The sequence below is a fragment of the Mya arenaria genome, chromosome 4 (genome assembly GCF_026914265.1).
Source record: "Mya arenaria isolate MELC-2E11 chromosome 4, ASM2691426v1".
Classification (NCBI taxonomy): Eukaryota; Metazoa; Mollusca; class Bivalvia; order Myida; family Myidae; genus Mya; species Mya arenaria.
This window is the reverse complement of record NC_069125.1, coordinates 2,888,069-2,949,016: the sequence shown is the minus strand read 5'-3', so window position 1 is coordinate 2,949,016 and position 60,948 is coordinate 2,888,069. Positions and strand designations below refer to the sequence as shown.

Genomic DNA, 60,948 nt, shown 5'->3' with positions numbered 1-60,948 from the left:
AACAGATACAGAACATAAAATTTATTCATAATCGAACAGGTCATCATGGATTCTTAAAGATATGCGCGACCTATTTTTGGAACCATCTCCAATGGTCCCTTTATCACTAAATCTATATATACATTCCACATTCGTCGTTTTACATACAGGGTATGTTAAGTAACCATTTGAGGATTACATAATAGGATACATTTACATGTTTACATGGCTGATCCACTATATATATATAGTGTGCATGTAAGCTTATTAACACTCTCACTCGGGCCTTTCCCACCCGGCGAGTGCTCCGATAAGATAAATAGTCATTTTAGGTTTTCAGAGCATAGTGTACAGACAGAATGTAACTCTTGTTAGAGCTACCCTGGTTCTTTAACGTGCACTGTCACACGGGACCCCCATTTAATGTCCCTTCCGGAAGACGATTAGTATTTCTAGTGGTGCGGTGGGGATTTAAACCTGCGACCCCTGGATTGACAGTCAAGTTTGTATCCACCGAACCAAAGATCCGTCACATCCACTACAGTATAATATCTAAGATAGCGGATTTATACCGGCTAACCAAACCTTTTACTCTGTGTATTTTACTAGTGGTCTATAACCTACATAAGAAAAACGGTACGGCGGCGAACGGGTCTTATCTTCGACAGTAATTATCGGAGTGTAATTATCGTTCTTGACAATTGTTTTCATAGGTGGCGTTCGCAGGTAGAGGATATTTGTCAAAACTTTGAATATCGTGCAGTTATTTGGACACAGGTACTATCTTTTGAAATACTATCTGTGGAAATGTCATTTGGTCTTAACTGTATGAAATCGTTTGTAACAAGCTTTTTTTTTATTTATTTGAATCACACAGTCATAAGGTCATCATCCCGACCACTGTGTACTTAATGCACCACACGCCACCAGTCAGGTGCGGGGGTATACCGGGGATAGCCGGGGAAATGGGGCGTGTTTTTACCTTCCAGGTGGCCCCGCGGTGCCGGTGAATGCGGTGGTTTTGTGTTAGCAAAAATATAGCGGTAAATGGGCCTTACCTAGGGTCCCTAGGGTGCGGGGGCATTTGGCGGATATTTTGCCGTCTGTTCGTTCCCACAGGGCGGGGATTTTACCCGGGGTTGGCTGGACCAAAAGTCAAAGTCTCCGCTATTCCCCGGATCTGGGGGGGGCGTGGTTACAATTGACTAGTGCATTACTGTAATGCTCGGTGTCAGGAAACTGGAAAGTGATAACATTTAGGAAATACATATTAATATTATAATTTTCAATAACCTAATACTATGTTAAGTTTAAATTACATGTGTGTTTTACACATTATTCTGGCAGGATCTTGGGTCAGTTGGTAAGATATTTGACTGCCAACACAAATGTCACATATATTAGACCCCCACAGATTTTGATTCATCTCCTAAGTCTTACAGTATAGCAAAAAATACTGCAAGTCCTGTTTGACAGTGCCTTTTTAGTATGGCTAGCACACATGAAACAATTTTAAGCAGTATTAAAGTATTTAATAACCAGGCTCCGATTTCTCGAAACTTCTTAAGCTTAACAGGCTTAAGTCGCTTATTTCAAGTAGCCATAATACAAACTGAAAATGGATTTTGATAAACGAAAATTGGTTTATTCTGATAATCATACAGATTATTCCTACATAATTTCCTGAAATTCTTGAAGAAGTAAATATAACACATTTTATAGAACAACACAAATAGTGAGATTAGATTAGTGTTATATGGGACTTAAGAAGTTTCGAGAAATTGGGGCCAGTTTTATAACATACAATATAATTATTCTATACCTTATTTATAAGGAAATATGTGAAAAGGTTCCATTTTATGACAATCAGGATAGACATACACTCTTTACTTATATTGACATAAAACTCAGTAATAGCCATAATCAATTGTCATATATGTGCGAGTTTTAAGGATGACACCATAACCCTTTTTGTGGGGAAAAAAGGGTCTTATCATTAGTTGTTGGGAAAATTCTCAGAGTACTTTTTCAAACATTTTGGGAATATTTTAATAAAGTAAGTAATATATCAATAAAAATATATTGGTTGAGAAGCAGTTTCCAACGGAAAACAGTTTCCGACAAATCGCTTTTTCGCGTACTTTCTTTAGATCTTCATAAAGAAGGTACTGCAATTCAACTACATGTATATGGTAACTCTAGGCAATCAAAAGTTGAAATTTTTACCGAGACACGTAAGTAACTTTTATTATTTAATGTTTATTTTTCATTTTGTACACAAACTTGCATGTGGGGGATTTGCACGCGCAGCGTATTGCACATGCGTGTGAACCTAATTTGCATATCTATGAATAGCTACAAGGTTTTCCTAAATTGACTTATACAAACGATGATCATTGTGTACATATTTGTGAACACGGTTGTCATGCTAGTTTCATACCAACATTCACTTAAATGTATACAAACACAAGTTTCCATCAGAAATGAATCAAAATATCATTGATATTCAGTGTCTGCCTGATTTCAAGTATGAATTGACTGTCGTAAATCTTAAGGTTTAAATTTTTCGTAAATGCTGAAAAATTAATTAATATTTCTCTTATAACAGTCTTATATTTAGTTTATTAAATAAACGGATAATAAAAACACACAGTAGGCACCTTAAAGTATCTTAAGGTTTAAATTTTGCCCCGCATTCGATTTGTCAGAAACTGCTTCTCATCACAAGCTTATCAGTACAATGTAAGTACCCTCTTTGCGTCCCTATTAGATACACTATATGTGACGTCACACATGTGAAAATATATCGACAATAGCAGCTTGAGCTGTAGTTATCTAAATTGTGAACAATTTTAGTAGGTATTTAAACACGTATAAATAATTCAATAAAAATGTATAAAAACTGTCCGAAACTGCTTCTCTACCAGTATTACTCAGAAACATCATTTAATTAATTGTGAGATTCTCAATATGTAAACATTATGATGATTTTATTGATAGGGATTTGTCTAATGCAGAAAAACATATTCCTGGATGCAATTATATGCCTCAGGACCCCATTGCCAACCAACTGTAAATCACTGGGACCCATAATATTACTGAGATATTTGGGCTAGATTCAGTAACTCATTGGCCCACAATTTCTATCAATTGAGGGTCTCCCTCTTTCGAAAACTAGCAGGTCACTTCTCACCAGTCGATTCCCTGCCTGGGCGCATGTGAGTTTGGTTTGTGGTCTCCATCCAAGCCGGACAATTTGGTTTCCTCTGGGTACTCCGGTTTCCCCACAACACAAGAACACACTCTCGCGTAAAATCGTGCCAACAAGAGTGATTAATATTTGTTATAATTTTGTAATAACTTGCTCCACAATTGTTGTAAAATAAATAAGTTAAAACTAAACTTTGGAAAACTGTTTTTAATTTCAACTACTTTTAAGCTCGACTATTCGAAGAATAAGGAGAGCTATACTACTCACCCAAGCGTCAGCATCGGCAATGGTACTCAACCATCCAACCTACTTAATTAAGTTAGATAACTCTAGTTTGCATTTAATGCAAATAATAGGCCTTGATTATTTGACTTAGAAATTCTGGTAAAGGTTTTGTGTGCAATCACACATAGGTTAATATCTCAGCAACTGCTTGAGGTATTGCATTGAGACTTGATACAATGGTACTCAACCATCCAACCTACTTAATTTACCAAGTAAGATAACTCTAGTATGCATTTAATGCAAATAATTGCCCTTTATTATTCGACTCAGAAATTCTGGTTAAGGTTTTGCATGTAAGCACACATAGGTTAATATCTTAACAACTACTGGATGAATTGCATTGAGACTTTATAAAGTGGTACTCAACCATCCAATCTACTTAAATAACCAAGTAAGATAACTCTAGTTTGCATTAACTTCAAATAATGGCCCCTTTTTTATTCAACATAGAAATTCTGGTTAAGGTTTTGCATGTAACCACTTTTAAGTCAATGCTTCAGCAAATACATCATGTATTGCATTGAAACTCTACACACAGGCTCCCAACCATTTAACCTTCTTATTTAATTAAGTAAGATAACTCTATCTTTCATATTCTATAGTTTTTGCCCTTTTGTTATGCGACTTAGAAATTCTGGTTAAGGTCTTGCATGTTAGCACACATAGGATAATATCTCAGCAACTACTTGATGTATTGCATTGAGACTTTATACAATGGTATTCAACCACCAAACCTAATTGAATAATTAAGTTAGATAAGTTAGATAACTGTGTTTTGCAAAAATAATGGTCCTTTATTATTACACTTTAAAATTCTGGTTAAAATTTTGCATGAAACCACATTTATGTTAATATCTCCGCACATCATGTATTGCATTGAAATCTAATCTAACAGTGATCCATGCATGTTTCGCCAAAACTTTTCAATCCTTACACTGAAAAGCGGCGGAATAGTCGAGCGCGCTGTCTCTGTGACAAGCACTTGAAAGTTCAAAGAAACCAACCAAGAAATACTGAAATGTGCAATCTTACTTCTTTTGTCCTGGGTCGGAGCATTAATCATTTGACTCCTGAATCAAGAATCAAGTGCCACAGGTGCCCTGGAATTCTGTGATGTCTGTATTTGGTGACTCAGATGTCTATATGTTGCCCAGATTTAAAAGTCCATTAGACTTGTTATTGGCAAGCTGCAAGCATGGCTGTTATGATGAGTGTATCAGCCTTCGACAGACATGTTTGGGAAAACAACAAAATAAAAGATCAGCAGATGAAAAAACAATGAGTTAAGGACTGGGAGTATGAAGAAAAATTAACTGCTGAATGAATGGTACATGAATTTAGGATCGAAGTCCTATGATATTTTACTTAAGACATGTTTAACATTTAACATAAACACATATTTTGTCTTTGAATTCTCCTCGACTGAAATGTTAGTATAAGCGAATCCTATAGGTGCATTGTTTTTCGCATTTCTTTTTACCATTTCTTTTTTCGCACAAAATCAGCTAATTTCCCAACTTTGTTATGTTTATTGCAAGCCGTTACATGACACTTTTCACCATTGCGTGTGCCGTATATAGAGCTTTTATGTCACCTGAAGCTGTTCATTATTGGAAATTGCAGGAAAAGATGGCCTGTTTCATTTAGCACTCGGCAAGCTTAAGGGAACTTGTCAATATTCTCTGCTTAGCCAACAAACAGTATGAGCTGGGCGATCAAATCAATACAGCAAACATCTGATAACCTGTAATCTTAAGTTTCATCTGAGATACAGAGTTACGTTTTCTTTTGAGTTACATTGTTGCAAATTTATCTTAACTCTGTGACAAACTGTGATTGCAGACACTGTTGGATATAAGTTGATAACAACAGCCACTTCTATGTTTTTGTTGTGAATGTGCTGAGCTGGTATTGTATTTGTACAGGTATGTTGAGTTTTATGCTGGTATTTTCATTTATTTGCCACCAGATTATAACATATACATGTGGTTATGAATGTAACATCTGGTTTTATTTCTTTGAAGTATATGTTATGGCTTATTTTTGTAAAGTAATGTTCTGGAATTTCTGAAACTACTTTGCATTCAATTCTGTAAACCTGCTCCATGTAGGTTATAATGCTATTGTCTATTAGGCTTATTTATATTAAATGTACTAGTTTATACTGAAGATATTACTTCGTACCAGCCTCTGATGGAAATTATATCTCATGCCATGCAGTCTCTAGCGGAATATATATATCTCATGCCATGCAGTCTCTGACAAAATATATATCTCATGCCATGCAGTCTCTGACAAAATATATATCTCATGCCATGCAGTCTCTGACAAAATATATATCTCATGCCATGCAGTCTCTGACAAAATATATATCTCATGCCATCCAATCTCTGACAAAATATATATCTCATGCCATGCAGTCTCTGACGGAATATATATCTGACAGCAAAATTATACAATTCATACCATGCAGTCTCTGACAGAATATATATTTATTCATACCTTGCAGTCTCTGACAGAATATTTATATCATTCCATGCAGTCTCTGACAGAATATATTTCTTTATATCATGCAGTCTCTGACTGAAAATGTATATCATGCCATGCAGTGTCTGACAGAATATATACTTCAAAATGTGCAGTCTCTGACAGAATATTTCTATTATGCTATGCAGTCTCTGATAGAATATAGGTATATACTTCATGCCATGCAGTCCCTGACACAATATATACTTCATACCATTCAGTCCCTGACAGAATATATATCTCATGCCATACAGTCTCTGACAGAATATATATACTTCATACCCTCATGCCATGCAGTCTCTGACGGAATATATCTGAAAGCAAAGTTATACAATTCATACCATGCAGTCTCTGACATAATATATACTTCATACCATGCAGTCTCTGACAGAACATATTTCTTCATACCATGCAGTCTCTGACAGAACATATTTCTTCATACCATGCAGTCTCTGACAAAATATCTATATCATGCCATGCAGTCTCGGTTAGAATATATTTCTTCATACCATGCAGTCTCGTACTGAATATTTATGTTATGCCATGCAGACTCTGACACTATATATAAGGTACTTCAAAATGTGCAGTCTCTGACCGAATATTTATATCATGACATGCAGTCTCTGATATAATATATATACTTCATACCGTGCAGTCCCTGGCACAATATATACCTCATGCCGTGCAGTCTCTGACAGAATATATATACTTCATACCGTGCAATCCCTGACAGAATATATATCTCATGCCATGCAGTCTCTGACAGAATATATATACTTCATACCGTGCAGTCCCTGGCGGAATATATTATCTCATGCCATGCAGTCTCTGACAGAGTTACGATATATCTGACAGCAAAATTATAATTCATACTGTGCAGTCTCTGTCATAATATATACTTCCTGCCATGCAGTCTTTGACGAATATATATTTCATACTATGCTGTCTCTCAGTCTGACAATATATGTCATGCCAAGCAGTCACTGCCATGCAGTCTCTTTCACTTACAGAATATTTACTTCATCATTCCATGCAGTCTCTGACAAAATATGGACTGTTGATACATGTATATTTCTGACAGAATTGAGCCATGTTAGCAAAGAAATGAGATGTAGGCAATTTATATTATGCAAAACCATAACGAGGGATTTGCACAGAATTACAAGGGTTTTATTGTCGCGGCAGCTAATTTTCTTTTTTGACATTTATTAGATGTTCCTTAATCAATGTGATATATTTATCCTGGAGATTAGCAGTAAACCAAGAGTTCATAATGCTGATTTCAGTGACTTAATTAGCTGAGGAAGGGAAATATACTCTAGTCAAATAATGGTTTCTATCTAATTCAATTCTGGATATCTGGGAGAACCTCTGACTGAATCTATCACGAATTTGGGGGAATAATGCCAACATTGTCAACCTCATGGGACAAAGAATCAATGAATATGTGGTCTTGATTATATTATCATTGGGTATCAATGTATTATACTGAATTTGTGTTTTAGACTTTATGATGCATCCTCATTCAATTTTAAGGTATTTCAAAAAGCCTTTATGGCAGTTATGTTGGTGTCATGTAATAAGGTTATCATTTGAAAGAGCAGGGCTTGCTTAGTACTAACTATGTACTCGATCACGCGCTATCTGAGTGCCTTCAAATCAGTCACTTAAGATTACTCACAATTAGAACAGAGATATCAATGGTTTGGAAAACCTCAGAAAAAAACTCATTTTCCTTAAAGCATTTAAAAGAATAAGTGAACCCTTTTAGTGATAAAATATTAATTTTCGATTGTTATAAATTTGAAAAGCTGCGTTCTGATCTTTTTGTAAGCAGTCTTCTATCACTGGTTTCCAGACATTTACGGAAAAATTGGCTAATTCCAAGACAAATAATAAAAAGCTGTCTAAACGGGAGTGCAGCTTTAAGGTAAAGTTTTGTCTTGATGTTTGTTTTATTTTATGACAGCTGAAAATGGACATGTTGCAATCTAAAGATTCTTCATAACATTTCTTCCATATAAGTTTAATATTTACATAATATTATTTCTCTAAATGTCAAACCCTTTAAAATAATAGCCAAATAAACACATAAAAGTACATCATGGGAAACCAATACAATATTTATGACTGTGTGTGTGTTATTGTCAATATTCCTCCAGAATTATAATTAGGTTAGCTTTTAGATAATTATATTTGTTCATCAAAATAATGGGTGTTTTACTAGTGAAGTCCTACGTAATGACATGACATTTAGACTTTCATTATGACATTCACAGGCCCTCAAGGTCATCAAAAATCTAGGAATAAAATTATAGAATATGGAGATAAAATAGCATCATCAACTTCGTAAAGCTCTTGAAATACTTTTTGATGGGAAATGCATTAATTAGGAAGCTAGCTCAGATATTATCATACAAAGTATACAGGCCAAGATCAAGGTAAGTAGTGCATGATGGGATGAAATAGAGACTCCATAGTTTCAGCCACAGTTGTGTTAATTGTATGTATTCCTGTTCTCATTCTGAGATGATTTATATCGGTTATATAAACATCCATAGTTCTGGGAAATACCCATAATTTAAAGTACCTGAGTCACACAGGTTTGATAATCATGTCTTAATCTAAGCTAAAGGTAACATATTTCATACAAAAGTTTATATACAAGATGAGAGGTTTAGATGTATTATTAGGACTGTTTAGCTTTAATATTTTATTATTAATACTTTATCATTGCATTTCATATCTCTATCATTAAGACTGTTGCTTTTTGTTATTCAAACAATGTATGTGTGAATAAAAAGGTCAGATCATTTTGATAAAGAAAAAAAAATATCCCAATTATTGTGGACTGTCCCTTTTAATTCTAGAAAGAGAATATTTCTTTAGTCAGTTTTGCCCCTTGCATGATTTAAGGCCTAAAAAATACATTTGATGTGGGTCACCCAACCCTACCTATGAAATAGGCTCAATTGCAGACACTGTTTTTATTGTTAGTTGATGCTCAGACCCTACAGTTTTTATTGTCAATTGATGCTCAGATCGACCCTACAGTTTTTATTGTCAATTGATGCTTAGATCGACCCTACCGTTTTTATTGTCAATTGATGCTCAGACCCTACCATTGTCAGTTGATGCTTAGATCGACCCTACCGTTTTTATAGTCAGTTGGTAAAAAAAGTAAAGATTTGTTTAATTTTTTTTATTGTTATGTTTTTAATATATATGTAGTTTAAAACCTTGAACATTTATACACAAGATTACTTATAAACACCATAAAAATCTCCATTGATTCTAATATAAAGAATAATAATAAAGAAAAATGCCTACTCTACCTGTTTTAAAAAGGATGTCATGGTAACCAAATCTTTTTTTTTGTATTTACAATGATTGCACAGAAATTTGATAGGGAATTTCAGATATTTCCTGGGGGTCCATGGCTAAGAAATATGCAAGTCCAAGGGACACACATTCAAACATATTTAAAATGAATCACTGGTATGTTTCAATAAAATCCATGTATCTGTTGCATAAAAACACCCCTTTTATACTTGCAGGTGAACTGAGCTGATACCAAGATGGGTTTTTGTGGAGGCTGTTTCAAGGCTCTGTTGATATTCTTTAACATCATTTTCTGGGTAAGAGACAGTGGGATGTTGTCAACTTATGTATTAGAGTTAACTGTTTCTTGCTGATGGTCATGTGCCATTTCAGAGTCATTTCTAATACATTGTATAAATGCTAAAGACTGCAGAAAACAAGTATGAAGTCTAACCTGCTCAGCTCTTAAAGGTCTGGTCCATATATTTATGTCTTTTATGTCTTATGGCCCCTTTTTAGCGTATAATTTGCCTTGATTTGGACTATTACTTAGGCAAAAAAAAAAATTGTTTGTTAAGGGTAACCTTCCCAAAATTTCTAAGTAGGGTTAGGTAGGGATTTTTTTGATTTAAAAAAAAAAAAATTCAAAATCTGTCGTAAGTTCAGAGTGTTTTCTTGCATATGGCAGTCTTTCCTACATTACTGTCATTGCCTGACTTTGTTTTATCATATAAACAATAATTTTGATTGAAATCTGCATTTATCCGCCCTTCGTAACTCTAAATTTGCTAACGAATATTTTTTTTGCTCAGAAACGGAAAAAAATAGTTAGGGTCGGCGCATTTTTGTAGGTAGGGTCGGGTTACCCGAAACGGACATATTTTTTTTTTAGGCCTTATGACAGGTGCAGTTGGTTCACATAATTTTTGGCTCACATGTTTTAAACTTTCAAATTAATCCAGGTCAATTTTGAAAAGGTTACAATCCATCAATGTTTTCAGAGTTATGGCCCTGTTTCTGTGTCCAGGCGGTGTAATGATTTTTTGATAACTTTTGTGACAACTTGTATGAAATAAAATGAGATATGATAAGAATATTCATGCATATTAGATTCTGCACTGTCAGTATAATAATCTGCATAGTTTGCTAATGAGGCATTCGCATGCCCAGTTTGTAGGCATTTTCCTTGTTTTAGATTACTGATTATTTTCCAAAGAACATAAACTAAACGATTCTGGCACTGACTTCTGATTTTCAGTTCTTTGCCGTACTTTCATACAGATCTTCATACATAAACATTATAGGTTTGTGTTATGTCAATAAAATAATGACTGGTTCTGCTTCCAATATGCTTGAATGTATGCTTAAGATTGAGCTGAGAGTATTAAGTGGGGGGCTATTACAAGTGAACAAAATCCTGAATTCCACCATTAGCTCATTGAACTATCATTGTTTACATTACATTCTTCTGGTCTCGAAATAATTTCTACTGTAATATGTACTTAATATTTTCCATGTACTGGTTAGTCATTTTCTTGTTTGTCATATATCAATAATGTCAAGTACATGTTTTGTATTTAATATATCACATAGTTCTGTCATCATGACCATGATTTGAACAGTCAGTTATGGTCAGTTTTATAACTAAATCAAACAGAAATATGTAGTATGTGGGTGTAGGTAAGAGACCACTAAGCAAATTTCCAATATTTATGTATAATCAATTGACAAATTTGCATGTGAAATAACGCTGATTTCTAGTGCCTCATGACCCAACATCATATATATGGGGATTAAAGCAACAATCAATAAGGAAAAAAGTATGCGTTTATAAGAAAACTAAAATTGGTTGAATGTAACAATTGTGTATTCAATAAAGTGACCACATCCTGTGTAGGAGTACAAACAATGCGGTGAAATTGTACTAAAAAAGTAGAGGAAGGAGATCCAGCATGTTCAGCCTGTTTTGAAACCACAAACCATTCAGCTCAAAAACTTGCTTTGATTTACCATCATGGGTTCATAAAAGAAAAAGGCTATGTAACAGTGAGGTAAAGTCTCTTCCAAATTGGTGTAATCAGCTGCCCTGTATCAAACAATATTAGTGTGGAGAAACCATCACCAGCAGCAGCAATAGCACTAGCAAAGGCATTCATTATCATCATCAGCATCATGAACAGCATCAGTGTCATTATCATCACTATCATCATCATCATCATCATCATCATCATCATCATCATCATCATCATCACCATCATCATCACCACCATCATCACCGCCATCATCATCATCACCACCATCAGCAGCACAGCAGCATCATCATTATCATCATCATCATTATCATCATCATCATTATCATCATCATCATCATCATCATCATCAACATCATCATCATCATGATGATGATGATCATCATCATCATTAAAAAAATATAACTTCTAAAAAGCTGTAAAAAATGTTTATACTTATTTAAAAATAAGCCTTTTGCTCTCTTAAATATCGGGGGAAAAGAATTCCCCTAAATTGCTTTGGTATATAGAAAATCTCTATATTCAATATCTTCCATTCAGCTTAGTTCATGAAAAGCAAAGATCAGAAAGACTTGTTTCCCTTTAACCTCTGTCAAAAAAGACTTGTAGAACATGTAAATGACACAGTGGGGTATGTCCATTCATTCAGTGGGTTATGTCCATCTGTCTAAATGCAGCCTTGTATGTTGTCCAGCTAATGAGCTCCTTGTCACATGCTTGTATTATTTTCTTTTGTTGCTGTTTTTAAAATGTACATTGGTCATTTAATGGTCTATTTGATTCTTAAATAATGCAGGGTTTATGTTTGGTTGTTTGACATGTTTATGCTTTTTTAAGTAAATGTTTGGGTTTTAATAGGGTTTTATCTAGTCTAAAATTATAAACGTGTTATATGGGATTCTTCCAATCCCTAACGTGAAGGATTTGCCATATCAAAAAAAATCAAACTGCAAATTGTGTTGCCTATTAACCCACCCCTGGAGGAAGGATTTTTAGCAAAATTTCTGGGGTAGTACCTGGTGTCTGTTGAAAAAAAAATCCAGTTAGTCTATTTCCCATGCGGAGGTGTCAAAATCCTGTCTGTAAGCATTATAACCCACTTTCAAAGTTCTCTATACATTCCCCATTTCTTTATAAATCTGTATGTTTGATTTGGGACTATTCATTGACAGTAATGATATGAGCAAAATTGTCAACGCCCTTTGCATGATCTAAATCAGGAAGTTTCAACTTGTTTATTTTATTACAATCATGGTATCATATGTATCAGATTCAAGGCTGTCATAATGATAAGTGCTTAGTCATAAATAAATGACTTCAAAAAAAGCACTTTAAAAAAAATGTCAGTGTGTTTCAAGACATTTGCTGATTATTATATACTGTAATCTTCCTGGTTATATCTGATTCGATTTCAACACAGAGCTGTCAAGGAACTCCTGTCACAGTTGTTTCAATAAAATACCACAGTAGATAAGTCATGACTACCTTATTCAGGCTTGTCTGGGTTTTTTTCATAGACGGTGTTGGCGATGACATCTATGTGAAAAACTCCAGTCATGGTCATTATTAATAACTGAAATTAAATTAAAATTGTGAAATTATGCCCCTTGTTAGACTGGAGAAGTAAAAACAGATGAGCTTGGGTGTATGCTCTGTGGCACTCTTGTTTTATATCTATTTGATAACTTGTACTGTCATACTTGTTTTAACCTTGGTTTAAAGCTGCACTAGCTCTCACAGATTGAACGTTTTTACAACTTTTTAATATTTTGTCTTGGAACGAGCTATTTTTTGCAAAATCCATGAAAGCCAATTAAATAAGACTGCTGATAAAAACTCAGATCGTAGAATTTTATATTTAAGTTCAAAATTTGGTGTTTTATGCATTTTTCTTAAACCGTTAGTAACGGTATAAGCCATAAAACATTCATTTTCGAATGGAAATATGAAAATCTACAATCTGATTTTTTGTCAGCAGTCTTTTATCACTGGTTTGCAGAAATTTTCACAAAAATTTCCTCATTCCAAGACAAAAAATAAAAAAGTTGTTAAAACGGTAAATCAGTGAGAGTGCAGCTTTAAGACCCATCATATGCCATCACTCATGAACACCTATGGTGGTTTTGACTTGAACAGAAAAACTAGCTTATACAGTCAACCCTGATGGCTTGAACTTCCAGGGACTGGCAAAAATACCTAAAGCCTCAAAATATTCGAGCCAATCACTCAGGTTTGTTTACCTTCAGTATAAATAAATCAGTCCTTTACATCTAGTTTGAGTCAACAAGGAATTCGAGCAAAGCGAGTGAAAGCCAACAGGGTTTGACTGTAATTAAATTATCTGCATAATTAAACTAAAATAATTAGTAAATACTAAACTATGTATACCCTAACCCTATGTTATTGAATTTATATGAAAATATGTGCACGAGTTCAGAAACACAGTAAAATTGCTCTACATATGGAGCAAAATATTTATAGGTGACAGATAATCAGTGCAGGTCATTTCATTTGAATACATAAGCCTATTCGTTACATATGCTTAAAACAGTGTTATTTTAAATCAATGATTGTTTCATTTATCACATCTTTTGAGGAAAAGCATGACAAATAAAAAAAGAGGAAATTTTGAATATTATATTTACCATGTTTTTGATATGTGATCTGGTACTGTGAGCCAGTTTGATCTGGTACTGTGAGCCAGTTTGATCTGGTACTGTGAGCCAGTTTGATCTGGTACTGTGAGCCAGTTTGATCTGGTACTGTGAGCCGGTTTGATCTGGTACTGTGAGCCGGTTTGATCTGGTACTGTGAGCCGGTTTGATCTGGTACTGTGAGCCAGTTTGATCTGGTACTGTGAGCCAGTTTGATCTGGTACTGTGAGCCAGTTTGATCTGGTACTGTGAGCCAGTTTGATCTGGTACTGTGAGCCAGTTTGATCTGGTACTGTGAGCCGGTTTGATCTGGTACTGTGAGCCGGTTTGATCTGGTACTGTGAGCCGGTTTGATCTGGTACTGTGAGCCGGTTTGATCTGGTACTGTGAGCCGGTTTGAATTTGAAATTCAAGTAAATTTAAACCTTTTGTTATGCAGCTGTCAGGTGCGGCCATCCTCGGTGTTGGGGTATGGATGATCGTGGACAAGAACATCAACAGCTACTTCGACGTTCTCAATGTGGACACACACGACCAGTACTTTAAGTAAGTCAAGGTTTTCCCTGGGGATTTTCAACAGGGTTTCATTTGAAAAATTAAGGGTGTGTCATTTTGATAGGATACCAATACATAGGTTTCTTTTCAAATGCTGCTTTTGTTTATTTCGGGTCTTCAAGGCTACACATGTTGTATATTTGTATAAATTAAGGCTCTATGTTCACTGAGTGGCAAAAAGTAATTTTAGTCATGGACCCAGGAAATCTGATCAGGTTGATCACAGCGGTATTCCCGTTAGTTCAAATATTTTTTATTTTATTAAGAAGTCTGAAAAGTTAACGGCAATTTGTGGTTGTCAGTCATTTAAATTATTCTTTTGGATGAACAAGTCTGAATTCATATACAACTACTGCTTGGCATTACATTATTGAACAAGCCTTGCTGTATTAAACCCAGAATTTGAGCAAGCCCAGAAAGCCTTTCACAAGTGCAGGGCTTGCGGGCATCTGCTTATTTTGACCACTGGGTTGTTTGATAAAAAAATAGCCAACTTTCGGTTTTCCATTAACTGCGCATAACTGGATGTACTAAGGTTTGATTCTTTGGGCTTTATGTAAATAAGTTTGTCCATGCATTGATCACAGAGTATCAAATTTCCCTGGCAACAAACACTTTCTTTCACACTTACATTCTTATATCTATATTTATTGTATATTTGACTGAAACATGTTGCCATGGAAATGAAGAAATTGATTTCTAGGCAGAAAGCTTGATAATATACCAAAAGTCATAACTTCCTCATCAGCCAGGCTTCAATTCAAGTCTGCATAAAGGAAGTTTTATATCTTTTTTTTTAAAACATCTTTCAAAACATTCAATCTAATTATAAACACTTTGATTTATGACAATGTTAAACAAAACATTCAAGTAGTAACTATTCAAACTTCCTCTATCCTTGTTTCAGATATGCTGCGTACATGCTGATTGCGTTTGGTGTGTTTGTTTTCCTCGTTGGTTTCTTCGGATGCTGTGGGGCCATCAGGGGAAGCAAATGCTTGCTGGGACTGGTAGGAGTTACCTCCCTTGTTCACATTAATTTTATTTTTTAAATATTTTATTGTATGAAGATATACTGACCCAATGTATTTTGAAGAAACAACAGAGAAATAGAAACATTTCCAATACAATAATGTTATCATTTAATTAAAAGAGGACTTACAAAGGGATTTGACTGAGATTGAGGGATCGTCACATGATAAACAAAATTTAATTGTTGTCACTTAACTTATGGAAATAATGTGCCATTTTAAGTTTTTTGACGTTAACAATTAAAGGTCTATAAAGTAAGAATGATATTGAACAGTTTGAATTTAAAAATTTAAGGAGATTTTAGCTCATAGATTTCAATTATTTTCATACTGATAAACACAATATTAGTAATTGGTGACTTAAGTAATTAATTAAGTTTTTTATGGCAGTGAAGTCAATACCAGTTTATCAAACCAGTTCTATCATTATAAGTGTTGGAAAGATTCGCGATAAAAATCTTTACTAGTTTACTTAGAACAATTACAATCACTGATCAGAAAAAGAAAGAAAATTACTCTAGAAAAAAGAAAATTACTCTAGAAATCTGCACAAGTTTTGTTTAATTTAAACCAATGAAGAAAAACCATTCATTATGATTATCTGTTAAAAACCAGATCTCAGAAATTGTGGTTTGAGATTGTCTCCAAGGATTCTACTTTAAGAAAATCAGCACATTTTGTCAAGTGAAGAAATATCTCCCTGAAATATTGATATTCCCCCACCAGCGTTTGTGCCAATCAGGGTGGGTACGATTCATTTACAGAACAAAATTAATGAAAATGGATTTTATTTTTGTTTAAAGAGTTGAGTAAACTTCCCCCGCAGCATACATAAGTTCAAGTGGCTTAATTGGGTTGGGAGTGTTGAACTCAAAAATCAATGTGAACAATTCTAATCAACACAGTTGTTTATAGCAGAAAGCCAACATTTTATGATATAAGGATTTTATTTGCTGTTACTAGCTTTTATGAGTAATGTGCTGATTGTTTAGAACATTGTTAAAAGTTAAAAAAGTGCTCATAGATTTGCATAAAACCAGAACAGCTGAGACAGTTTTCTCAATACTATGCAAAAAGCTACAGAAACAAGCTCAGTAGCAAAACGTTTAAACATAAACCCGGTTTAATGGCACTGGGTAAATGCCAAAGACATATAACATAAAATCACAAACAAGAAACATGGAAGAAGAGCACAAAACTCCACAAGCAGCACAGTGCATACATACTGTATATAAAAAACTAGGTATGTTTATCAAGGATTGTTAGGTACCGCCTTGGAACGGTCAGTAAAATGTATATTTACGGGGGGTTTAAACCAGTTTACGGTGCACACACCTCAATCTTATCCCAACAATCCTAAATAAAGATAAAACGCAAAAGTCTTTCAATTCTATTCAAGTCTTGTGTGTATAATGCAAATCACAAGTGCATCCATTAATTTACTAGTGCAGTAACGATTTTAAAGTAAACAACAATTACGATAACAACATTGTAAATATTAACAAAACTCCGAACAATCTGCCCGTTGTTTGTTATATGATCTTGTTGTTGCTGTTATACTGTTAAAACATAGTCTCAGAACAAAGTCTCCGAGATGTTCTCATATTATTATTCAAGTGAACACTAATTTGTCTAGACATAAGTTCAATAGATTACCATCTTTGTGTAGTTGCATAATATACTGTATATATACTAAATTTGACAGTAGATAATTCTCAGATATTGTCTCCACAATATGTAGATTGCCTGTTTATGAAACATGAAACTGAAAACGAAAATGTCACAAATGATAATTACATATAATGTGGTTATTTATTGCAGTACATCTTCTGTCTGGTGCTGGTGTTTGCGGGCGAGATCGCTGCAGGAGTCATTTCTATTATCTACAAGTCAGAGGTATGTGTTCCCATGGTCAGGGTATAGTTAGAGAAAAAATGATTTATTTCAAGGTCAGGATAAAGTCATGGAATTTTTAAATTGACATTGGGAAATTTGGAACATGAAAGCTAGGGCCGTCAAAAAATTTGTTATATAGCAGAAAGAAGGAATAAAAAAAATATGAATTAAAAAAAGCTTATACAGAATATAAAAAGAGGCTGTAAGCTATGGCTGATGCGGGAGGGTGGAGATATTACTTTCATTTTCTATGATTTGTGGCGACTCTGATGAGTATGGTCTTTTTGTGAGTATTTTGTCTGATTCAGGGACACTGAATAACATACCCATAAGCTTGTGAAAATGCAGCTTATTTTACCGTATACTGTGAAATCATTAATGTTCGTGGGCATGAAATTTCGTGGTTTGCCGAAAAAAAAACAATTTCGTGGGTACTTAAATTCGTGGATTTTCATTTTTGAAAAAAAAAAAATCGAAGATGCAATCGTCCTAGATCGTCTGCATAATATCCACGCGCTGGCCCGTGATTTCCGTCTTCTACGTCACTCGGTTTATGACACTCGCTAATGTGGTACGACATGCCAATTAGTGCATATACCCATGTCACTTATCGATTTATTTGGGAATAAAGGTAATAAAAGAAGATGTACCCTGATCATAAATACAGATAGGGGAAGCCATTTAATGCCAATTAAGAATTTTGCAAACTGTGAAAACACCGAAAAGGTGCGTATATTGTCACGTTCGGTGCTTAGTAACCTTCACTGTACTAGTAATCGATTAATTATTTCATTAAATAAAAAAAATCGAGTACAGACACTCATCACGCACATCTTGTAAACTTGGAGATTTTCATTAACAGCACACGTTTAAACACGTGCTTATAACTGTCATTTGCTGCATAAAACACATTTAATTGATTTGGTTCATTATTTGTTAAAGGCAGTTATAATATATTAACAGAATAATGATCGTAAGTTATACAGTGAGACAGGTTTTAACACTGCATACTGCGACCTCTGTAAATAATATACTAGAGTATGTACGTAACATGGCAATTGAAAAAGTGAATAAAGGGTTTATATTTCGTGGGATCTTGAATTCGTGGATCACCTAACCCACGAAAACCACAAACATTAATGCCCCACGAACATTAAGGATTTCACAGTACATAAATTCCACTGCCATTTTGTTTTCAAGCACTTTTGCTGATATTTTATTCCTTATTGTTCTAAGGTAATGTTACTCTCAACATCCACTGCCATTTTGTTTCCTGCACTTCTGTTTTCATTTTATTCCCTATTGTTCATTGGTAAATGAGTTATGAATAATATATACAATCAAACTTGGGTTCAAAATTAGCTTACAGTAGGTTAAATTTGACATGCACACAAGGCATCAATTACGAAAAATACCTCTTTCAATCCATGAGGAATAAGATAAAAACAGCAGTGCTAATAATATTTGAATTCGATTTTACAATGTATATCATAGAACTTGAACATAACAACACTATACTAGTCAACAGTGTATGAAACTAACTTTAAAGGCCATAGCAAATAGGGATACCATCTTTTAATGGACCAGTTTTTATAAAACTTATTCCAAAAGATTTTGATAACCTGAGTCTGGCTGTGGCATTCATTTCTTCAAGCCCCATGCTATTTTGTTGCAAACCGTGGCTGAAGGGGTACCTTTAATATCCCACGCTGCAGTTAATGGTTGGATTCAGTTATTGTTAATTTATGCTGGAAATCAGTAATTTTGTTGATTTAGATTTCAACCTAATGGCTCAACATGGGTAGTAATAAACCAGGGGGCAAATGTCTTATTATGCATTACAGTCTAAAAGACATTATTTGCAAGTTTTAGGCAAAAGTGGTGCTTTGATTTTGAGTCCTAAAGAAATGGGGGTAAAATACTTGAATATATAATAGTCCTTGAAAAGGACTTGAATTTTTTCTTGGTAGTTCTGTATAAATCATATAAAATATATTATCTTAATCTCTTACCATACAGGGGTACAGGTTCAATGCTTATGAATGATTAAGCTGTTACCTGATTATTGATCAAGAAAATGCAAAAAGCTGATGCTACAACTTACATGATTGCCTTCAGGTGGAAAAAAAAGTTGATGACACCCTAAAAAATTCCATCAAGGAGAAGTATAGCGTCTCGACGACCATCACTGAAGCCTGGGATGTGGTCCAGATACAGGTATGTTAACATTGAAGCTTATCCATCAATTAGAACTGCAGACTCTGAACAGTCATAAGGGGTTTAGCTAGGGGGTATGGGAGGGTGCTGCACCCTGTACCTTGTTTCGGAAGCACCATTCTGGCCTCGTAGAGACAAGAATGTGCACCCTCCTGCTTACATAGAACTAAATGCTGAAAGTATTAACATATTTCTTTATGAATAAAGTAAATCACACAAACACAAAGTTTATTATCTTAAACGCTTCAGCGTAACGCCTTCATCAGTAGATATAAAGAAACAATATAAACAGGAAGTTACCTCAACGTCATATACCTGCGGCACGTCGTTTGGCGGCAAAATAATTGACGTTGCTAAATAAATATATATATATATATATATATATATATATATATATATATATATATATATATATATATATATGATAAAGAAACATACAAATAAACATAATATTATTATGGATCATTATGATACAATAGCCTATTAGATTTAGTGTAGTTAAATTACGTTTTTTAAATTACGTTTTTAACCTTTTCTGTGAAATTCATTATGCTGCAATTATTCACTGCCATATACAATGAGCTCTTTTGTCCCATGGTACCCTGTCTTATTACTGTAGCACCGTGTCCTTTTTAAAACCTTATAAAAAGTCATATAAAGATTTCTGTTGACAGTTGTTTTTTTTCCACCAAATTTCATGTCACAAATATTACTACTAGTAAATGTCTGATTTTTTAAAAATAAGTTGGTACATTAAATAGAATGAATTAATTCATATCACAAGTTATACAAAAAATAAAGAGAATGATTTAAAAAAATGTTGTACAATGAAATGCTACATTTGCTTGCAGCTTGACTGCTGTGGAGGTTTGAGCCCAGAGGATTATACGGGCAGCAAGTTTGCAGAGAGAAACACGACCCAGGTATGGTAGCAATAACAGTTTGTAATAATGTCAGCTCTCTTGTCAACATGAAGAGGGTTAAGACTGGGGCATATCAATATTTTTAATTATTAAATAACTATTAATTATAAGCCCTTAACACAGCATTTGCCTCGTCCAATAATACAAAGGTCTCCATTTTAACAGTGCCAATATCTTGATCAGTTAGGGGCCCCTGGCCGAAAAGTGATATAGATATAAAGCCCGCATTTTAAAGAATTTGATTGGCTAATTAAACAGGGCCAAAAAATGATATAGATTCGCAGCTGGAAATTCAGAAACAGCAGCCATTTTATTTTAAAGTCAGAATTGAAACGTTAATATTTTTTTAATAAATTAGTGTTTAAACTTTGAATCCTTAAAGTGCATGAAGTTATTTAATAAAATTGTCAATAAATAAGTGATTTGACATTTGCCCTGTTATTTGTCCTTGGGACAGTTTCCATAAATGACTGGGTATAAGATGATAGGGGGTATTAGATGCAAGGAAAAAAAATCTGTGAAAAGTCCAAGATTTTTTTTTTTAATCAATGTTTTTGGTTAAAAGACGCATAGAAAAGATGTCAAATCGTCTGGCATTTTCGGCCACCATGTTTGTTGACAGTGACAAAAAATATTTTTTTCGTGAAAATGGCGAAGGTTATCTTTAAAACCATACAATGATAAACTGCCGAGAATGAAAAGTTAAGTTATGCAAAAACCTTATATTGTACGGGTTTGTTCTCAAAATGTCAACACCTACAGAAAAGAATAAAGAATGTGACAAAAGTGCGAAAAAACAAGACTATTATCGCAACAGTTTGTAGTATTGGTATGTTAAACAGGTTAAAGGCAGTCGAGTTATGCACACCTTCTCGTACAACTGACATAAAATATTTTGACAGTGCCCAACTTTGCTTTTTTATATGCAAGTTTAATTATTGTTCAATTCAATTTATTATTCAAAATAATATTGAATATCTTTAATCGAAAAATATTTTTGTTTAAATTATAAACGTCTCATGATATACTGTATCCCGATCTTCAGCTGCCGTTTTAACTCGTATATACTCGATCAATATGACGTGAGTAACATCCCTTTCTACATAAATCTAAACAAACTCTCGGCTTGAAAAAAGTTAAAAAAATTGTTACTGGGTATTATACGCAGGCATTTTTTTGCATCGAAATCTGAGGGAAAAAAGGGCGTCTGATACCATTCATTTACGGTATATTGGTATATTGGCACGAGGGCCAATATCAAATCACTTATTTATTAATATATAATATAAATTTTTGAATTTGATTCAGAACAAATACCGTATTTTCTCGACTATAAGACGGGAAAATTGGGTCCCGATTTTTACCCCCAAAGTAGGGGACCTGTCTTATAAGCGAGTCGATAAAATATTAAAAAAAGATTCAAGTCAAAATCAGTAAAATTTTACATAGGGTATTCGTCTATCCAGTATATCGTCTGCTGATACAAGTATGGGTAATTAAGTAAACAACAACACGAAATCTCTTCACCGCGCGTGCTCTGACGTCACACAGTGTTCCGTTATATTTGCATTTTTTCTCATGGCGCGTGTCAGTATAATTAGTTTGACAGATATATCAAATCAATAAATTGGAATCTTAATATGATGTAGGTACCTTACTGTCAATTTGATTAAGCAAACAAATGACAATGCGAATATGAATCCTTTATGTTCGTCGCCAATCAACGGACAATATTGCCTAAAGCATTATTGCTAAACAAACACCTATTCATGCCTCGGCTTTTCGCAGTTATGTTATTGAAGCCATTTATTTTGCCGAAGAACTTCATTGGTGTCTTCAATAAAAAAAAACTAAAACAAACATATGTTGTTATTGATTAATTATTACAATTCCGATAAGTAACGACCTGTCCTGCAAACTTATGTACTCATTTTTAACCTACCTCCAAATAGAGAGCTCACAGTTGACCGCCATTTTCTTTGAGTAAAACAAAAACAGTTACCGCGAAAGTTGATAATTGTCTGTTGAGCTTGAACATTTTCACACATTAGGAAGAATTTTAGCATTTTAGATTTGCTTAAAAATTGACCCCGTCTTATAAGCGAGTCGAAACAAAAAGCACCAGATTTCATGGGCAAAGTTAGGGGGCCGTCTTATAAGCGAATCGCCTTATAGTCGAGAAAATACGGTACATGTGTTGACTGGATCTGAATATTTTTTAGAATTTCATGCAGTGTGAAAGCTCGTGCGCCTAATCTTGCAAAAATGCATATGTGTATTAAAAGTCTACAAACTCTGACAGTCAAATATTCTTGATAATTTAGAAAGCAGACAAGCATTACTAAAATAGCAACCGGCCAACCGCTGCCCATGCTGTATTTGTTTCGCCTCTTGATATGCTCAATATCTGTAAAGGTTTTCATAATTTTTAAGCAGGATGGATCAATAATAAATTTGACCAGAGTCACCATATATATAGAGAAGATATATATGCAACAACTGGTGTTATAATCCAGAACTGAAGCTAACATCATAGAGGTACATCCTTCCAAGAATCCATCAAAACAACATGCTGAACAACTTCAAGAACTCTCTTCAAAAGACCACACTTTCCTGAAATAAATAAAAGATGCCAATATTAAAATAAATCAGTTACATGTATTGTTAAATATTTTAATACTAGCTGTAAATGCTACTGTCTTTGATATTTGCTTCCTACATGTATATCATAATGAAATATTGACAAGATAATAGCTAATGTTTTGTGGTTGTTGTTTTTCTCTGGACAAATAGTCCATTACTTTTGTACAGCAAAGTAAAACTAAATGTTATAAAAAGCTTTCAAATAGGTCCTACCGATTATTTGTAAAACTTGTCATCACTGGTTTTCTCTTGCAGTTGACATTGCCTGGACTGGCAAATATCATGTGTGTGTGTGAGGGGGGGGGCGGTTTCCGGTCTTATGCTAGGTCCCCTGTTGCGGTAGGCTTGTTGAAGACAATAATAAGGGGACTTCCTTATCTCCATCAATCAAAATACTTTAATGGTGTCAACGGTAAATAGCAGGAGACCCTCCACCAGCCTTAACCGGTAAATGGGGGGAGGGTAGTGTGTGTGGGTTAGAACCAGCTGCCCGGTCAGCTTAGTTGGTTAGAGCGCCGGGCTAGTGTTCTGGTGGTTGTGAGTTCGAGCCCCACACCGGGGGCAATTTTCCTCCCAGGTCTACTTTTACAGCCAGAGTGTGTGAACATGTTCCACAATTTCTGTAAGAACAAAAACCAAAGCATGTGAATGTTTGAGCAATGCAATAGTTACAGATTGGTATCACCCACGATTGTCACTTGTCAACTATTAGTATTACATTATTATTCATAAGGGGGAGTGTTCAATCGCTTAGAACTGAAACTTTTTATGCATAACCCCAATAAACCATTTCTGCTCATACTGTAGAGTACAAGGTTATACTGTATAGCTGGCATGTAACTGTTATTTAATGTCACTTCCGGGTTCCCCATTCAGGCCATTTATGATTTACTCATATTGTGCGATGATTTAATCTTTGTTTCAACAATACTGTAAGAAGGACCGGTGTTATTAAAAGTTAAACTTACCCTTGTTTGCATTTACAGTATGCGTCACACACACGCTTTTCCTTTGTATCAATGTCAATGTTGACAACATGGCGGCTATCCGATTTTCTCTGACTTGGATAGATTTCACCCCGTAAATGTTAGATATCGTCATTTTCTAAAGATATATTGAGCCTCCCGATGTAGCAGCCAGTTACAAATTCCTTTGACTTCTATTTTTTTCGCATTGTTATGTGACATTTATGATAATTTGTCAGGAATATCGGAAAGCGAAACGACGCGAGACGCCATTACTTCCTCGTTTGTTTGACGGACACAGACAGAGTTCGCTCCCTTGATATCAGGGTGCGTGGCTTAGAAGCCGCTGTCGTAAGGTCAATTGTTTGTTTCAGTGAAAGATTGTTATATAGTTCACGAGTGAGCACCAAAAGATAAATTCATGGGTGGCCAAGCCACTAGTAAAATAGTCGCTTATGGTGTTAATATAATGCTATCTTAAAATGAAACAAACAGTTTTCTTTTTATTATGTGCCTAAAATTGGAGTGAAAAGTCATTTAATTTAGAAAATGTGCCAATTTGTTTGCGCACGTAACTTCATTTCGGAAATGATGTCGTTGAAAGTGTGTCCCAGCCCTGAGTGCACGCTGACATTTAATTAAAAGCTATCTTTGCAAACCAAAATTGACTGAGGACTGCTCTCTCCCTTGCTTACTAGACAACCATCAAATTGTCCAGCAGAATGTCCTGAAATTTAAGAGGCTTCAGTTCCCTTAATAGAAAGTAATCAAAACTTAAGTATCAACTTAAGATTTTTGGAAGATAAAACACAATAGGGCGTAATAAGTGTAGTTTTAATTAACTTTTTGAAGAATTGTCTTTAATTATTTCATGAAAAAGTTTAAAGTTGTCAAATTACATAAAGTTAAATAGGATGCAAACGAATGGAAAAATTGATATTCGAATATTCAGTAAATCTTTCGATCCAATATTTGAATATTCGAATATTTGATTACCAAAAGGAACATTAAAGAAGTGTAGTAAACTACTATTATTATACCCTATAGTAATAGCTGGGCCATTTTAACCCTTCTACATCATAGCCGGTACACACGAAGGACCCTAATTTACCTAAAAATCTAATAAAAGCTATAGCCTTTAAACAAACAAAAATGCTAAACTTTTCAATTCCACTGAACAAGGCGAAGATCGTAAATTCTTGGTTGAATGTCGTGATGCACCAACGGGTTGTTCTGTTTGATGAGCAGCCTCATTTTGGGATTGACATCTACTAGATATAACTATGGAAAAAACCAAATACTCGGGAATAAGTTAAATAATATAACAAAAACCCCTGAATTTTGCATCGCTAATAGTTATCATAATGTATTGCTTATTGTCAAATATAACTTATGGTTATTTAGTATCATCTTGTGTGCATTTGAATAAGATTTCTGGTTTTCCATGATCCAAATTATATTATTCAAGCGTCTGACGGCATGTTGGAATTTATACATAGTGTTTACGTCACTTTCTATGTATTGTTATTACATAAAGCTTTTCAAGATACAATGTAAGCAATAAACTTTACTGTTCCATTATGATATAATTTCTTCACGAACTTATTATTGCAGTTGATTCCGCCATCCTGTTGCGTCCTGACCAACAAAAACGAGGCCGAAGAAAAACCGAGGTCTGCCATAGCAAAGAATGCCACAGCTTGTATGGAAAAGGAGGCTGATTACTATCATGAAAAGGTATGTTTGGAAACAGGGCCATTCCATAAAAAAATAAAAAACATATTACTACCTGCATTAATTCTGCACTGTTGAAAACGGCTCTGATGATTCTGTTTAAAAAATGCCCCCCTGTGGTTTAATTTTGCTACGCCCCTGAGAGTTCTCATGGGTGCTAATATTCTAAAATGGTCTAATGGACTTGTGGTTTGTAAGGGTGCTGCGCTTCTAAATTGGTCTAGCTATGCCACATAGGTTCATAAAGGCTCTTTTAATATAGTATAGCGATGACCATGAGGGTAATAATGGGTTTCTATCTTCTAAAATGGTCTAGCTACACACCTGAGAGGCATAATACTTTCTGATCTTCTAAAATGGTCTAGCTACACCGCTGAGAGGCGTAATACTTTCTGATCTTCTAAAGTGGTCTAGCTACACCGCTGAGAGGCGTAATACTTTCTGATCTTCTAAAATGGTCTAGCTACACCCCTGAGAGGCATAACACATTCTCATCTTCTTAAATGGTATATAGCTATGACCATGAGGGTAATCATGGGTTTCTATCTTCGAAATTGGTCTAGCTACACCCCTGAGAGGCATATTATGTTCTTATCTTCTTAAATGGTATATAGCTATGACCATGAGGGTAATCATGGGTTTCTATCTTCTAAATTGGTCTAGCTACACCCCTGAGAGGCATATTATGTTTTTATCTTCTTAAATGGTATATAGCTATGGCCATGAGGGTCATTATGGGGGTTTGTTCCCACTTTGCCAACCGTTAATTGCCTCCAATTAAAGTAACTACCAATTTTGTCCTCGCACCACCAACTTACCTGTATTTTCACCATTAGACTGGCACCCAAATTTAGTTGTTGTTGAAATTAACTTCTAATCCTTCCTTATCAGATATAAAATGTTTTAGTATTAAAATTTAAAAGTTAGTTTCAACAAAAACAATGATTTTGACTTGTTCATTGTAACAGTAATATCATACAATTAACCAAATGATCTTTATCATTAATCAATCAAAATTAATCAACAACTTTAATTGTAATGTAAAGTTCATTGAGAATAGTAGAGGAGGTCGAACACTGGTTTTGAATGGTTTCATGTACAGCCTGAAAACCAGGAAAAATGAGAGTAGCTATTGGCGCTGTGTAGACCGAGTCTGTTACGCTAAGATAAACACTAGGAATGATATTCCTACCAAAGTATCTGGAGAACACAATCATCCCAGAGATGACAGTGCTGTTGTTTTATTATGTTGTGATGTTTTTCAGAGTGTTTAAAATAGAATAAAAATTAAAATGTTTAATGAATGAACTATTCAATATGTGCTATGTGCTTATATATTGATACCAATAAAATAATATACTAATGTAAAATGTCCATTGTATTGTTGTATTGATTGTATTGAGTATGTTTATTTAAAAATAAAGAATGAACACTCGTTGTGACATTGTGATTTAAACTCATTTATTATGCATTCTGATACTGTATATGGTAGCAAAAATGCTATTACGGCTAAACTGTTTTAAAACTTTTTAAATAAAAAATGGGGCCAGTCTAGCATTTTCACCAATTAGCACTTATCAACTCTATTGTTACCACAAACAATACATCCCCCAACCCCACCTACAATTTCTATAGGAAAAATTATCGGTTGGCAAAGTGGGTACACACCATTATGGGTTTCTATCTTCTAAAATTGTCTAGCTATGGCCCTGAGGGTTGTAATGGGTGCTTGTCTTTATAAAATGGTATAGCTATTCCTTTAAGTGTCTAAATGGATGCTTATCTTTATGGAATTTTGTCTTGCTACTCCCCTGAGGGTCATAATGGGTGCTTATCTTCTGATATGTTTATCTTTGTAAAATGGTCTATCTATGTCCGGTAGGTCGAAATGGGTGCCTACATTTAAAAATGGTCTAGTTACACCAGTGATTAAACGGGTTTGTTGTTTGTATGTTTTCAGGGCTGTAAGGAAGGATTGATTGACTGGGCCAAGATGCACACGGCCATTCTCATTGGGGTAGCCATGGGTATAGGCGCCATTCAGGTAGGAACCCTTTTTTCATCAAAGAATCATAAACTCAAAGATTTATGATTAAACTGTTTAATAGTTTTCACAATTTTAAATTGAAGTTACTCTTGCAGATTAACAGAAAAAAAATCTCAAGTGATAATTATATTTCCATGGCGTATCTTTTTCTTTAAATAAAAAAAGCCTTTATTGTACAAACATTTTTAAACAGATTCCAGGGACCATCTTATAAACAAGCGCACCTTTTGATCATGATGTGTATTCATAATTCTCAACTGAATACTTAGCGAGTATCAGAAGTAAAATTAGAGATTTAACTTTCTGATTTACTCATGTTTTATTGCTTATATAAACAAGTTTACATAAAACACAAGTTTTTACAAATGTAAGAACTGTCGTTAGAAAAAGGCCCTCCCCATTTTCTCATACTTATATCATCAAAAGAAATTACATAATAATTGCTAATTTATAACTTTGATATAAATTGCTCCGTTTAGAAAATTCTGGAGTAAACTAGTAAATTTTTAACATACTTATTACTAGCAGTTCATATGATACAGATAGTGATACGTAGTTTATAAATTCTTATGCCATTTCTTTTTTATGATATAATTTAACTTGCCCATCTAAATAACCATGGAGTAATATTTACAGCCAGACTTTTGGTTTCAGAATATATTTTGAAGCAAACTCATAATTATTTTATTTGAAAAATTGATTATATGATAAGATCATTTATAAAATGGCCTCTATACCCTTGTTCAATACATTTTGAATGGCTAAGCCAAATGTTATAAAGGAAAATGAAACGTAAATGATTCAGTTATTCATTTTTTTCTCTCTTTTTTCGATGAATAAATAATGGGTTGTTTTTTCTGAAATTCATAAGGTTATAGATTTTATTTCAATAAGCATTGAATATTCAAGTGAAGAGATTGGTTTTAAAGCTGCACTCTCACAGATTGACCTTTTTGACAACTTTTTTTTATTTTTGTCCTGGAATGAGCAAAAATGTTTTTGAGTAAATGTCTGAAAACCATGATATAAAACTGCTGATAAAATATCAGATCACAGTTTTTACACTTCAGAATTGAAGCTTTATAGCTATAAGCCTTACTATATTACGCTTTAAAGCTGCACTCTCACAGTTATACCGTTTTTACAACTTTTTCATTCTGTCTTGGAAAGAGCAAATTTTTGGGTAAATATCTGCAAACCAATAATAATAAATTGCCGACAAAATATCTGATTGCAGATATTTATATTTCCGTTTGAAAATTAATGTTTAATGGCTTAAACTTTTACCAATAATTGAGATCTGTTCCATTGCATTGTATCGTATATGACTGATTTGAAAACACTGCTCCGAAAGGAGCTTATTCTGAGACAAAAAATGAAATAAAAATTCAAATCAGTCAAGCTGTGAGAGAGTAACTTTAACATTTATAAGAACTAAAATATATGCAAGTCATTGGGCTAAAATGTCATGTGTCATATATTTTTCGTCTAAATCTTGTTTTATTTTCAGATATTTGGGCTAGTCATAGCCATCTGCCTCTGCCGACAAGTGGACAGAGAGGAAAAATACTAGGGACACCAAAACACCCTAAATGGCTCAACTTACTGAATGGCAATAAATGTGTACAACAAAATTGATTATTATACAATAACCCCACTCAATATGCTGAAGGCAATATCCACATAATAAAACATAATATTCTTGAGTCATTATAGTCATCAAATCAATTTTAAGTCTTTGATAAGGCAGGCTTGTTTAGGCATTTACAAATGTGTCAACTTTGAATTTTATCCTCGACCATATTGCAGGAGTGATGATTTGGAAAAGTTCCTGAAAACTTACAGAAGTGCAAAAATTGATATTTTTTGAAATTGTCAGTAATAGATCTTCATGTATGTATTGTGTTTCTTGGATTTGAAATCATTTTTTATCAGCTAATATAACCCTTTGACACGTTGTTTTTATATATTTTTCAATATTATCATAACATAAATAGTTAATAAGAAAAAAAATCCTGAACTATTTAAAGGTTTCCTTAAGGTTTTTCTCGGGTTCTGCCTGATTTATATTACTTTCTTTATTTTAACAGCTGAACAAAAGAATCTCTCTTTATGGCCAAATTATTAACTGTTAAAACAAATTATTGAAGAGAACAATGTGTCATTTCTACAGAAAATTAACCTTATGTAATCGTTGTTTGTGTCTTGTAATCAGAAATATATTGCAGTGAATATTCTGCCGCAATTTAATAGGATAATTTTATATCCATGATTTTATAGTTAGTCTGAAAGAGGTATACATGACCACTATAGTTTGTTTTCTATACATTTTCTTTTCAAATGATGTGTTCTTTTTTCATTCAGTGTTCTGTGAACTCAAGTATCATTTTCTCATAAATCACAATAGTTAACAATGTAAATTATTGCTTAATTCCAATTTATGGATTAATGGCTTAACTTACATGATCGATAGGAAAGGTAAATATGTAAAGTTTATGACATCTACAGAAGGTTACATTGAAACTTGAAAACGTTCTTATCAGCTTGAATAAAGCCAATTTAAGGCATGTTTACAATTTGATTGGTTTACATTTTTCTGCTCAAGAGTAGGCAACTGTTAAGGCTGTTATGCATGTACATGTTTCAGTCAGTGTTCAGAATAATGTAGAGTTATATCCAGGGTTTCTGAAAACTGACAATTTGCCGATCTGGACTGATTTTGACCACACCAGACCGATTTCAGGAACAAAAAATGGTTAGAAAATCGGTCTGAAATTTGTTTCTTATTTTTTGGTCCAAAACAGCTAAGTCAGTAGAAAATGTAATACACAAACCAGTTTTGTCATTGAAAAAAACACCTGACACCCCAATTAAATAGAATAAAATTGCTATCACTTATATTCAATCCTTCTCTGTTCATAGCAATCCCATGACTCGGTCAATTTCAGTATTATTGTCTAGTCATTGTTTTGTCTCCTTGTGCTGAAGTAGGGTTTGATAAATCTTAGATTGAATGGATTAATACTGTAATAAAACTTACAATTGCTTTTTAAGAGGCAGTTTCATTTTGGTATAAGAATTTTTTTTATGACTGTGCCAAGCTTAGTTTGGTCATGTAGATCTAATGATTATCAAATATCAAATAAATATGTTTGGGGTTTATTAAGCAAAAAAGAAATGTAAATTGCCACAAAAGTAGCCATGGAATTATGTCATAATTTCATCGCATTGTTTGCTTTTATCATATTTATTTTGAGACCCATTTATGTTTGTGGCTGTTCAAGTTTATCATTGTTAAGTAATAGTTATGGTAAGGTAGTTCATTCTTTTTCAACCCTAAATATACTTGTAAAGGTCTTGGTTGAAACATAAATGTGCTTATAAAAACGAAATGTAAAATTCAATTGTATATATATATATATCATAGTTTATGTTATGTTTCTATATTACAAAGCCATTATTACATGCGATACTTTGTACATAATCTTATTCTGTTTTCATTTGCAGCTATATGTTAAAGTTTTTCAATTTGTTGTGTATATCATATGATATGTAATGAAAATTAGACATAATGTCATGAAAATCTAACAGATAATGCAATGAAAATAATACAGAATATCATGAACATCAAAGTTTACTTAAAAATATTTAAAAAATCAGACGTTTTGTTCTGAAAATCAGACGGATTGTAATGAAAATCAGACAGATTGTAATGAAAATCAGACGATTGTTCTGAAAATCAGACGGATTGTAATGAAAATCAGACAGATTGAAATGAAAATCAGACGTTTTGTTCTGAAAATCAGATGGATTGTAATGAAAGTCAGACGTTTTCTTCTGAAAATCAGATGGATTGTAATGAAAATCAGACGGTACGTTATGAAAATAAGACGGTATGTTATGAAATTCAGACGGTATAATGTGATGAAAATCAGACAGTATGTTATGAAAATCAGACGGTATAATGTAATGAAAATCAGACGGTACCAGTATAATGTAATGAAAATCAGTCTGTGTTAAAAATGGATGTCAGACATAATGTAATGAAAATGAGACATTACTTTGAGGGATTAATTAAGATTTTGCTAAACAAAAGGCACATGAATCTCATTTTAGTGTTTATTTTTTCAATGATAAACTAGGAATGCATTTTTTGCAGAACATTAAGGTTACAATCTATGATTGGAAAACAAAATAAACTGCAAAATAAGCCAAAGTCTTGAGTCAAAGTCTACTGGCCAGAATTGTTCAATCTATGATGGCTCAGGAAACCTAATTGTGCCATACATCTTATGCTTTTGAAATTGTTTTATTTGGTAAAAAATGTTACTCCCACTAACCGTGTCAGGAGATGACTTAAGATAAAAGCATCTATTTTGTTCTCAAGATAAAACCATTTATTTTGATCTTGAGACAAAAGCATCTATTTTTTCTTGAGATAAAAGTATCTATTTTGATCTTGAGATAAAAGTATCTATTTTGATCTTAAGATAAAAGCATCTATTTTGTTCTCGAAGCTAAAGCATGTAGTTGGTTAACATAACCATAAATTGATTATGGTTACGTAATAGATTGTTTTAATATGAGGCTGACTTAAGAAGAGTTATCATAGATCCGTTGTATTTTAAGTGCAAGCTTGATGTTGAGTTAAGAGATTTATTCAAAGCCAGTTTCCGTGCAATCTTTAATCGTTAAGTGTACGATAATCATAAGCTCCATCATATAGAAAATGCAAGCTTTATATTCAGAGTAACCTCTATAGCCGGAGTGCATTCTTAAGTTAATAATAATCTCATAGGCTTTTGTACAGGCTTGATTTGTTTTCAATTCAGGGCCCAAAGGGGCTGAAATGATGAAGTTTTTGCAACTTTTCTGATCGCCCCAGTGGGCCCGTTGTTTTTATTCATTCCCTTTATACCTTACCTCATTATTGTTTTAACGATTTGATTCATTTTGTTAAAATATTATATATGCTTTAAACGTTAACCATTCATATTTACATTTTATGTTTAATGTTAGAAATATATTTAAGCTTTGGATTTTTGTGTACGCTTTTTTGTTTGGGTCTGAATTTAGCTATATAGTATAGATTATAAACTGACAAATACATGTAGTTCAGTTCGCATGTGAGTAATCAGAAAGTTTGAACTTGGAATAAGAAGACAAAAAGTATATTGGTACAAGTATATTTTATTTATTGGTAGTTAGAAATAGCTAGGATATGCCATTAAAGCTGCACTCTCACAGAGTGTCAGGTTTGACACTTTTTAGAAAAGTTGTCTCAGGATCGAATAAATCTCAAATGTTTGGTAAAGCTGCAGAAAAGTTCATTTAAGGCATACCGCATTAGTTTTCAAACATAAATATGAACAACTGATCTTTTGTCAGCAGTCTTATATCACTGGTTTCCAGACATTGACTTAAAACTTGGATCTTCAAAGACAAAAAATAAAAACAAATGTCAAAACTATCAGTCTGTGAGAGTGCAGCTTTAAAGCATACATCTTGTAGTGAGTTGGTGTCAGAATTCTGTCCTCATAAAACCATGTGCATTCTCTGGTAGTGCATTGTTTAAAGTCTTCATTACTCAAGAATCTGATGTACATTATAAAGGTAATTTAATGGTAGATACTGGTTTCACAGCCTGGTGTTGAAATTCTTATACTTTACTACCCCCTATATACTTGATGTTGTTCATAAAAATGTTCATAAAAAAACTTGGTGGTAAATTTTACAGATTTATTTTTATTTCGAGCGAGGGAATTTCGAAAGAAATTTTATTGAATTATACAATATATGATAAGATGATGTTTAAACCATAATTTGACAATTTATCTTTGTGTTAAAGGAATAATGAAGCCAATGTAACTGGTACTACCAACAAGTGCATATTGTTGAAATGTGTTTCTGTGGGGTTTCTTTGTATTGTAGTGAAAATGTGCCTTGTAAAAATGAAGGTGTTGTTGTTTTACAGACATTTTACCTCTTTTACTGTCTTTTAAATATCTTGCCACCGAAAAACGATATTGTTGATATATTTTGTTCTATTTTTAAACTTCCAAAGAGTTGAAAAGCATTTTTGTAAAGAATTAATTACTTAATTATTGCACAGTTATCAATATTGAATAACACTATTTGACTTCTTCATTGAAAGTGATTTGCTCAATATTTGAAAAAGCTGAGCAAAAAAGTTGTTAATATTGTGAAGAAAAATAGTTCCTTCATGTTAAATGTTGACCTCCGGCCTATTTACTGGTTCATGTTTCAAAATTGTTTCTTGCTATATAGTTTATAGAATGTATGGTATTGTATATTTTCTAATATTTTAGAATAAACTACTAATTGTTCAAAGCTTTGTTTCTTTGTTGTTGTTTTTACAGTTGGTTTTGTGATGAGAAGAATGATACATTGTCATAGCTACGGAGGCCTCATTGTTGCAGTTAATGGATGTTGTATTCGGAACTCCTCGGCCATTTTTATTGAAAACAACCTCGGATGTATGCTGGTACATCGGTAGAACTAGTCCGTGAATATTTGAAATATATCATTAATTAAATGTAGTGTTTTACTGTTGTTGTATTTATTGATCTAAGTTTAATTTGATTGCCAGTGAAGTGTTTTATTGCGAACATAATGAAGATTCCCAAGAGTTAGGTCATAAAGTTTAACTGGTACTGGTAAATTAAATTAATACGCGATCTACTTGCAGCGGACTTAAACGTACCGCTTTTTATACGCCCGAAGGGTCGTATTATGTTATGGCCTCCATCGTCTGTCCGTCTGTCTGTCCGTCCGTTAGCAATTCCGTGTCCGGGCCATAACTTGGTAACTAATTAAGCGATTTTCAAATAACTTTATACAAATCATCACTACATTAAAAGGATGTGTCGCGCGCAATTTCCAGGTCCATACCTAACAGACTAGAATCATCATGGGGGTGCGTTAGCAAATCCGTGTCCGGGCCACAACTTGGTCACTAATAAAGTCATTTTCAAATAACTTTATACAAAGCATCATAACATTAAAAGGATGTGTCGCGCGCAATTTCCAGGATCATACCTCAAACACTAGAATCACCATGGGGGGCGACGTTAGCAATTTCATGTCCAGGCCATAACTGGGTTACTACTAAAGCAATTTTCAAATAACTTTATACAAGTCATCTCTACATGAAAAGGATTTGTCAAGCATGCTTTCCAGGTCCGTACCTCAAAGGCTAATTTCACTGGGTGGCGTTAGCAATTCCGTGTCCGGGCCATAACTTGGTAACTAATAAAGCGATTTTCAAATAACTTTATACAAATCATCACTACATTAAAAGGATGTGTCGCGCGCAATTTCCAGGTCCGTACCTCAAAGACTAGAATCACCATGGGGTTGCGTTAGCAAATCCGTGTCCGGGCCACAACTTGGTCACTAATAAAGTCATTTTCAAATAACTTTATACAAAGCATCATTACATTAAAAGGATGTGTCGCGCGCAATTTCCAGGTCTATACCTCAAACACTAGAATCACCATGGGGGGGATGTTAGCAATTCCATGTCCAGGCCATAACTGGGTTACTACTAAAGCAATTTTCAAATAACTTTATACAAATCATCTCTACATTAAAAGGAGTTGACAAGCATGCTTTCCAGGTCCGTACCTCAAAGGCTAATTTCACTGGGGGGCGTTAGCAATTCCGTGTCGGGGCCATAACTTGGTAACTAATAAAGCGATTTTCAAATAACTTTATACAAATCATCACTACATTAAAAGGACGTGTCGCGCGCAATTCCCAGGTCCATACCTCAAAGACTAGAATCACCATGGGGGTGCGTTAGCAAATTCGTGTACGGGCCACAACTTGGTCACTAATAAAGTCATTTTCAAATAACTTTATACAAAGCATCATTACATTAAAAGGATGTGTCGCGCGCTATTTCCAGGTCCATACCTCAAACACTAGAATCACCATGGGGGGACGTTAGCAATTCCATGTCCAGGGCATAACTGGGTTACTACTAAAGCAATTTTCAAATAACTTTATACAAATCATCTCTACATTAAAAGGATTTGTCAAGCATGCTTTCCAGGTCCGTACCTCAAAGGCTAATTTCACTGGGGGGCGTTAGCAATTCCGTGTCCAAGCCACATCTGTGTGTTACTACTAATAAAGGAATTTCTAGAAAACGTGTTCTAGCCACAACTTTGTAACCAATAAAGCAATTTTTAGATAACTTTATACAAATTATTGCTACATTAAAAGGATGTGTTGTGAGCACTTTCCAAGTCCTGCTACTTTTAAACTTTATCTCAGATTTTCTAAGGAAGTTTCAGATATTCTATTTTTTTTATAAAAATATTTCATTTCATAAAATCTGATTCCATATTAGTACATCCTTCATTGCACTACTTACCAGTATGTATGTTGTTTTACAATTATTCTATGTTGTAAAAAAATACTGTTGAACAAAGGTTTTTATTAGCACTGCTAACTTAAGTATCATTAAAGTTTCAATATTGGAAGATTAAGCCTTTGTTGTAAACACTTCACACCTAGTAAGCAGTATACTAGCATAACCTAAATGTTTATTAAAGACCTCAAGCCGAATCTTCTTCGGGCGTATAATGCTCCGTTTCGCGGTGCTCTTGTTTAGTATGTAAACTGTCCAAATACATCCGAGGTTGTTTTCTATAAAATTGGCCGAGGAGTTCCGAATGGGGCTGTTGAGCTTTCAGAAAGGATGTCTGATTTTTGTATGAGCTTTGTCCTGATTCAGCCTGTTTTAGCCTCAACAACCTTCACTTAGTTGGCATTTGAATATGCACTCTTACTCCCAAAAAAGATTTACCACAATTAATAATTTTGTTTTAATATTCCAAAAAGGATGAATAAATGTCAGAAACAATATTTCATATGAAGGGTACCGAGTTTAATTTGAAAGAAATGTGCAGAAAACACGGTATTGCTACATGTACCTTATGAGACTATTGTAGATCACAGTAAATCTTTAAGCATTCACCAATCATTTAATATTTGTGCGTTTTCAGTTATTAAATACAAGGGTACAATCTTGTTATCAGTAATTAATATTTTCCATAAAAGTATTTTTTAGTCAGTACATGTAGTTAAAGGTTCATCAGTCAAGATTTAGAGATGTTTGTTATACATGTGTATTATATTGTATTAATCTTGAAATAGAGTGTCACTTTAAAATACCTACGTTGGATTTAAGTTCACATTTAAAGGGTGTTTACTCAGTAATTTTCGACTGAGAAGTTGGTATTTGTTGTAAATACAGACACGTCCTGTTTAAACGTTATAAAATTATACGAAGAAGTCTTAGAGGGACATATAAAAAGTACATGATAAAACTGAAACGTTTTTATTCTTCTTATTTCCAACTATCACGCTAACGCGAGATGGGCGATACGCAATCAAACCTAGTCATATTGACATTTGTGTCACATTTTCATCAGCGTGTGTATACCACGTGATAATTTACGTCATAAATGCTACGTCGGAAGGAAACATTTTGCTTCAAATGAAGACTTTATTTAAAGATACATACAATATGTATGTCGTGCATGAACGCAACTTTATAACACAATACAAACATTACATGTATGTTATTGTAGAAATGTTAACATTTGTAGATTTCTAAACCAGGAATCTGAGAAAATGTTGTATGATAGGAAAACATTTTGCGTCCAAGTTACCCGAATCCGAACCCCTTCTTGCATCGTCTTTTTAAGCCGCGTTAAACCTTGCTATCCAGTGCTAATGGTTCATGCTTCTCGAGTTCTGAGTTAATGAATCGCTTGTTTTGTCACATGAACGTCAATGACGTCACAAGTTGATCACGTGATCACAGCGAATTCCCAAATGCATGGGTGAAAGTTTTCAGTATTGATACTGAATTCAGTATTTTGGAAAATATTTATCCTATATAATGTATTGTAAAAATGGCATTTCCCTATGTAAACACCCTGTTTTCAGTATTTTGAAAAATTCAAACTTTCACCCATGCAATTGACGCGGCTTTGCTAAGGACGTCAATTATTGCATCAGGTCGAAACTACTCGACCGCAATTTTCAAAAGAGCAAATTTTGAAATAATTTTGTATAAAAAACGTGAGCAAACGATGGGGAAACTTCGGGAGTGTTTCCGCGGATGTTTCCGCGCGTGTTTCAGTGCGTGTGTAGTTTTCGGTGACGAAGACAGAAACACTCACGCTGTTGTTCTGGTAGATAAAGGATATTGCAGCCGATCATATCAGAGAGTACGAACAGTTAAGGTCTCTCCGTCATGCAAACAATTATTTTAAAATAATTGACTTAATCGGCCCTGAAAATATCAACCTCGACTGTTGAGGACGTCCGAAGAGTTCCAACGACCTAGAATATCTACCGACAGAGATGTTTGATAAACGAAACACGAGGACTACTTTATATAACATAAGAAATATATATATGGATTCATACGCATGTGGCGTAACCATGTTCTATCTGCTTTTCAAAAGATTTCCGTATGGAAGTCGTGGACACTTGAACAGAAACTAATATGCACGAATGTTACGATGGCTAAAGACGATTGATCTGGACCGCGACGAATGGCAAATGAAGGACTGTCTGTTCCTATATGTAGCTAGGAAACTGTTAATACGCAATCCAAGAAGCAGAATAACAGTGGAATCAGCATTCAAACTTTTGTTTATAAACACTTCTCCTTTAATTAATCTGAAAGGAATATCATAACCATGTACAGTATTACAGAATTATGCATTGTTTTACTTAACACATACTATTTTCAATACATCAATATTTCACACTCAAAAAGGAACGGAAAGCCAGTAGCTGTATTTTTAGATTTATTGAAGGTGATTAATAAAAATGACCAACAGTAACTGTTTTTTTGAGAATATTTATTTAGAATATTTTGATAATACATGTATTTGAAATTGAAGGTAGTAAGTCTGTTTGCAACTAAACGCTCCTATAATATACATATATAAAATATTGCGAAAGAAAGAGTGTATGCCCGAACGGGGGTTTGAAACCCCATATATTTCGACCTTCAGCAGACACCAGAACCGCATTGCCATTAAAGCTAGCTCTACAGCGAGGTTGTTTGAAGTGCTGACACTACAAAAATATATCAACTGTAATATCATATCATTATTAAAATGAATATATTATAGTAAACAATCTAATAATAGACAATTAAACATAAAATAACTCTTTATACTACTACAATTTCACTAGTAAGAATTTCCTTTTTTTATCGGTCAGCAAATGGTCAGCAGTATCCCTCTTTTTCCATATCGTCAGCTAATTGGTCAGCACTTAGGCACGATCCGAAATGAAGTTTTGTTAAGCAGGTCTCAATGCAAAGAAGGAAATCAAAGCATGACCGTATAACACCAAGAACAATCAAGTCCGAAAACAATGTGTTAACGATTAAAGCGTTTAATTCGTTGTGTTTACCCTTAAACGATGATCTGAATTACTTATCTCGAATAATCGTTTTTGGAGAAATAATGTTATTCAACTTTTAAACAATCAGAGATCTAAAAAGTTCGCTTCCGATCTCTTTTATTTGACTAATTTTACAATGAACAATGGGATTTCAAGTTTCAGTTTATAATGACCAATTAAAATCTTAATTGTATTAAGTTCATTCCTGTGAAATCAAGTTCACATGAATTCAGGGTGACTAACCGGCCGAAAAACCTTCTCTAAACCATTTACACATGCCATTCTGCCTCTCAATGCCAAACTTACAATTCTTTTATTGATACTCGGTTGTTAACCAAATCGACTGGTTAACTTGGTCAAAGCTAGCCAATATGATTATTTCAAGTGTTGTATAGTTTCCCAACAATACTATTTGCCAATAAAATCATTTAAATATGCCAACCAGCCTAAAGATAACATTTGGACAACTTATCTAAGTTTAATGCACTATTTCTATACACATGTACAACAAACATAAATATTGAGTACCAGAATAAATACAAGTTAATCGTTAATTGTTTTGAGTAATTTATTGTTCCTATTATTTCTCTTGCTGAGTAAAAACTGAAAAAAAAATCAAAGCACTGGCAGTGCTGATAGACTGGGTGATGAATTGATGGCATCTATTTAGGCGAGTATTAAAGGGTTATATGAAAGGAAATATAAACAAATACGCTGCCAAGCCGGAAATGTATTTTTAATAATATATACATACATTCCGAATGAGTATACTTTAAAACTCTTGGCACAGGACACATGTATCATGTTGGCGTATATTTTCAAACCATTCATATTAAATTGTATATGTTCTGTATCGACCTAATATTGTCTCATTTGCATTGTTATTTTTTTCGTTCCTATGTTAAACAAAATAGATAAATGTATAGTCATATAAATTTATTATTGTACATACATTTTGCATAAAATAAAATAAATAATTACTCATGCAAATAAAGAAGAATCATTTTTATAGCCATATAAGACGAAGCGGTGAAATCATGTTTTATAATGTAATTGTAGCATTTCGTCTGATAAAAAAGCAACTATTTAAAGCAAACTAGAATACGGATAGAGTATATCGAACCCGTTTATACACTTATACATGTATATACGAAGTACTATCACAGACAAAGAATGCGAGGGAATACAACTAAAGCAAACCCCGTTGGCTCGAACTCCAAGGGACCAGCGATAATACCTCGACCCTTGGAAAATTCGAGCCAAGCGGGAATGCTAACCTTCAGCATAAAGAAAGCGACCCTTTACATCTAGTTCGAGCTAACGAGGAATTCGAGCCAAGCGAGTTCAAACCAACGGGGTTCGACTGTATAAGCCAAATTACAAGCATGATAAAATGTAACGTTCGACTAGACTTCATTCAAAGTAGACTCCGTGCACATTAGCTATTGCAATTAAGCTTGCGTTTCTGTAGGTATAGGAAGCAAAGTTGTCCGTCTGTTGGTTCCAAATACATCTACTGGCCACTTCAAGTCCCTGCCGCTTGTTTTCTGTGATAATAATGTTACACACGATTTTATACCGCGGGAAGCCCATTGCTTTCACCTTGCTTTTAATATCTGCGGTGAGCTCTGTGGCAATGATTCTAGACTTATCCGAGCTGTATTTAACAGTTTTCAGCCTGTGTTCGAGCGTTTCTTTTATCATTTGCTCCACCCGTCCCGGGGCAAACAATTGTCCATCTTCCGGTTCAGTTTTATACGTGTTTTCGTATTTAACCACCGGCTTTGATAGTTTCTCACTCCGTATACTCCGGTCCTTGGCCTGTTGACGCCATGCTTTGGTCGCTAGAACGAACTTGAAGTAGTTGAGTTTGGTGGGCGGGTGGCTGTTTTTGTCGGATCGAGAGGACGTCTGCTCGCCGCTCGTGTGGCTCCGACGGGACGATACGGAAATGCGGGAACTCTGGAAATATACATGTATTTTTTATGTGTTTACCTTTCACGCTTAGTGTTTGCTTGGAAACACAAAATATCATTTCCAAGCAGATGATGTACACATGAACATTTATGCTGTGGCTTAATATAACGGAGTAATGGGCCATTTCAACAAGCATTTCAATCCATCAACTAGAATGTGTCCATAAAGCGAAATACTATACACCCTTTCAATTAATCGCTAAATTGGCACATAAGAGTTGCGCCCCTTACTGGAAATGACGTAGGTTGAGGATAAATACATCTCTTGACGCTTAATGATTAAAGGCCTTTTAAATGCGACAAAACCTACCCAAATTGAAACTTACAGAATTTATCTTCATAATGCTTCGAAATGTTAATTTTTGTGTGTACATGTTACAATACCTTAACCAGCATATGAAATGAGATAATATGCGTACAGACAGCATTTCTAATTAATTAACGTACATGTAACCAGGATACACATGCTAACTTACTAAATAGCATTTGCAAATATTCTATTAAGTAACATTCTTGAATACAATTTCATGTTAACACATCTTGAAACAATGACATAACACACACGCCGTTGTATGGTACCTGTCTTTTTAACCGTTTCCATGACAACGGATCCGGAAGTCCTTCAATCACTTGATTAGACATTGTTGACTTCGTCCTTTAATATTGCTCCAATTTGATTTTTTGTTCTCTTTGCTATTTTGTTTCTTCTGGTAATGTATTTCAAACTTATTTCAACAGAAATATGTTAAAAATAGCACATATCTTTCTTATAAGATTCAATCCGATTTTATTATTTTGGTAATGCGGTTGCTCTAGCACGCTGCATATTGTTAATGTATTATTTCCACATTTTCGTGTTTCCCTTTAGCATTCTTAATTTTAAGAAATTTGCTTTGAATTTATGTAGCCATCTTTAAGGATGGGTATAACCTATTTTGCAATCAAATATTTGCCACACGATTTTTTTTAAATAATTCTTTGCTTTTATTTCTTGTTAAATCCACTTGTATTGCAATGAAATACCACATTCAAAATAAAATATTCGTCCACACGGATCGGGTAATCAAAATAATCTGAGTTAGCCTGATTGTAAACAATTCGATTAACATAAAACATCACAAAGTTTAATAGTGACACTGTTGAACAATACTCTTATGAGAGTTTCATTAGAAAACATAACATGGCAATAAATGACGAAGTGGCTCTTTGCAAATATGATATCAACGGAATGTACATATTCCCAGACGATTAAAGTTTCTGACCCAAGTGTGAAGCAGATTTATTGCCCATTATAAACCTTTTTGGAGTAGCGGCAGTTAAGCCAAGTGCCACTGTAAAATATAACCGCAGTAAGTAAGCAAACATGCCAGTGTTTATTCTCGTGCCATTTACCGAATTAAATTTGATTTTATGGTGAAAATGAGACACTGTTATCCACTTTAAATATCACTAGTATCCCTGAAAATAAGATTGCATTACGCAAAAGTCCACACCTCGCGACTATTTGAGATGTTAAACCAGAGATATTTTTTGACAAACAACCCACGCATCTTTTAAAAAAATCGTATTTATATGCAACTGCATCATTTAAGATGCAGTGAATTTCCCAAGCTTCCGTAACGAGTAGTTGTGGCACCTTAAAATCTGGTCTGTGTCCTATTTAAGAGCAGGTCCTGGAGATGGTCTGCTCGTGACTATTTGTTGCATTATGGCTGGATCCCATTGCATTCCCTCGTGAAATAAATTATCGTATATTTTCATGAAATGAAATATAATGTAGCCTGGATATGACTCTGATGAAATATGGAACTATAGATACTGCGTCCGTTAATTTGGCAATGTGCCATCGATTTTAGCAAGAAGCAACTAAACACAGTTGAGCAGTGTACCTAACTTAAAGCTGTAGTCTCACAGACTGACAGTTTTGATTTTTGTAGTTTATGTCTCAAAATCAGCTGAGCTGGGTATCAATGCCTTAAATTCAGTCAAATAAGATAATTCACAACAGAACAGAACAGATCTCAATTGTTTGGGAAACTGCCGAAACTACATTTTTCCTAAAGCGTTTGTAAGGTTAATCCATCAAATATAAACTTTCGAACGTCAATATTATCATCTGTGATCTGATTTTTGTCAGCAGTCTTGTATCACTGGTTTCGAGACATTTATGCAAACATTGGCAATTTCCAAGACATTTTTTTCAAAAGGTCAATCTGTGAGAGTACAGCTTTGAGTGGTGAAAACAGGCATACAATTGAATATTTAAGTTATACAGCTTTAATTTCATGCGTGATTTGCGTGTCAAATTTTATATCAAAACCTGCAGATAGCTTTAATTGTACCTTTGAACAAGCATGAATAAACGATTATAAAGAGAGTTGAATTAAATAACCATTTGGTTAACATCAAACACATTTTCGAACAGGAAGATTAGCGTTTCTGTGTCTACTTCACTTTATTTTACCTGTAATGCTTAGCAGATACATTTCTGAAGTTGATGCATTGATATATAGCATATTTGAAATATGTGAACTCTGTTCACAAGAAAGAACTAGATACGAAGGTAAAAAAAAAGAACAGAAGAAAAAAACGAAGGGAAGTTATCCGATGGACGACTTCGTCCTGTAATATGTTTTTATTCCTCAGATGTTTATAAATGATTAGAAATATTGCAACATATTATCAAACCTTAAAGATGCACTATTACTCGCAAATATGATTTACCGCAATTAGTACATTTGTTTAAATATACCAAAAAGGATGAATACATGTCGAAAACAATGGCTCTTACGAATAATACCGAGTTCAAATTGAAAGAAATGGGCAAAAAACACGGTATCTCTATCTTATGAGATATAGTAAATATTTTAGCACTCACCAAGCATTTAATATTTTTTACGTTTTCAGCTATAAATTACACGGTTACAGTCTTGTTATCAGTAATTCATATTTGCCATGAATCCATACTTATTATCAATATTTATGTTTGTCATACATGTGTATGTATTGATTCTAAATAAGAGTTTCACTTTAAAATTCACCAGGGTTATATAATTGACAAGAGAAGAATTTTCCCTTAACATAATCATAAAAAAATATATATACGTCGATTATATAACCCTAGTGGATTTTTAGCTTTGATAATTATGTTGAAATATCGTCCACAAATCACGATTAAAAGTTGTATTGTCCTCCACGACTTAATAACCAGATGAATCAAATGTTTTTTGTTTTTTTTTCAAGGCAATACTGATTTTACTCAACTGAGGCCACATGCAACTACTTAAAGTAACCCAGATGCAGATGTTAAGTTCTGTATCATACATGTACTTTCAAATCTCTGTGGGATATATTACACACTTACATAACTTTACCCCGTCATAAAATGATCTATATTCTGCGGGTTGTTCTTAATCAGCTCAAGCTAATTATGCGGGTTGAACCGTACATAATTTGAACGTGGCTTATCAGCATATTTATCCAATTAAAATGCGACCAAAGGTCACTGAGCCTATCGCTAGTTCGTGGCTGGTATTCAATATTGGTCTTAATTAAATTTAAGGATGATGTAGCTAATCGGATTACTTTTTATTACCAACTGACTAATAGAGTGAATGAAGTCAATGATGTATGACACTACGATTAACTTTAAGAATAACTAAAGTTGTATATGGAATACCACTCCAGGACCAGAACTTGAAAAGCAAGCGCCGTCATCATTGTGCAATTCGTCAATATTTGAATGATTAATTCATAACTTACAGTAGTAGTATAGCCTATGTTCACAGGGGTTGGGGGTGGCCTTACTCCCTCATTTGTTTTACAAGTGCTATTTCGAAATGGTGCATTTAAGGCGTATTTTAATATTCTTCACTTTTTAGGACAAGCAATAAACTAGGACGCGTTAAGGGATCGGAGCGCCCCTTGGTTCGCTAGTGGTACTGTTCATGTTTGGTACACTTTCTTCTGGTCAATGAACAATTCACTTAGCTGTAAATGCTGCTATTCATGCAAGTATACTTGTTTATTCTGGTTAGTCATTTGGAACTCCTCAGCAATTTTCCACCGAAAACAACCTCGGATGTATATGGACGGTATCCATTGTCAGAATGCTATACATTTAACTACGCTGCAAGTAGATCGCGTAGTAATATCAAATTAACAGTAAAACTTAATGACGTTCCTCTTATGAATTTTAATTATGTATGCACTAATACACTTCACTAGCAATCAATTTAAACTAATTTATACAACATACACGTTAAACTGCTTCTTCATCATATCATTAAGATTTATCGAACTACTTCAACAGATATAGCGGCTCACATCCAATGTTGTTTTCGATGTAAAATGGCCGAAGAGCTCTGAATGCTGGTTAGTATTACGAGAACTAGATTTACAATGTACACGGATTATACTAACCGCTGCTTTTGTAGGACCGTGTGGCTGAAAACACAATCGAATGGGATTTTATTAGACACACAAAATGCTCAAACTTCTCAAATAGTAAATACAATTAAATATGGACATCCTTATAATCCGGATTCTTCAGTGATATTAGACGTCTTTGTTTGAATTGGTCGTTTATAGCAGGGTTCTTTGAAAGATGTACTCTAACTACCAAATAAGATGTACCACACTAAGTACAGTTGTTTTAACATACCGAAAAATAATAAATAAATATCAAAAACAATGTTGAAGAATACACGGTATTTCTACCTTATGAGACGTTACTTGTTCATTTCAAATCTTTTAGGACCCACCACTCATTTAATGTTTGTGTTTTTGCAGCTATTAAATAGACGATTACAATATTGTTGTCAGTGATAAATATTGTCCATAAATGCATTATTAAGGAAGTAGTTAAAGGTTCTTCACTCAAAATTTATGCTCGTTATACATGAGTATGTTATACTATGTATTGATTTTAAATACGAGTGTCACTTAAATTAAAATTAACGTGAACATTATCATTATTTCTAACGAATGCATTTTACGAGTTCATGGTATTGACAGTCATGCGGGCTGGTGGGGAGGGGAGGGAACATCTTTGGTAATAAATGGTTTGACAACGACTTACCTCTTTTACCGGAGTTGCACCGGAAGCCGACATTTTGGGGTGGACTTTGTCATGATCCTTAAGCGCCTGGATCGTCAACCGCTCGTTGGCAGACATGCTCGTCTGTGGCAAAAAGGTTATGATTTTCAAAGAAAAATGTGGTATAAAAATATTTTTATATTATCGGACACATATTATATGATCATCTTATATATGATCGTATGGAAACATACCGTTAGAGCAAGATTCTTAGCTTAGAGCTGAACTCTCACAGTCTCATTGACCGATTTGACAACTTTTTGTATTATTGTCTCAAAAACAGCTGATTTTGGCATCAATTTAGTCATATAAGATTACTCACAGTCGAGCTAGTCTTGATTAGTTGGAAAACTGCCGAAAAAAATCATTTTTCTTAAAGAGTTAGTAACGCTTTTAAACATAAAGTTTCAAATTTCGAGCGTAAATATTAAAAATAAACTGCGATTTTTTCTTTTTTTCAGCAGTCTTATATCACCGGTTTTCAGGCATTTACACAAAGTTTGGCTGATTCCAAGACAATATATATATAAAGGCTGTCATTACGGTCAATCTGTGAGAGTGTAGCTTTAAAATATATTGCTAAAACATATACACTTTGCCTGAACCCTTTATTTTCAATATAGTTGATTAGTATGATTACTCATAGGTGGTATTCAATATGTAAATTAAGTCAACCTTATGGTCATACATCATTGACTTATTCAAATTATTGGTCAATTTTAATAACAAGTAATCCGATTAGCTACATCGTTCTTAGATGCAATTAAGACCAATATTAAATACCATCCCAGATATAATTATTCGAATAAGCGATCGCACGATACGTGCATGTATAAGATGGTCCTATTCAGCACAACCATGCAGTTTAATGAATTGTTATATTCAATATGCATATTCACGCAAAACCATCATATAAATGAAATACCAGTAATAAAAATAGGTATATATAGTCTGCGGTCTATTTTAACTAAAACAATAGTTTTAATAGCCATTTGGTTATCTCCATCTTCTTTGTTCATATATTTAATAACCATAGCTTAGTCATTGTACCACATATTTTACAAAAACATTTCACGAGTATTTAAAATAAAAAAACCCACTGTGAAACCAGTTTTGAGCACCATTTTCAATAAAAGTAATGTAATTCACATGAGATTCTACGTGTCGCAATAAAGAATAACGGAATTATAACTAAGTTTCCCGACCTGGTAAAATGTGATGTAACATTTAGCAGTGCACAATCAGTGCAATTATTGAATGCCGCAAAATACTTGCTTACCTTCATAGAAATACTCCCGTAACTCATAGTTAAACAAGTTTTCTTCTATGATCAGTTCTATAATGCTAGCTCAACTCGGCCTAAACAGCATCAATAATTAATTAACATCGTCTCCTGGCACAGCTTGTTTGACTAAATTCGATTTGTAACCATCTCCGATAGAGAGAAATCTTGTAACAAAGATCGAATTTCTTAAACGTAAAGGTTTATGACAGTGTTTTATTCAAGCCGAATGTTTAGGGCAATTAACGAGGTTAAAAATCCTTTGTCCATTACGAGTGTCGGTGCGCTCTGTTGAAAATGTAAGTGTTAAATTATTAAGGATTGCTTCTAAGATGTCAAACTTGGGCAATTTTATTAAATTTGTACGAATAAATTAGCTTTCAGATTGCCTTGTTTGGTATGACCTTATCTCTCTGTGTTGACTTGTTTGTGAATAAGAGCAGTATTTCATGGCCATGTTATCTTCATTTTCACCATCTGCATGTTTGAAACGTTTCAAAAACAAAATATATCGTGCCCTTTTTAAAAATATCAATTCAATTTTTACACTGCAGGAGACTTGTGTGATACAAACATTGAAATTACGGTATCAATCAGTCTGGCTTGGAGTTTGTGCAATCTGATTTAATTCATTTCTTAAACATACGTACAGATCGAATACTTAAGTCAGATTGCGAAAACGAGACCGAATACTTAAGTCTGATTGCGAAAACTAGACCGAATACTTAAGTCTGATTGCGAAAACAAGACCGAATACTTAAGTCTGATTGCGAAAACTAGACCGAATACTTAAGTCTAATTGCGGAACAAGACCGAATACTCAAGTCTGATTGCGAAAACAAGACCGAATACTTAAGTCTGATTGCGAAAACAAGACCGAATACTTAAGTCTGATTGCAAAACGAGACCGAATACTTAAGTCTGATTGCGAAAACGAGACCGAATACTTAAGTCGGATTGCGAAAACAAGACCGAATATTTAAGTCTGATTGCGAAAACGAGATCGAATACTTAAGTCAGATTGCGAAAAAAAGACCGACTACTTGAGTAACGTATCTATCTGAATATTCTTGTCAGATTGCTTAAGCAAGATCGGATATATGGTAGTTTAGTCAGATTGTATAAGTAAGATGGGGTGGGGTACTTGAGTCAGATTGCGCAAGCAAGATCGGGTACTTAAGTCAGATTACGCAAACAGATCGGGTACTTAAGTCAGATTGCGCAAACAGATCGGGTACTTTAGTCAGATTGCGAAAGCAAGATCGGGTACGTAAGTCAGATTGCGCAAACAGATCGGGTACTTTTGTCAGATTGCGCATACACGACCAGGTACTTTAGTCAGATTGCGCATACACGACCGGGTACTTTAGTCAGATTGCGCATACACGACCGGGTACTTTAGTCAGATTGCGCATACACGACCGGGTACTTTAGTCAGATTGCGCAAACAAGATCGGGTATTTTCATATGATTGCACAAGCAAGTGTATGAATAGTGGTAAATCTTGTTTTGGAGTAAGAGTGCATCTTTAAAATAATTTTATTAATTACTAGGCCTCCCACGTCAAACCCCCCAAAAAACCGTTTCATTAAGTACGCCAACTTCAGCGTGCGTCAAAAATGTACTTTAATTCCCAATTATTAACTATCCATTAAAAAGTAGTACTCAAGCTAAAATTCAAATTATCTCTAATTAATATTAATAAAACTTTTAAACAGATGTTGGCAAACACTTTGTATAACTATTTTGATTTTATATAAATGATGTTACATGTATATATATATTTGCACAATGTTTAGAGAGAAAGAAAAAGAGAAATATACTGGGCGACTGATAATTTAGTTTATCGCATTTAATACGACATTTTCCACTTAACAAACAAAACCAGAGTTCTTCAAATGTGTAAACTTAAACAAATTATCGAATCGTGAAATTGGTTGTAATTCGATCTATTTCGTTTATAAGTTTGAGAGTTTAATTAACTTTCATAGTACAAGTAACACAAAGTAGAAAAAAAAATCAACTAAAAATATATAATTCGCATTTTTATAGATATTAAATGTATTTTCTTTGAGAAACTTCTATTGATCGAATCACAAACACAATAAAGAAACAATTAACTTACGATGCAAATGTCCTGGACAATTATTCCACAAGATCCAAAGCCCTTAAGACGTTTTTTATCTCAATGTTAACTTCCAAGTATCAATGCAGGCTGTAAACGTAAACCCGGTATTTCTGCATTAAAGGGACATCAACTACGTCATGTACATTGCACTTTATTTGACAATTTTGTTTGATCAAATTATTGATATAATTTGTATTATAATACAGAATTTGAACAAGAAAATGACTTTAAAGTTTAAAACATGACAGTGAGGATATCACGAAAACAATATCATGCAACAAGATTCAGACCAATATCCCCTGCTTATAAATCCAGGCCTTTAATCGATTCGCAACGCATGCACTTACATGCATTGAGATCTAGTCTTAGAATAATATTTCTTGCATACCAGACGTGTTTCCAGTCATGTGTCCAGTGCTGGAAAAGCCCGTCTTACACCCCATGTAAGACGAGTCACGTGCAACAACGCGCCACTTTTTATTTATTTTATTGTATTTTTGGTTTATTAAAAATATATAATCCCATTTCAATAAAGCGCAATCAAATATATAAATATGCAAGACTTTTAATAAAAAATGAAAATAAATAATCGTAACAAACCCGATTTTAGAGGAACTATGACGTCAATAGTGATTTAAAATTACTCCACTTTATGACGTCATTAAACAACTTCGCACGAGCATTTTGTTGCTATTTACAGTAGTTTTCTACGTCATTTTTTTCACAAATTGATAATTTAAGACAAAAATATCAATTATGTCCTTTTAAAACCCATTTGATCTCAAAACTAAAACATAATGCATGTAATGTAAGCACAGTCGTGTTAAATGATATATTTAAGAAGTTTTACCTTACACATCAACTGGCCCTTTAACACCCAGAGTTCGCAGAGTAGCAAACACCATAAGTGGATTTTCCATGCTATAAATCATCTATAGCGTCGCTGTGTTTGCTTTTAAGAAGATCTTTATCTTTAAAGTTTCAAATAGGCCACTCCAGATTTATGACAAAGCTCCTCAAATCGATAAAGAGCTTACGAATCAATAGTTGCAGCATCGAGACATAGTTTCTACCGGGGCGCGTTTTCTTAGCAACGCCCCCCTTAATTCATCAATCCATTTACACCCTTAACCACAGACTACTATAGTCCTTTTCACGCTGCAACAAACAGAACAGAAGTTTATTTCCACACATAACATCACACATGTATACATCAATGAACTAGACTATGATAGTACATGACCATTTTCCATCGTTAAACTTTTTCACGCTTCATTTGGCTGATCAGAGCGACTGTTTGAAATGTCAAATAAAGAAATACTCGTGCATGTTAAAGATTCACTCTTTCTCCCAAATAAGATGTACCATAATTAATACAATTGTGTTTATTAACCGCAAAGGATGAATACATAGCACAAACAATGGTTCTTATGAAGGATACTGTGTTTAATTTGAAATAGAGGTGCAGACATCACAGTATTTCTATCTTATGATCGCAGTAAATCTTTTAGCACTTTTTCAGCTATTAAATACACGGTTACAATATTGTAAGCGATTATTGATATTTTCCATAATTGCATTATTAAGTATGTCGTTAAAGGTTTCTCGCTTACAATGTATGTCTGTTATACATGTGTATGTATTGATTCTAAAAAAGAGTGTCACTTTAATAAATCATATACAAAATGTCGGATTCTTTGTCGTTTACGTACAGACGAACTTCGTTGGCTCGAACTCCCAAGGACCGCCGAAAAACACATCGAGCCAAGCGGGAATGATTACCTTCAATATATAGAAATCGGCCATTTACATCCAGTTCGAGCCAACGAGGTATTCGAGCCAAGCGAGTTCGAGCCAACGAGGTTCGCCTGTATATTCAATTCAGTTCAATAGTTTATTGCATTTAATATATCAGACATGTTTATAGCAAATTCATAATACAAAATACATGTGCAAGGCATGAATTTAGACACGAATTGTTTTCACAGAAGAGCAGAAAAACGTATATATCAAGACCAATTTATGAACATATACTTATATTAATAAGATACGTTTGATTATTTTATACGTATTTATGTGTTATTTCAGACGTACTTTTTATACGAGTTCAATTTTTCGATTAGAAAAAAATAGTGCCCAGAAAAACGCCATTGTTGTTCTGCAATTAGTCTGGGTATTCAGACAAATTCTTATCGTTCAATCATTGATGCAAGATTAAAACAAACACAATCCTACACCACATCAGCCATCAAGATACATCGAACGAAAAACAACAACAACAATGGCAGCAAAGTTCAATCTTGGGTCTTTAACCGGTCAGATCTGTACATAAATACAGGCCATGAAAGACACTTTTACATCCGAATCTATACAAGAAATTACTGTTTATACTTACTGCCATGTGAAATGAAATAAGTGTCACCTTTAAATCATTATTGAAAGCAGTTTACAAAATAAATATTGGTACACAGTGAAAAAATGTATAATGAGTGTATGTAATAAAGGCTTTATATATCATCAATACAACAATGTATACATTTCATGATGTCATAACAATACAAAGTATTGCCACTCAAAATATGAGCTATAATAGACTATAGTTATGCACCAGTCAATTGTAACCACGCCCCGCCCCCAGGTCCGGGGGTATACCGGGGATAGCGGGGAAAATGGGCCGTGTTTTACCTTCCAGCTGGCCCCGCAGTGCCGATTGAATAAGGTGGTTTTGTCTTCGCGCCAAAAATAGCGGGAGATGGGCTTTACCTTAGGTCCCTGGGGTGCGGGGCATTTGGCGGTGATTTTACCAGCAGTTCGTCCCCGCAGGACAGGAATTTTACCCGGGCTTGGCTGGACCGAAAGTTAAAGTCCCCGCTATAATATTATTTATATTATTAAAGAAGGACATAAACGGCTTGTTCTATATATGGCAGTCCTTTTATCTGACGCTGCATACAAAATATGAAAAACTTGAACCTATCGAGCTTGACAAAACTCATACTGTCGCTATCGCATGGTTACAACACATCAGGGGAGCGAACTCAGGTTTACAGAAATGTAAAGTGCTGACGGCATTCTTACTCGTATTCAAGCAAGCAAGCCTGTCGAAGGCCATGGTTAGCACTGCTTTTAGAAAATATATTTTATCGAAAGTACGAAATCCTAAATGCAATCATATCGTGACGTTTATTTCATTTCATTACGTTATGCACATAGCGTAACATCGTGAAGCGTGTATTGGGGATCACGAACAAACTTAAGTCAATCTCAATCTCAGTCTCAACACTTTTATCAAATTAAAGCATCATATGATTCAAAATTGTAAATGTTTTAACCTTTTTATAAAATCGCATTCTCTCATTCATGTTGATAAAATATTTGGTCAATATTTTACAGAAAAAAATGAGAGCGAAAATTGTACTTGAGTCCAATTTATTATTTATGAGTTTTATTCAAGTATTTTTGAGCAATCATGTCAATAAGCATAATGCATTTGAGAATGTGCTTTTAAAATAGTAAAACATTAGTAATTTAATAATGTCATACTGTAATGTGGAAAATACGTTGAGATTGTGATTGAGATTTGACTTAGTATTTTCATGATATCATGGGTCTGATTTTAATGAGATTGACCTAAATGGGCCAATGAAAAACAAAATATATTTTCAAACTATTATTAAAAGGTAATAAGTAGAAAAAATATTTGCAGTGTCCTATTTAAGTAAATATCTCTTAAAACCTTTAATTGATACTTTATCTAAGTTCGTTGTCATTCTGTCTATTGTTTCGTCCATTAATTATTATAGTCAATATTTTCTGAAACATGACGTGTCAATAATTGATATTTGATGTAGTGATATTGGAGACAGCATTTGAAGGAGTTTTTCTGGTGCCCATCTAAACTGAAATTGCAAGACTTCCGCAACGCAGATTGTAAACTATTAACGCACTTGTTAAAGCCATATTTTCACCTGAACTCCCATTCCTTAAATGAACTGCCTGTCGGCAATTGCGGTTATCACCCGATGAACGCAACATCTTCGGATCGCAATTCACCGCATAACAATATGCATGAAATAGTTGATCTTGTTATTGTTTGTATTGTGTCAGCAGGTCCCGTAAAATATAAATCATCATTTGAGAAAGTTTTACTTTATGATGTAAAATGTCTTTTTGCCATAAGTGTTTCAATTTTACGTTTAAAAGTGATTTCAAGTGGTTGATCTTTTCTTTCGGACTCCACACACTTTGACCAGCCCAATTGAAGACATACCCCGATAATGACATCAATCCCGCGATTCGTTCCTTAAATAAAGACAAAATAGTCGCGGACATGTTGATGATGACCGGCATATATGAAGTTTTGCAAACATGCCATGTGTTAAATGACATTGTCATGGGTAATGTGTTTGGTGAACTTGTGCATATCTCACGTTTGTATTCGATTTTGTGTCAATCGTGTTTTAAAACAAATATTATTTTATAGAAACTGAAAGTTATGTTTCAACAACTGGCGACAACTTCATATCTAGTCAATCCGTCATTAGGCATGCACAGTTAAGCACCATTTGATTTTTATCAATACAAGACTCATATTGATTCAATGCTTGACAGATGCGATGGTGTCTGTAGCATACATGCTGTTGCAGGCGTTATTGTACGTGGAAATAAAACTTTTATTATCAGTGTGTGTATACCACGTGATAAATTGTGTCATAAATGCTACGTCGGAAGGCAATATTTTGATTTGAAAAAAGACTTTAAACAAAGATAACTTCACTATTTCTTTACCGTTTTAAATGAAACAGAGCGCAGTCTACGCCGCTAACGGAGCCCTGCCTTCGGTATTTTACCAGAGAGTTTAGTTCCTTAAAACACTTCGACAAACCTTTTCACAATACGACCGTCTGACGGAACACTGTCAAAACATTATTTTGGAAACAGATTTATCGAAGTGTTTGATAAAACTAATCGCCTCATCAAACTCCGGTAATAAAAAAGGCGGGACTCTTCTAGCGGCATAGACTGCCCTTCGTTTGATTTAAAATGGTGTTGTAAAAGAAAAGTTATCTTTGATTTAAGTCTTCATTTTAAGCAAAATATTGCCTTCCGACGTAGTATATATGACATAATTTAGCACGTGGTATACACCCACTGATTATTTCAATAGAACGATTTTTTAAATGACTGTAAGAACGAATATCAATATTTTCATGAATGTTATGAGTGTACGGTATGGTCCAAAATAAACAAGGGACGTGGTATTTTATGACGACAATGTACAACGCACGACGTCTCTTATGACGATGAGGTATTACTGTACGGTATTGTTCCACAATGTACAGCGCACGACGTCTCTTATGAGGTATTGCTGTACAGTATTCTTCCACAATGTACAACGCACGACGTTTCTTATGACGATGAGGTATTGCTGTACGGTATTCTTCCACAATGTACAGCGCACGACGTTCCTTATGACGATGAGGTATTCTTGTACGGTATTGTTCCACAATGTACAACGCCAGTGGTCTCTCATGACGATGAGGTATTATTGTACGGTATTGTTCCACAATGTACAACGCCAGTGGTCTCTCATGACGATGAGGTATTATTGCACGGTATTGTTCCACAATGTAAAACGCCAGTGGTCTCTCATGACGATGAGGTATTATTGTACGGTATTGTTCAACAATGTACAACGCCAGTGGTCTCTCATGACGATGAGGTATTATTTACGGTATTGTTCCACAATGTACAACGCCAGTGGTCTCTCATAACGATGAGGTATTATTGTAAGGTATTGTTCCACAATGTACAACGCCAGTGGTCTCTGATGACGATGAGGTATTACTGTACGGTATTGTTCCACAATGTACAGCGCACGACGTCTCTTATGACGATGAGGTATTGCTGTACGGTATTCTTCCACAATGTACAGCGCACGAAGTTCCTTATGACGATGAGGTATTCTTGTACGGTATTGTTCCACAATGTACAACGCCAGTGGTCTCTCATGACGATGAGGTATTATTGTACGGTATTGTTCCACAATGTACAACGTCAGTGGTCTCTCATGACGATGAGGTATTATTGTACGGTATTGTTCCACAATGTACAACGCCAGTGGTCTCACATAACGATGAGGTATTATTGTACGGTATTGTTCCACAACGTACAACGCCAGTGGTCTCTTATGACGGTGAGGTAATATTTTACGGTACAACGCCAGTAATCTCTTAAGACGATGGGTTATAATTGTACGGTATTGTTCCACAATAAACAAAGCCAGTGGTCTCTTATGACGGTGAGGTATTATTGTACGGTATTGTCCCACGATGTACAACGCCAGTGGTCTCTGAAGACGATGGGGTATAATTGTACGGTATTGTTTCACAATGTAAAATGCCAGTGGTCTCTGAAGACGATGGGGTTTAATTGCACGGTATTGTTCCACAATGTACAACGCCAGTGGTCTTTAATGACGATCAGGTATAATTGTACGGTATTGTTCCACACTGTACAACGCCAGTGGTCTCTTATGACGATGATGTATTATTGTACGGTATTGTTCCACAACGTCTAACGCCAGTGGTCTCTTAAGACGGTGAGGTATTATTGTACGGTATTGTTCCACAATGTACAACGCCAGTGGTCTCTTATTACGGTGAGTTATTACTGTACGGTATTGTTCCACAATGTACAACTCCAGTGGTCTCTTATGACGTCGAGGTATTATTGTACGGTATTGTTCCACAATGTACAACGCCAGTGGTCTCTTATGACGGTGAGGTATTACTGTACGGTTTTGTTTCACAATGTACAATGCCAGTGATCCCTTATGACGATGAGGTATTATTGTACGGTATTGTATCACACTGTTCAACAAAAGTGGTCTCTTATGACGGTGTGGTATATTTGTACGGTATTGTTTTACATTGTACAACCCCATCAATCTCTTAAGACGATGAGGTATTACTGTACGGTATTGATCCACATTGTACAACGCCAGTAATCTCTTAAGACGATGGGGTATAATTGTACGGTATTGTTCCACAATAAACAAAGCCAGTGGTCTCTTATGACGGTGAGGTATTATTGTACGGTATTGTCCCACAATGTAAAATGCCAGTGGTCTCTGAAGACGATGGGGTTTAATTGCACGGTATTGTTCCACAATGTACAACGCCAGTGGTCTTTAATGACGATCAGGTATAATTGTACGGTATTGTTCCACACTGTACAACGCCAGTGGTCTCTTATGACGATGATGTATTATTGTACGGTATTGTTTCACAACGTCTAACGCCAGTGGTCTCTTAAGACGGTGAGGTATTATTGTACGGTATTGTTCCACAATGTACAACGCCAGTGGTCTCTTATTACGGTGAGGTATTACTGTACGGTATTGTTCCACAATGTACAACTCCAGTGGTCTCTTATGACGTCGAGGTATTATTGTACGGTATTGTTCCACAATGTACAACACCAGTGGTCTCTTATGACGGTGAGGTATTACTGTACGGTTTTGTTTCACAATGTACAACGCCAGTGATCCCTTATGACGATGAGGTTTTATTATACAGTATTGTTCCACACTGTACAACGCCAGTGGTCTCTTATGACGATCAGGTATTATTATACAGTATTGTTCCACAATGTACAACGCCAGTGGTCTCTTATGACGATGGGGTATAATTGTACGGTATTGTTCCACACTGTACAACGCCAGTGGTCTCTTATGACGATCAGGTATTATTATACAGTATTGTTCCACAATGTACAACGCCAGTAGTCTCTTATGACGGTGAGGTATTACTGTACGGTATTGTTTCACAATATACATTGCCAGTGATCCCTTATGACGATGGGGTATAATTGTACGGTTTTGTTCCGCAATGTACAACGCCAGTGATCCCTTATGACGATGAGATATTATTGTAAGGTATTGTTCCACAATGTACAACGCCAGTGGTCTCTTATGATGATGGGGTATTATTGTACGGCATTGTATCACACTGTTCAACGTCAGTGGTCTCTTATGACGGTGAGGTATAATCGTACGGTACTGTTCCACTCTGTACATCGCCAGTGGTCTCTTATGACGGTGAGGTATTATTGTACGGTATTGTTCCACAATGTACAATGCCAGTGGTCTCTTTTGACGGTGAGGTATTACTATACGGTATTATTCCACAATGTACAACGCCAGTGGTCTCTGAAGACGATGGGGTATAATTGCACGGTATTGTTCCACAATGTACAACGCCAGTGGTCTTTTATGACGATGAGGTATAATTGTACGGTATTGTTCCACACTGTACAACGCCAGTGGTCTCTTATGACGATGAGGTATTACTGTACGGTATTGTTTCACAATGTACAACGTCAGTGGTGTCTTATGACGATGAGGTATTACTGTACGGTATTCTTCCACAATGTACAACGCCAGAGGTCTCTCATGACGATGAGGTATTACTGTACGGTACTGTTCCACAATGAACAACGCCAGTGGTCTCTTATGATGATGAGGTATTACTGTACGGTATTGTTCGCCAATGTACAACGTCAGTGGTCTCTTATGACGATGAGGTATACTTGTACGGTATTGTTCCACACTGTACAATGCCAGTGGTCTCTTATGACGGTGAGGTATTACTGTACGGTATTGTTTCACAATGTACAACGCTAGTGATCCCTTATGACGATGGGGTATAATTGTACGGTTTTGTTCCGCAATGTACTACGCCAGTGATCCCTTATGACGATGAGGTATTATTGTAAGGTATTGTCCCACAATGTACAACGCCAGTGGTCTTTTATGACGATGGGGTATAATTGTACGGTATTGTTCCACAATGTACAACCCCAGTGGACTCTTATGCCGATGGGGTATTATTGTACGGTATTGTATCACACTGTTCAACGTCAGTGGTCTCTTATGACGGTGTGGTATAATTGTACGGTACTGTTCCACACTGTACAACGCCAGTGGTCTTTAAAGGCGGTGGGGTATTATTGTACGGTACTGTTCCACAATGAACAACGCCAGTGGTCTCTGAAGACGACGGGGTATTATTGTACGGTACTGTTCCACAATGAACAACGCCAGTGGTCTCTTATGACGATAAGGTATTATTGTACGGTACTGTTCCACAATGATCAACGCCAGTGGTCTCTCATGACGATGTGGTATTATTGTACGGTACTGTTCCACAATGAACAACGCCAGTGGTCTCATATGATGATGAGGTATTATTGTACGGTATTGTTCCACAATGAACAACGCCAGTGGTCTCTCATGACGATGTGGTATTATTGTACGGTACTGTTCCACAATGAAAAACGCCAGTGGTCTCTTATGATGATGTGGTATTATTGTACGGTATTGTTCCACAATGAACAACGCCAGTGGTCTCTCATGACGATGTGGTATTATTGTACGGTACTGTTCCACAATGAACAACGCCAGTGGTTTCTTAAGACGATGGGGTATTATTGTAAGGAATTGTTCCACAATGTACAACGCCAGTGGTCTCTTATGATGATGAGGTATACTTGTACGGTATTGTTCCACACTGTACAACGCCTGTGGTCTCTTATGACGATCAGGTATTATTATACAGTATTGTTCCACACTGTACAACGCCAGTGGTCTCTTATGACGATGAGGTATAATTGTACGGTATTGTTCCACACTGTACAACGCCAGTGGTCTCTTATTACGATCAGGTATTATTATACAGTATTGTTCCACAATGTACAACGCCAGTAGTCTCTTATGACGGTGAGGTATTACTGTACGGTATTGTTTCACAATGTACAACGCCAGTGATCCCTTATGACGATGGGGTATAATTGTACGGTTTTGTTCCGCAATGTACTACGCCAGTGATCCCTTATGACGATGAGGTATTATTGTAAGGTATTGTTCCACAATGTACAACGCCAGTGGTCTCTTATGACAATGGGGTATAATTGTACGGTTTTGTTCCGCAATGTACAACGCCAGTGATCCCTTATGACGATGAGGTATTATTGTAAGGTATTGTTCCACAATGTACAACGCCAGTGATCCCTTATGACGATGGGGTATAATTGTACGGTTTTGTTCCGCAATGTACAACGCCAGTGATCCCTTATGACGATGAGGTATTATTGTAAGGTATTGTTCCACAATGTTCAACCCCAGTGGTCTCTTATGACGATGGGGTATTATTGTACGGTATTGTATCACACTGTTCAATGTAAGTGGTCTCTTATGACGGTGTGGTATAATTGTACGGTACTGTTCCACTCTGTACATCGCCAGTGGTCTCTTATGACGGTGAGGTATTATTGTACGGTATTGTCCCACAATGTACAACGCCAGTGGTCTCTTTTGACGGTGAGGTATTACTATACGGTATTATTCCACAATGTACAACGCCAGTGGTCTCTGAAGACGATGGGGTATAATTGCACGGTATTGTTCCACAATGTACAACGCCAGTGGTCTTTTATGACGATTAGGTATAATTGTACGGTATTGTTCCACACTGTACAACGCCAGTGGTCTCTTATGACGATGAGGTATTACTGTACGGTATTGTTTCACAATGTACAACGTCAGTGGTGTCTTATGACGATGAGGTATTACTGTACGGTATTCTTCCACAATGTACAACGCCAGTGGTCTCTCATGACGATATGGTATTACTGTACGGTACTGTTCCACAATGAACAACGCCAGTGGTCTCTTACGGTGATGAGGTATTACTGTACGGTATTGTTCCACAATGTACAACGTCAGTGGTCTCTTATGACGATGAGGTATACTTGTACGGTATTGTTCCACACTGTACAATGCCAGTGGTCTTATGACGGTGAGGTATTACTGTACGGTATTGTTTCACAATGTACAACGCCAGTGATCCCTTTTGACGATGGGGTATAATTGTACGGTTTTGTTCCGCAATGTACAACGCCAGTGATCTCCTATGACGATGAG

The 60,948-nt window shown here is 34.9% G+C and overlaps 2 protein-coding genes and 1 long non-coding RNA gene across 6 annotated transcripts; 1 reads left to right on the top strand and 2 right to left on the bottom strand.

Annotated features, from left to right (window-relative positions):
* Window positions 1-622: 622 nt before the first annotated feature.
* LOC128231327 (CD82 antigen-like) lies at window positions 623-34,373 on the top strand. 2 transcript variants are annotated; one of them, XM_052943997.1, is made up of 10 exons: window positions 623-756; window positions 9,559-9,639; window positions 14,446-14,552; window positions 15,469-15,571; window positions 17,414-17,488; window positions 19,607-19,705; window positions 20,557-20,628; window positions 25,851-25,973; window positions 27,931-28,014; window positions 29,528-34,373. In XM_052943997.1, exons 2-10 carry the CDS (start codon window positions 9,580-9,582, stop codon window positions 29,588-29,590), a joined length of 786 nt encoding a protein of 261 aa, XP_052799957.1. In that variant the 5' UTR covers window positions 623-756; window positions 9,559-9,579; the 3' UTR covers window positions 29,591-34,373. The 2 variants fall into 2 exon arrangements, with proteins under 2 accessions (XP_052799957.1, XP_052799958.1); XM_052943998.1 differs by lacking the exon at window positions 623-756 and adding an exon at window positions 5,218-5,400.
* LOC128231328 (uncharacterized) lies at window positions 22,509-25,809 on the bottom strand. The gene is made up of 3 exons (XR_008260346.1): window positions 24,240-25,809; window positions 23,485-23,891; window positions 22,509-23,241 (listed from the first exon to the last, which is right to left on the bottom strand). It is a non-coding gene; the product is annotated as an uncharacterized LOC128231328 (long non-coding RNA).
* A 6,135-nt stretch (window positions 34,374-40,508) lies between the features above and the next one.
* On the bottom strand, window positions 40,509-47,899 carry LOC128231598 (dynein light chain Tctex-type protein 2B-like). 3 transcript variants are annotated; one of them, XM_052944620.1, is made up of 4 exons: window positions 47,834-47,899; window positions 46,537-46,638; window positions 45,879-45,902; window positions 40,509-41,442 (listed from the first exon to the last, which is right to left on the bottom strand). In XM_052944620.1, exons 1-4 carry the CDS (start codon window positions 47,858-47,860, stop codon window positions 40,894-40,896), a joined length of 702 nt encoding a protein of 233 aa, XP_052800580.1. In that variant the 5' UTR covers window positions 47,861-47,899; the 3' UTR covers window positions 40,509-40,893. The 3 variants fall into 3 exon arrangements, with proteins under 3 accessions (XP_052800580.1, XP_052800581.1, XP_052800582.1); XM_052944621.1 differs by lacking the exon at window positions 45,879-45,902; XM_052944622.1 differs by lacking the exons at window positions 45,879-45,902; window positions 46,537-46,638; window positions 47,834-47,899 and adding an exon at window positions 42,036-42,170.
* Window positions 47,900-60,948: the final 13,049 nt, after the last annotated feature.

Bases quoted from the DNA above. Each gene is read 5' to 3' on its own strand.
- LOC128231327 (XM_052943997.1), top strand. From the start codon at position 9,580: ATGGGTTTTTGTGGAGGCTGTTTCAAGGCTCTGTTGATATTCTTTAAC. The intron at 15,572-17,413 runs GTAGGAGTTACC...TATTTATTGCAG, and splicing joins GCAAATGCTTGCTGGGACTG to TACATCTTCTGTCTGGTGCT. The intron at 19,706-20,556 runs GTATGTTAACAT...ATTTGCTTGCAG, and splicing joins GGGATGTGGTCCAGATACAG to CTTGACTGCTGTGGAGGTTT.
- LOC128231598 (XM_052944620.1), bottom strand. From the start codon at position 47,860: ATGAGTTACGGGAGTATTTCTATGAAG. The intron at 45,903-46,536 runs GTAAGTCGTTGT...TTGTGTTTTCAG, and splicing joins GTGCAACTCCGGTAAAAGAG to CCACACGGTCCTACAAAAGC. The intron at 41,443-45,878 runs GTTAGTATAATC...GTATATTTCCAG, and splicing joins ACGGTCCTACAAAAGCAGCG to AGTTCCCGCATTTCCGTATC.